This window comes from Poeciliopsis prolifica, unplaced genomic scaffold, assembly GCF_027474105.1.
Source record: "Poeciliopsis prolifica strain line A6 unplaced genomic scaffold, Auburn_PproV2 SCAFFOLD025, whole genome shotgun sequence".
Taxonomy (NCBI): Eukaryota; Metazoa; Chordata; class Actinopteri; order Cyprinodontiformes; family Poeciliidae; genus Poeciliopsis; species Poeciliopsis prolifica.
Genome location: NW_026562400.1, coordinates 2,142,341 through 2,214,159, shown reverse-complemented (window position 1 = coordinate 2,214,159; position 71,819 = coordinate 2,142,341). Strand labels below are relative to the sequence as shown.

The window sequence follows — 71,819 nt, the reverse complement described above, 5'->3', positions numbered from 1 at the left end:
AGCTTGTTGTAATATGGACAATACGAAGGATACCCAAATAAAACATGTTTGTCAATTTGAAAAAAAGCTTCTGACTGATTTGTCCTCAGCAATACTTTAAACAGAATGCACAAAACAGATGAAAATGGAACAAAAATTGCGTTGTGTTTGAAAGGGCCTGGTCAAACAACACCAGGGATACAGACTGCAAATTGGGCCTTTGCAAAGCTATTCTGGCACATGTTCCATGTACTCCAGTCTTTTTCAGCTGAAAGAGGTTATACTCACTGTCTGACAGAATAAACAAAATACATACAAAAAAATCTGCCTTAGTTTCAAAAAACCTTCGGCTTTCGGGGTAGTATTAGGATTTCTGTTATAAATATTTGACCTTTACAACAGATCAAAACCAAATTGATCAATAACCAGATTTGTCAATAATTTATTCACAAAAATGCCATCACAGGTCTGACATGTCAGCAAACGAATAAAATGATGTCAGTTTTTACCGGTAGTTACTAAGTGTCAAAGTCAAATGATCTCATGAAAAGGTAGAGGCACACATCATTTGAAGCACTTGTTTACTTCAGTTGTGTTGGGGCTTGTATTAGGTTTATACATTTTGATCTTCAAATATAAATATAAAAAACAAACAGTAACAACAACAAAAACCATAACAGACAAAGAAAGTGAGCACAAGTTAGATTAAAACACAGATGAAGTGTGATGTTGGTGGGGACATAATTTATGTTTAGTCTGTAGGGTTTAAGTCCACTAACGTGGTCCACTGCCTTTTTGCAATTCAGTATTCATAAATTCACCTATTCACAGATTTTCTGTCAAATTAGACTTTAAATTGTTTTACAGTTTGTCTTCCTATGAAGAAAGTCTATTTTATCAAGAAGCCAATTGTTTTCGTTTTAAAATGATAGGTTGTTGGGTACTGAGGTTGAATAATCCAAACATGGTAATCTCTTCCAGTTTAAAGAAGTGTGCCACCAAAGACTTGTTCTGTTAAAGTTCATGGTGTCTCTTGAACATCAATTTAAAAAGTTACACCCCATAGGCTGTATATTTCTAATTTCATCCATCTTGTCCAGCTGCAAATGAAACTACGGTGAAGTTCATGTTTGGTTCTGCCCGGTAGACTCATTTTCAGCGATACACAGCAACAGTCCCAATACAGACTACCGGGCTTCACCTAAAGCCTCATAGATCGGGAGAGTTTTCACACAGAAGCACTGTGCGAGTTTATCCGGCAGGAAGGTCTAACCAGCTCATCACACTTCAGAGTGCTTCTGGGATTAATCTGCTTCAGCAGATTGCAAAGGACATTTAAAGGACAATTCCCTCTTTAGGTTCACATTTTGTCATGTTGTATTTAATTTATTCCAGCACTAAGTGGTGTAAGTTCATCTCTGAGCATCTATACCAGTTTTCATTTGACTTTTTCCAACAATTGTTTTTTTCTGTCACGTGAGTATCTGGATCAAGATGTGTTATAGTTTGAACAATTGCAAAACAGCACATTTTAAATGCAGATTTAGAAAAACCTGTGCATCATTTGCTCTTCTCCAGATTGTCAGTAGAAAATCAAATAATGAAAAATTTGCTGGTTATTTTGTTTCTTGGTTTTAATAACACCAAAAACAGGAAAAGAAAAAAAAGCCTCCCTTCTGCTATTTCACTTTTAGGTCCAACAGAAAAACACAGTATGGAAAAAAGTGCATCAGGACAAGATTTAATTTTTATATATTGGTCAGGTTTACATGACCAAAGGTAATTAGCACTGGCAAACAACAAACTTTAGCTTGATCGATCAATCGCCACAATTGGTTGATCAATCAGGACCAATTAAGCCTGTCAGACCAATAGATGAATGAATGCAACAAATGGTACACGGACTGAGAAAACTACCTTAATATTACATTTGTGTTGAGGTGAATATGTGATAGTTTAGCCGTTTCTTTCAATACAGATAAAATGATGGTCCGCCTTTACTTATTTTCTTCTAAGGACAGATCAAAAAATATCTTCATACATCTAATAATCAACTGTGTCATGTGCCCACCATATGGAGCACCTTTCATATGATGGACTGGTTCAAATAAATGTTTAACAGTATAACACCATATGGAGGACCTGCTTTGAAAGGACCAGATTGCCTGTGAGTGAGAGACTGGTCAAAGGCACAAGGCAGCACCAACTGTTGAGTCTTAAAAAATCTCCAAAACATCACAAAGTGTCAATAAGTTTGACACCAGTTGATTTATGAAAAAAATAAATTAAATAGAGGTTTGGAGAATTTCCAATTGTCCTGTATTAAGAAAAATGAACTAATTATGTCCAGCCATGTCCTTTTCTATCCAAATCAACAACATCAACACATAGATGTTCTAATGCATTGCTGATTCTATCTCTAAAAAAGAACAGAGTTACTAAAAACAAACTGGAGACTATTATTATCCGCAGAGCTTTTCATTACCACTGTTATCGATCTGTTAGTGTAGATTCTGGGGTTTCAGGCTGTGTTGGATGACAGTTTCTGATGAATGTGGTTAAAACTGAGAGAGAGAAGTTCATCTATTATTTCTATGTAAACAATACAGCAGTCATGATCTCTGATGTGTTCTTGAGAGAATGATTTACAAGCATCGACTGAACTACTTCACCAGACTTGTGTGTATCCAACAATATGCCACAAAATAATGCAGACACGCACACAAGCAGGCCCACCACAGCCTGGCTGTGACCCTGTTTTAAATTACCTTTTTGTGATCCAATTACCCCCATACTGCAATCAGCAGCGTCTGTCTTTTTGTTTCACCACAATTCGTCTTCTGTTTTTGTCCTCTGTGGAGTATCTAAACAAAGAATCCCTGACCTTGTCTCCCATTAAGATGTTGCGTTCCAGCTGTGCAGAAACCAGTGAGGCTTCTTTAACGGTGAGGCACAATTACTGAACAATTCCCAGAGGAAACTCTTAGAATAAAAATAGAAATTGCAGGCAATCAGTGATCAGCTGAAGACTGTATTCAACAATATTACATTTTCTGCAACAAAATTTACAGCACTTGTACTCCCGGCACTGTTGTGTTGTCACAATAAAAACTTTTATTTTACACTTCAAATGTCATCAGTGCAAATAATGTATATTCAAATATTCACCCATATGTGACCAATGTTCCACTGCCATTTCAGAGATCCTAAACTTGAGAAGTATGAATGGAAACTAGTTCGAAAGATGAAATCTTGTATGAAATTTTAAATGAATGATATTCATACTTGTATGAAAGTGTACTGTGCACTTTTGGACTGCAAAGTAAGAACTTATAGTTAGTAGTCATCAAGTGATTTATTAAAACATTAAAGTCATTCTGAAATGTAGCTGTGAAATGTCCATGTTAGAGGTTGTATCCTCTAATAGCTTGTCTTTGGCACGAGCCTCAATTTTGTAAGTTATGTTCAAAAGGCTGTTGAGGTTTCTTTGGAATCTGTCTACAACTCCTCCCTGGTGAGGTGTTCTGGTCACATCCGGCCAGGAGGAGACCCAGAAGAGGACACAGGACATGTTGGAGGGACGAGGTTTCTCGACTAGTGTGGGAAAAGTATTGGGATTCGCCCAGAGGAGCTGGCACAAGTAGCCATGACCTGACTGCAGATGATGAGAGATAATGGATGGATGTTTGAAAAAGGCTGTAAAACTGGCAAAAATAAATTTCTATGACTTCAGAATGATTAGGGATTGTTTACCATTTTCTGCTTCTAATGTTTTAATAATATCTCTGACTTTCTCTCAACTGAGTATTTTCAAAAGTCACAATAATCAAACCACCAAGAATAATTTACAGAGTTTTGAAGACTCTAGAGTAGAAAACTTGTTTAAATATCTGCTGTCAGGTTCTGCTGAAATGAAATGTAATTCAGTTTAAGACATTTTGTAAAGATTTGTTAATTAAAATTAATGCATAAATGTTTGCACATGTTTTTTTTTTCTTTATGGATCTAACTAGTGGAACTTCTGGATTCAAACTGGGGACAAAACAAATGTGATCTTAAGTTTTAAAAAGAAATCAGATATGATGATAGCTAATTTACCATGGCATGTTCATTTGCTTATTGTTGCAAGGTGTGTTTCTGTATTTTAATGGTCTTTTATATGAAGGGCCCTCTAGGGACAAGCTTTACAAATTAGTCATGGCTATAAGTGTAATAGCATATAATATGTTAAATGTACCTACTTGTCCCTATGAAATAAAGAATTAAATAATAGCCTGCTTTTAGTTTAAACCTGAAACTGATTTACTACCAGTGTGAACAATTATCTGCCTTCAGCAGTAATCAGTCCAATGTGGGTTGGTGGGGCCATAAAAACCAACGTGGGCAGATGGAAAATCAGTTGATTACACAACACAGGCAGATAATGTCAAACCGACGGCTGGATAAAACTGAAAAAAGGAGCATTTGAAGAGACTGTTGATAGCTATTACAACAATTAAATGACATTGTACCATCACCCTTTTGTTCCACAGTAAACAGATGAAATCAACAGCGAAATGAACCATAAAAAAAAAAAAATAGGCCCTTTCACCTGCTGATGAAAAGAGGAAGCCTTCTTTGAGACGCCTCAGCTCAACAAGCGTTTGATTTTTATCAGCAGTACTGGTTATGATGGACCTCTACTCGCACCAGGTTCAGTCAGATCAGTAAATAGGTCTCCTGAAGGATCTGCGTTAACTTTAACCCTCCACAATGTGCAGCGTACAAGTACATTGTGGTTTGTGTTACATGTGACCAATAGAACCATTTCCAAATTCTAATAGTGTTAATAAGCAGAAAAACAAAACAAAAAAATGTGATATTACAGTGAGTAATTGTGTTAATTTTAAAATGAACATATTAACTCAGCACAAAATAAGAAATAATCTTCAACTCCAAATCCAACACACTACAAACTAATCGGTTTCTCAGAGTTCTGGGAAGTCTTTAACAAAATTATTTGATTTAATATCTCTTTTTCTTGGCAAGAACATTGACATGTTAATGACTTGGGTATCATTGGCTTCTCTTTTACTGTTTAAATCTATTTTAGGTCAGATTTACTGTTGTTCTTTATCTTAAAACACAGTTTTGCAAGTTTGCAGCTTCCACAATGTGATCTCTAAATGATCACTGACAAACATCAAGCTTCAGTGTCAGTCATCAGGAATCAAAAGGCCCTGGGTTTGTTCCTGATTTCTCAATTCAGCAGCAAGATTCAATAATCAAAGAGGAAGAAATCCATCACAGTGGCACAGAGAGACTAATTTCTGCACCGAAATATCCCCCAGAGACAGATTCAATAATGCCAACTTTTGTCTACTGGGGATAAATGAAAAACCTCTCAACACACAGATTTATCTTTAGGATCTAAATATAGAAGTCTAGCAATGCTGCACAGCAACTTTCTTTTATAAAAAAATAATGTTAACAATTTCCTGGTAACTGAAGTAGAAGAAAAAAAAAAAAAAGAAAAATAAATAAAAAAACAAGGTATTGCGTTTCCATTGGTTTTGAGCTGTAGTCAACAAAATCAAACATCTAAAATATATCATGTTTTGCTCAATAAAAATTTGTGCTTTGTTCTGAAATACTGAAATTTGTTAATTGTATAATTTACTGGCATGTCCATAATATCTAAAGAACGATTGCACCAAAACTAGCACCTAATCTGTTGATCTAACAATATTTTTTATTTATCTTAAATATTGCTTCTGATTTTTGAAGTATCTTAAACAGAAAAGGGCCTTTTTGGCAACATTAATAGAGCCACACATTTTTTGTTGTTCAGTTTTCTTTTTCTATGAAATCCCATTATTTTTTTTAGTTTCTTCTTACGGTATATATGTTACTTAACTTTTCAGAGACACATGTGTGGTTTATGCTACATAAAAATGTGTGCATTTCCTGTGTCTGTCCAGTATGTGACCTTTCAAAGTGTGCCTGGAAACACTTGTGTGTTCGTTCGGTTGCATTTGGGGGGGTAGAATTGGTACACAAAACCACATTAGAGCCGTCACAAGCAGAGTTGAAATTGGATTAGTGTCACCCGTGATAAGGCGAAGGAGCGAAGGAGGGAAGGGGAGAAAATTGGAAGAAAGGAAACGGCCATTTCACCACCACTGCCTCCACCAGCACAATAATTTCATTTCCAATGCCAGCCAAAGAATGCGTAACCACACTGCCGTGCCGTTATGGAACCTGCTGAAGTTAATAGAATATTTATATGCAGACTTTGGAGCTGTGAATTTTCTTTCTTTTCTGAACAGTCTGCAACACCCCATATCCCATCCTCCTCCTCTGCTGCCCCCCGCCCCACACCTTTCTTATCTCTGGTTTTAGAATTGCCTTTGTTAGAATTTGACACTATTTCTACACCTCTGAGAGCAGAGCATTTCTATCGGCTGCAGTTGGTGTGCCTGCAGAGGCGGCATGAATGTGAACACATCTCGGTCAGGTGCTATTAGCTTCCTGTTAAAATAAGTAATACCAGAAAAGTACATATCACAGACATTTAAACAGCAGCGGAGGACTTTATTGAATTGAAGAAAGAAGATTCTGCCTAAGATTTGAGAAACTGCATTTATCTCCCACTGATGGTGCCAAAGTGCCTCTTTGAATAACTTCAACATATGCAGAAAGAGAGGAATGAAGATTTAAACCAATCTGTGGCAAGAAATGAAAACTGATGTTTTCAGATGCCCTCTGCTTATTCTAACCCAGTTTGAGATATTTTGCAAAGAGCAATGTGTCCAAAGCCGATGTCATGGTAACAAAGCTTGTAGCCATGCTTTATTTCTAAACTTGGTTTTACAGCATTGACTCAAAGGGATTAAATACATGATACTTTTGCACATTTTTCAGATTTCTATTTATAAAAACTACCCCAATTCTTCTACAAGACTTGATCATCAGGCTGACTGAACTTGATACAATAACTTTCTGAACCTTTCCCATGTAAAAAATGAAAACATGTATAAGTAAGACTGAAAAAATAGCACCTCTAAGAGAGGTTGGAGAAGAGAAAAACAAGGTTGTGTGTCCATTTGTGCAAGTGCGAAGCCGTTATGTTGCTCACATCAGGTAGTGTGGGGGAGGTGTTCCTTGGCTTCCCGTTATCGTTTGAAAAATGACATGAAGAGACACCTTTTGAAACAGCGGAACCTCTCGTTTTGCACGAAAGTAGCAAAGGCAGTGTGCAATATTGGCTGAGCAAAAGAAGATGAGTGTGTCATCTTTAATGAAAGCACCCACAGCATCTGTGTGGAGTTGTGGTTGGCACCATCAGCACATTGTTATCTGTCTTTGTTCGATGGCAAAGAGGCAGTAGCAGACCTTCCAGGCTGGAGAGAAACTGTAGACCATTAAAGACAGTCTGTAACACCTGGCAAATAGGGCATCGCTTGGAAGATGGAGGAAATGAGGAGAAAGGAGGTAAAATGGAACATAGGAAATGGAACAAAGAGTGGCTCATTATAAACCACAGTCGGTTACAGGTTAGCTGTCGGTGCCTCTTTGGTTACCGCTCAGGGACACAAGATATGGAGGTAAGCAATGTTTGGACAAGCATTGTTCTGGGTCTCTTCCCAATTCTCCACATGATGAGAAAAAACCAACTAACCCTCAGGATCAGAATGTTTGCATGATAATTTTTATTCGCAAATCTGGTATTACTGTCGCATAGGACATAAAGGATCTGAATTAAATCTCTATAATCCACATGAATAAAAGGCCATATATGTCCTATAAGAGCAAAATACTTGATATTCTCTGCCTGGCCTGAAAAATATGCCAAAGTCACTCTCTGGTTTTAACCTTTAAACTAACTTCCCTCAGCACTGGAGAAACTATTTGGAAATAAAGAAAATGGTGTAAGAGTGACCCCTAGTGGATATGGTGGTGGTCCAAAGAAGTTTATGTCCTGCATGTCTAGAATGTCACCTCACTTTGAGAGAGAGTCAACAATATAGGTCAGTTTGTATCGACTCTCAGGTCAATACAAATTTGACTTATCAATAACCAAATAGAATTTATATTGATGGATTCAGTAATTTCACTGTTAAGGCATATTTTATAAGACAACTAAAACTTAAATAAAATAGATTTTAAAACTTATTTTGTATTTCCTATATCTAAGTCTTAATATCTCTGCAATATATCAAGGAAGAGTTGGTTGACTGAAATGGTTGTCTGGCATCTCATTAAAAAATATGAAATAATATATACAGACAAGATGAATCAGGTTGCATCATTTTGATTGAGGCAATTTAATAACACTGTTGGCTCTTGTGAGTCTCTCTTCCCAGAAGCATTATCCGGCTCACTCTTCAGAAAGCATTCCCATATCAGTGGCAATATAATCCTTCCAGAAAGTTCAGATCCTTCTGTTCTGACAGGAAAACTGAAAACACTCACTATTCATGCTTTTAAAATTCATAAACAGCTTCTGCAAGTCAAAATAGGCAAAATGATACAATTGTAAAAATCTGTCACATTTCAGTCTATCAATTTAAATGATTTGAATGGATCCTTTTAGCATTTTGCAAAGCAACAAACATGACAAAAACTTTCAAATGCCAATCACAGCATAGTGCAGCATAGTTTGACATGCACTTCACTGTAATTATGCAGAGTAAATAGTTGCAAAACTAAAAAGCCCAATGAAGTGATCGCCGTATACCCCACAACGAGAAAATTATTTCAACTTTCATAACAGCAACTGATGCTTATCATTAGCTATGAACTTTTCCAAATGACGTAGAAACTTTGTCATTTTTTCAAAGGGTTTCTTAAAAACAGAACAAAAGAGAAATATACACCTTCTGTGATTTTCTTCCCCAAGACTAAACAGATGAACTACTTTGAGTTTTATTTACAGCCAACTGTTAAAAGGCAAGTTTTCGAAGAGCTCAGATGTCTGCTACAGGTGGAAAATCTCAGCAGGGAGGAACATAGTGCTAGCTGGCACAGCTGGAGTCCAGGTTAACACAGCGCTGACTTGCTGCTTTTTTCTACTTTTGAGTGCCTTTTAGAATTTTATGGTTTAGAGCAGCTAACTGATGGATTTGGAGCATTCTGTTCCCTTGTTTTTCTTCAGTTGCTCGTTATTCCCAAGGATGTGGAGTTTTACAGCAACATGAAACAAAGCTGAAAAAATAAACAATTTTTCTACATGTTCTCACTGTTGCTCAAAAGGCAGAGTGGTTGTAAAAATTTAAAATAGAAAATCTGTATTATACGGTGGCCCTGAGTTGCAAACCACTTGAACGAAAGCATTACGACATGAACGAAAGCGCTACAAGATGAACGAAACAGAAGAGGTATGTCCCAGTGGGAAACGTAAAACATCACTGATTGGACTATAGGTCGTTTTTACTTTTGAACCGGAAGTCACTCTGGCTTTAACGTTAAAGATACATGGCTTTGGTGGATGATGCAAGTCTGCATTTCACTGAAACTGGTCATATTTTCTTCTTTTAAAAAAAGAAAAAGAATCTTCTTTAAAACTTTGCCTTCAATTTCACTTTGAGTCAAATTCTTTTAGTGTTTGATTTTGCCCCCAACCCCAACTCAATGTATAAAATGTAAGATTGGATTAGTAAAATCAGTGCAACATCACTTGAATTCATTTCAGGCTTTTTTTTTTTTTTTTTTTTTTACATCCTTTACATTGTTACATTGTCGTAGCGCTTTCGTTTATGTTGTAGTGCTTTCAATTTGCTGAAGTGGTTTGCACCTCAGGGCCACCGTAGTATTATGAGAAAACCCTCATTTAACAAAAGCTGCTGAGACGTTTCAAATATTAAAATAATGCACAATCTGCATAGCTCACATCCATTAAGCTATTTCTTCTAAAAAGAAGATTTGGAGTCTTCAGTTTCCATTTTATATTTTTCATTCCTACTTCACTTTAAAATTGACTTTCCATAAGCTGGATGGATAAAGAGGATGACACTGGTGATAAGTGTGAAGGAGAGCAAAACAGTAAAATACTATTACTTACTAATGTAAAAGGAAAAACTACACAAGGAAGAGAACAGAAGAAATAAATAAGAAAACAAATCTAAAGCTATGAACTAATATGGCAACGCCTTTTAACAATAATGGATACAGAGAAATGAACTCAATATGACAAAAATTGTTTATTTATTGAAAGACTTTTCCTGTATTAGAAAAACTGGATAGTTTTGAATTATTTTAATAAACATTACCATTTACATTATCATAAAGCCAGTATCGTTAAATGTTCAAAGATGTGCAAAGATAGACGACATAAGGACCCAATAAACCCTTTTCCTTTGGACAACAAAGTGCCCTCCTGAAAGTATTAATTATTTTTTACAATGTAGAGTGTGACACAAGGCATTTATGGTGTCTCACATTTTCATAAAACATAAGGTTGTCTTTTTCCCACTTGAACTTCTGCCCCCAAAATGTCTGCGCACGACTGCATGTGTTGCATTTCAACTCTTGTCTGCTCCCTGAGGTTTGATCAAGACTATCAGCCCCTGTGAAGTAAAATATTTCAGGGTTTCTGTCTGTTCAAGCAAAATATGAATGATCTTTTTATTAATTATTATTATTATTATTATTATTATTATTATTATTATTATTATTAGAGTAACTAATTCAGAAACAGAGAAATTGAATTAATCAGTTAGCAATCCTAAAACAAGATGCACATAATTTTCCAGAAATACATATATTTTAAAAACTGTTAAACATTTCAGGTTTTTAGAACAAAATATTCATGACCTTGCATGGACCTCACAAATATCTCCGCTTTCCTTCCCTCGGAGCTTGACTACAATTTTAGTTGTGTTCGCCAAACCTCATGCTGTGCTACCACAGTCTTTGCAAGGTCTTCATCTTCTTTTATGAAAGGTAACAAGAAGCACATTAGGGGAAACACAAGTGTTTAAAATACTCCACCACAGCAGGAAACTGGGCCTGACCCTCAACCTCAAACCTTCGTGAATGGCTTTTAAATCCCCTCTTGTTAGTCTTGGTTTCTGCCTGTGTCACTTGCATCCATTACAGAGTCTTACATCTCTTTTTATGACCAGTCATGTTTTTAAACAAAAACATAAAATGAAGATAAGCAATATAAAAGAATAATACGTGTTAGAGTAAGGCATTTTAAAGTGACATTGCATGACACAATTGATAACTCTATTTAAGTTGTATGATGGATCATAATAATCCTGAAAACACTGCACTCCTTCCTTGTTTATCAAATACTAGAAACAGACTAATCTAATACAGAGGATTTTATTCCTGGCTCCTGAAACACCAATGTCCTTCATGTTATGTGTTTCCCTGCCTCTGCACACCTGACTTAAATAAATGGGTGATTAACAACAACTCTTAATGGCATGCTGAGAAGGTTATAAAATAATCTGATTCATGTCTGCTGGAGTAGACGCCCATAAAAATCCATGATGGATAGGAGGTCCTCAATACGAGGTTGGGGGAAAAAGCCCACCGGTCTTTCACAACTGCTGCTGTGGTATGAACCGTGTTGAACTCTCAGGTCATCTGAGCTCTGCTCACTAAGGAAAAAGCTTCTGATCTGCAACCAACTCGCTGAAAATCAGAGGTCTTCAGAAATGATCAGTTCCATAAAGTAGAGACTGCAAACTTTACTGGTTCCTACTTCTTGCCTTTAGAGTTCCAGGCTTGCCTCATCTGTTCATGTCATTGTATTTTATTCACCTTATTTGCCTTTTGCCTGCATTTGGGTCCTCCAGATCCACCATCCCATTTTATTACAAAACAACCCATACTATTTTATGCATAGTTGTTTTGCATATACAGTAGGTTTCTCAGCTAGATGTAAATGGTGGGTCTAAGAAAACATGATCATAATTTAGCACTAAAACAGTCAATATTATTCAGTAGTTTGTGCTGCACTGAAACAATTTCAGCCCTTCGGAGAACCTTTCCCATCATTCTTTCTGTTTACATTAACATTTGACACATTTTGGACAACTTTCATCAGATCTATACCCATTTGAAGGATTTGTTTGAACTGTGGTGGTGCCAAGCAGAAGGTCAACATCAAGACGAGTGAGTGGGCAACAGTCTCTGCATTTTAATCCTTTTTTTCCTCCTTTAATTTAAAGTTCATAATGCATAAAACAGGGTTCATTAAGAATGGATGAGATGACCAAATGTCTACCAAGTCACTCTAAAAGACAGAATAGAATAAAATATTCATAATATATCCTGGGTGAAATCTTTGTCAAACTCATTATAGAGTCAGGAGAGTGTTCATTTATATTTAACTGCATGTGTTTTTGTTTGGTGCACATTTAATCAGGTTGTAGCTATTTCAGTGTATATTGCAGTTATACACGGGTAAACCTATTGTTGCAAATGTAACAATAGTCTAGTGTTTACTGTGGCTTCTCCAGATGCTTTGATTAACTCATTGACTGCCACAAGAGCCAGAGCAGCTTTCCAGACTGCATAGCTGGAAAGAAAAAGTAAGTTACTTTCTACACAGAGGATCAATGTTAACAGTCACACCATGATGCTGAAATATAAATTCATACAACACTGTTTAAATGAAAGTTTCTGTGCTAAAGTCTGTGAAATCTGTGGTTCCTGGTATACGTGACTGGAGGATTTATGTCAAAGTTTTGTAATGTGCAATTAGAATCTAAAAATTAAAAGAGAGAACAATATACATGGAGGAGAGCAGAGTCGTGTCCAGGACTTAAAAAAACTGAGGATTTTACGAGGTTCTCAGTAGTCCCAGATCAGCAATAATTGTTTCATGTGAAAGGTAACACCCCAACACAACTACAAGAGTCAAAAAAACAATTCCAAAAATACTGTCAATTTCTGTGTTTGCAGTCCTCATAATTTAAAGCTCCCATTGCCATAATAAACCTTATTTTCATCAGTATAAAAGACAAATTATTCCCGCTAATGGTAAGTGATGCTACCTCTATTTCAATGGTGTTGCCAGACAGTGAAAGGTTAAAAGCATTGGACAGCTGCATTGCTGACTTTTTATTTCAGCTTTCTATGTAAAACTCAAACTAATAACATGAATAAACATGAGAAAAAACATCAGAAAAGCTCTAAAATAGAGCAGGCTATTCTGGCCAGTTGTTGGGAGAATCCCACCTTCATCAGAATAATGATAATGGTCTGCTTCCAGTCAGACCAGAAGTGATTTCTATCACTCACCAAGTGAGTAATTTAGAACTAAATTAAAGTTTTTGTTATTTTCACTGTGGCGAATAACAGACAGATTGGGTTTGCAAGAGTGCTTACAAACCCTTCCAGTGGGTGGTGGTTTATTCTTTCTCCAAACTACCATTTTTAAGCATTTTATTTAATGGTGATGTTTTTTCACCACAAACTCCAGGTGCTGCACATGTGTACATTTAGAAGACTAAACAAAACTCTCAAGATAAATATTTAAGTGGAAGTGTTTGTCCTTGTCTAAGCAATTTGCCTGGACTCTTTGGCTTTTCGTACATCTTCAGTCTGATGAGAACATGTAAGGTGTTCAGAATCATTTGAACCTGGATGACTTCCATGGGGAGCTTATTTTGGCTGAGACAACAATCAGTTGAGGTGCAGCTGGCCCTCGAGTGAGTGAAGATAAACTCTGAATTTCCAGTCATTAGAAACAGAGTCTTATGCCAAAAAAACAGACTGCTCAGAGAAAGAAAAATTCTCTGAGATTATGAACTTCCAGGGTTCTTAGAGGCAGTTTATGAAACCATAGAAAATCTCTGATTCTATGATATCAGTTATCAAATAAACTGTCGTTTTCTATCATTTTGTAAACATTTGTTTTTTCATTTAGCCACTTGATCAGATTAATAAAAAAAATTGAGTTCATTTCTTTTGATTTCATCAATTAAATCAACTTCTGTCATGCTGGAAAGGCCATAATTTGTGAGGATTAGACAAATTATGGTCTAATCCTTAGTGTATTTCTAATCTTGCAGAAGTGATAAATAAAAATCTGATCAGCTACAGAAATGTAGGATTCCCATGACAAAAAGACATATGTGTCTGAAATATTAAGAACTCATTAGAACAGTATGGAGTTATGTTTTTGGTCTGAGTTTACTTTGAACAAAAAGAGCCTTTATTGCATATCAGGAACTATTTTTTTCCTCAATCTGCTCTTCAAATTCTGTATTCAGAAAACAAGTTTGAGCTTTTTTCCATAGATGACACTTATTCCTGTCCTTCTCACACAGACAAAGCCAGTGAATGGATGCTGAGTACAATTCTTGCCACTATTGTATTTTGGTTGGCGCTACTTTGTGAAGCGGAAGGTTACGAGCTTATAAAAAGTCAATAAAGGCAGGGCTTCCTTGTTCTCTGTGTGTTTGGCCAGAGCAGGGCAGTGTGGCTACCAGTTAAACTGAGAAAGATGTTCCCTATATTCTTAATAAATAAAATAATACTTCTGCTGCAAAGATCCACAAGCTATAGATGATGACAAAGACTCCAGAGAATTAATAGGAGATCCGCTGCAGAAGAACCAACAATGGGCTGTTGCTGATGCTTTCTATATATGCTATCGATGTGCATATATCAACAAGATACATGCACAACCCTGGGATAGTTTACATCCCAGAGTTTTCTATTGGTTATGTTTAATCATTAATCTTCTGTGTTCTTTGAATGTTTGAGCTGTTATCTCAAACAGAAGTTTCTTCTTGTTAAAAGAGTCAATAAAGTCAATAAAGGCAGAGTTTTGTCTTTCACTTTTGCTATGAAGAAATACTGCAAATACAATCAACTGTACACTCTTACTACATGGTCATTTAGGAGGATATATTGCAGCACAGTCACATGATGCAGTCAGCTGTGCTAATGTACTTGTTAATTTTTTTCAACAATTAGTAATTATCTGTTTCAGATTTTGATGATCAAAAATTATGTTTCCACATTAAAATCCAGTGCAAAAAAGAGCTGCATTGGAAAGATAAATGATCCATTTAAAAGCCTGCCCACTTCTTCCTAGATAAATAGCTTTTTTTTTTCTCGATAGTCAGCCAGCTATGATGTCACATGGCACTGCAATTCTGAAATGCTTCACTACTGTCTTCTAATGGCTCTGTAAATACAGCCTTAAGTATGGAAACCAAGAGCATGCCAAGATATGATGCCAGCACAGTTATTAACTAGCATCCAGAAAGTTCTGCCAAATGACAAATGCTGCTGATAAAAATGAGTTCTCAGTCAAATTCATGCAGATAAAAATATAAATATTTTCTGTTAGTTTATGTAACCATGCCTGTGGGAACTACTGTAAAATATTACTTTTTTATTTGTGGATGAGAGTGGAGTTATGTTTTGTGGAGGATCTCATCCATAATGAATAAATTTAAAAAATTATGTTTTTGTAGACTTGTCTCATAATTAAGCAGGAAATTAACCTTTTTTCAGTGTTTCAGTAAATGTACATTTCAGTTCCTATTAATGATGTAGAAAAGTTTCAGCAGCAATTTTTGATGCACTCAGTGTTTTAGTCTAAAAGTGTGAAGTAGCTTGAATTCTAATTCTGTAAGATATTACAGTTCACACATTTGATAAAAATTAACATCATATTTCCTCTATTTTTTTATTCATACAGTAAATTATTTTTACTGTCTTCTAACTGGGAAGAAAAATTCTGTCTTAGTCAGTGTTGCATGACAGTAGTGAGAAAATAAACGAACAGAAGCATGGGCAGAGGTCAGTTCTGTGGTCGCTGCATCCTGTAGATAGAAAGCATGCTGGAGAACCGTTTAAGTGCCTTTGCATGTTCTAAGAAATCCTGATGTCAGCAGCCAACAAGATCTACTAACGACAATTATTGAGATCCGGCAGATAGTAGACACAACTGGTCTTTTTTACTTCCTTCAGACTGACATGAAACAACAGTTATTTTAAATTGTTCAATACACCATGTACTTTGGTATTTTTGTGTGACTTTGTTTGGGCAAATATTGTTCTAGTTGGAGAAAAATTAACATATTTGTATTTACTTACTAATGCGTACAAAAATCCATGGATGTTTTTTTCATTGACTTAAATACAACTTTAACATTTATCCAAAAGTCATTGACAGTATTTTTTTATTTTTTTTGTACTCAAGGCCTCTAAATAAATCTAAAGTATTGTTTTGTTTTGGTTAGTTTTTTTTTTTTTTTTTTTTTTTTTTTTTTTTTTTTTACTGCTTTAGAGGTTCTGAAATATAAAATGGTTTACATACACCTAAGCGTAAAGGACCAGCAGCTTAGAAACTAAGACAGAGTAAGCTACCTCTTGCCCCACTAGAAGGTGCTAAAGAAACCCCAACTAGATCAAAAGCATTAACAAAGGGACAAAGTCAGGACATGTTCCAGAGAAATGCATTAACCGTGTCTTTGCTGCAGATTGCTGCAGAACCAAAAACAGTTCTTTGCTCAAAAACAAGAGAACATCTGTCTGTCAACATCCCCAAGCACAGAACTGCATTCTCCTATCTGACTTACTGCAGAGCTAAACTCTAACACTTGAAATCTACTTCATATTATCTAAGCATTTGGTTTTGCAGTGGATATGAGACATGAAGTGATCTTCAGTTTACTACTACATTTAACTATCTAGAAATGTCCATTCATTTTCTCACTAAAAGGAAATAAAATGCTGAATGCTATAGTCCAGCTACTGGATGATGCATTAATATTTAATCTAAAACATACATAACTGAAGTAAAATATTTATATTTTGTGCATTGCATGATCAGCTTTTGTGGAAATAAAGATATTTTTGTAAAGCACAAAGAGCTAAATCTCCACCCTGAATGCTGAGAATTTGCAGGTTTCACAATATCTCTCTTTGCATCAACAGTTTGAAGAAAGGAGGAAGTTGAACATCCTCCACAAAATACAAACTCAGACTCAGCATAGAGAATTGAAAATGTAACAAGCATGAGAGTGAAGACGCAAATTTAAAAAAAGTGTTTTTAATTTAGTAAATCACTGCTATGTGAGTCTAATTCAACCACACACAATCACAGAAAACCTAAATCAATGAATAAAGAGTTTAAAACACAAACATCTGTAGCCTATTTTATGTGTTAAATGGTCTCTGGTGCCACAAAAACCATCTGGAACTCAACACCACTAAGACGAAGGAGCTGGTTATAGACGTTGGGAGGTCCAGACCAAAGCCGAGACCAGTCGTACTAGAGGGAACTGAGGTTCAGGCCGTGGACTCCTACAAGTACCTCGGGCTGTGGTTGGACAGTAAACTGGATTGGTCAAAACACACCAGCCACCTGTACGGGAAGGTGCAGAGCAGGATGTACTTCCTGAGGAGACTGCAGTCCTTTAACATCTGCAGCAAACTGCTGTGGATGTTCTACCAGTCTGTGATCGCCAGTGTCCTCTTCTACACCATGGTGTGCTGGGGAGGCGGCACATCCAAGAAGGACACGTCCAAACTGGACAAACTGATCAGGCGTGCCGGCTCTGTGGTCGGCATGAAGCTGGACTCTCTGTTGACGGTGGCAGAGGCGAGGGCATTAAACAAACTGCTGGACATCATGGACGATAGCACCCACCCTCTACACGCCGTCATCAGCAGCCAGAGGAGCCTGTTCAGTGACAGACTGCTGCTTCCCAAGTGCTGGACCAATAGATTCAAGAACTCCTTTGTCCCCCACGCCTTCAGACTGTACAACTCCTCACTGGGGGGTGGGAGGTGACACAGGACAGAGGGAAGAAGGAGTAGTGACCCCTTGTACTTTTCTGCAAATATCCATACTTATTCAGGCCAAACTATATAGTGCAATATCATATCACTGGTCAATCTATCTGCCAAATTTCTATATTTTCTCTTGTGCTGTATTTATATTTTACCTATATTCTCATTCCTTACTTATTTTTGCTTAATTTAAGGTTTTGGCTACTCACATTTAGTGTGTACCTTTGTATTTAATTTGTATTTCTAGTATTCTTTTGTATTTTGCGCACTGTGTGCCACTTTTCTGCCTGTAAGCTGCTGGTAAGTTCAATTTTCTGAGGGTGTCTTCCCAAGGGATCAATAAAGTACGAGTCTAAGTCTAAGTCTAAGTCTAACTCATATATTTGACCAGTCATGCAAGAAACCGTAATGTCTTTTAACAACTACTAAAAACGTTTCTGAAATAAAGGGTCTCTGTCAAAATTGGACATAAAAAATTTGTTCTTACTTTTATTTTCAGTAGGTTAAATGATGTCAACGACTTTACTGGAAAACAAATCAATCAGGCAGCTGCAATTCATCCAGAGACCTGACCTACACCAGAAAAATAAATTACACCAGTTCTTAGATCACTTGTTTCTAAAAGGTTTTGTGTTTAGTCAGCGAAACACTGAGAGGGACTGGGACCCACATACATTTCTGAGTTTCTTGGCAAGTATGAACCATAGAGACAGGTATAAAGGCAGCGACTGCCCAGATGGGGCAGTCCACCTTTGTCCAGTCGTAAAGCCTCAGACTTAGAGGAGCTATCTCTCTTCCTGGCAGCTTAACTCTAAGATCCAAATGGCTAAAGAAACCAAAAGAGCAACATCATCTGTGAAAAATAAAGATGAGATCCTGAGTTTCCAAAACCAGACAACCTTCTCTCCTTGAGATCTTGTCAATGAATCAAGCAAACTGGATTGGTAAGAAGGGGTAGGCCTGGTGGAATCCAAGGGAAGACTTGACTTTGTGCCAAGAATGTGAACAACCTGCTTGTTTTTGGTGTACAAAGATTAGAAAACTCCACCTAGACTACATACTCCTGAAGCACCCCTGACAAAAATACTTAGGCAATTTTGCAAGGTTAAAGCAAACCGGCTTAGTAAATAAACCACAAATTAAGATTGTGTTTTTATTTTCAAGTTTTTCCTGTGCCTTCATTATGTTAATAGTCGCAAAGTCCACCCTTGAAAAGACCCCACCTGTAAGACCAGAATGCTACATTGTTAGTCAACACTTCATTTAACATCTCTATGCACAAGATTTGCATAAAGCTATTCAAGTCACTAGATCCCCCCACGTTACACAAAAAGAAACATTTTCACCCAGCATTGTCAAGCTAAACACCTTCTGAACCAGCAATCTTCTAGAAAATTGGGGGATCAATCAGAGGATCCCCAATTGGTTTCCTGTTGGAGTTCTCATTTGACAAAATAAATGGATATTGATAAAAAGTAAATAGATCAGATCAAAAGTAGATAATTGGATAATTTATAGATAATACAAGAAATGGCTACAAATCCATGGTATGTTTAGCATTATGAATGTTTTTTGTTTTTTGTTTTTTCCTGCAATGTAAGGATTTTGTTATATGAAAACTCTGCTGTCTGCAAAGTACAAAAACACAACAATTTCCTCACAGATCTGGTCTGAAGTTTCATTTGTTCTGCTATCATTTGGAGAAGGAGACTGTCAGTACAAGAAAGCAATAAATCAGTACCTGGTTTTTTCAGTCTCACTTATTGCTTTCTTGCCACAGTTATGTAGTTTTTTTTATTGAAGACTCCTGACAAATGCAGGCATTTTCTCACAAAATTTGTATTACTAAACTATTGCTGGAATGGTCATTTTAAATGTAAATTTCTGAGTCAGTCTTGTTGTCAAACATAAGCTGAGAACGAGCTGCTTGACTAAACACTTGAAGATAAGTTTGCATCTTCCATATGGACTCTTTATTTTAAATTTTTTGAAATGCAGCATCAATGTTAACAGTTTGTTTTATTTGGTAACATTTGTTTATACTTTTGTTTTCAATAGAGCAATTTAACCAGCATAATTAGATTTTCATAATACAGATGCTTACCAACCTACTTTCAAACTTGAACCAAAATAGTCGGAAATACATCAGTGAAACAACTTATCTTTAACATCCAATTTGGGGTTTGTGTCTTTCTTTTTGAGTTGTAGATATGTTGCACTTCTCAATGACTTTCCATTAAGAAGTGGTTTCTTCAAATTAGATTTGTTCACAAAGTAAAAAACATTTGTAGATCAGGCCTCTTACTTTCTCAGTACCACAATAAAATGTTATTTTATTTTGGAACTTTATAGTTAGTTCATAGTTCACCAAGTTAAAGTTGAGACTTTTAACTTGGTGAAAATTTGCCAAAACCCTTTGCTTTCTCCTATTTAATAAGTTCTTGTTTTCTTTTTCAGACAACCTTTTTGCTTATTTGGTAAGCAAGTCACCATTACAGACTCCACAAGGCTTTACAATCTCTGTTCTTATCCTTATAGAGGTCTTTAAATCTTAAAATGTTTGAAGGTGAAGGGGGACGGTTTATGAGATGAATTCCAGTTCCATCTGTTTATCTTGATCCAAGCTCTCCATCTGTTTTTTAGCACTGAGTGGAAACACAGTCCAGTAGCATAAAGTCAAATATTCCATCACATTCCAGATCGTAAGCCTCAGGTGCAATTCTCTGAGCTCTGTGGTTGTGAAGCTGATTATTCTTACATTAGTCACTCTATGAGAACACGCTGCCATTATGTGAGTAACTTTATGTGTAAGAGAGGGTTGGCCATAGGAAGGTTTCTCTGATCTTTTAATGACAGATAAGTGGCATAACACAAGATCCTCTCATTATGTCTTAACCAAAGAGGGAGGTACAGAACATGTGTACAATGTTAAAGTGAGACAACTGAGGGGTTAATTTCAAGTCGTCTCACATACAGTTCGTCATGCACTTGCACTTATGAATATGAACACAGTCAAGTATTTTCACTCGCACACAAACAGATATTCAGCAGACTTCTCCTTGCTTGTGTTTCCTTGTGAGATGTCATTATACGATAAAGAGGAAGCCATCAGGAAACCGCTTAAGCACAACTTCCTGTCTGTTGCTATGGTGACTACCTCATTGCTGCAGTTGCAGAAGAGGTAGTAGCAGCCACAACTTTACTTGAGTAGATGTCTCGCAGACGTGGCGAGTGGGAGGCAGAAATAAAGAGGCAGGTGTATTTTGGTCCCCGCGGGATGCTGGTGGGCTGATTCATGTCCGGACACTCCTCTCCATCCACCCTGACTCTTGCGTGCCCTTTAACCCCTAACATTTGACAACAATTAACATGTGTGACTGTTTAGTGAAAATGTTTTTTTTTTTTTTAACAGTCTGAATTGCAGCCAACAGGCTTTCAGTGCAGCTGTTTGTCATTCAGACAACGCACATAGAAAACACAAATCTAGAAGTGGTGGGATACTTCCTGATTTGACAAAGGCTCATTTCATTGCTTCAGGCTGGCGGACATGTTTGCTGTGACTGTTTTGTTGTTGCAAAGTCTAGTAGTCAATGCTGAATTTAGCTCAATAACATCCTCTATATATGCATGTATCTGAATTAGATAAGACTGACAACTTTGAAGAAAACCCCATTCATAAGAAAGATTTAACCATAAATTGTATGACTTCATAAGAGCAGTGAATATTTCCTCGCTGAGGACGGATCACAGTTTTTATAAAATGTTAGTTTGTTCCATAGGAAATAGTTTCAGAGTAAGATAAACTAGATGTAGATATTTGATGTTTATAAATATATGTTTTTTTTTATCATTTTATCTAAAAAAAAACACAACTAAAACTAAGATTCTAATTGTGAAACAAGAGTAAAAATAGAGGAATTGCTATAAATGTGTATCATTGTGTAGATTCTAAATTAAAATAAACAGATGAGAATGACCAGAATGTTATGTATAATTTTTAGACTGTTTTATTTTAAATAAATATTACATTTTTACAAACTGTATTTGGATCCAGCTGTTGAGCCTAAACTGTGCATGCACTTGAAGACAGGCTTATGGTTGCTCATTGTTTTGATTCTACTTTAAAAAAGAGACACATGGGGAGCACCATGGTGCTTTGCAACACTGACAGAAGCTACATTCCACCAAAGGTGTGTACACACAAAGGGGGTTAAGCCGCTCCCCTTTCAATTGACTGCATCACAGGATCATTGGCAAATTCTTTCAGCGCTTTTTCTACTCGTCAGAACAAGAAGAGGCACAACGTCAGCAGAGAGGTCAGACACAGGCATCAAGTGAGAGCGGCAAAGTTTTGGTGAGCAACAGCAACAGAGAGAAATACTGGTTTTGGGAGTCTGAATTAGAATTTCAAAGCAAAACAGCAGATAAGCCAGTGAGAAAAAGAGAGGGAGAAACACAGAGAGAGAGACTCATACACACGCGGAGGGGTGTGTCATAGCAATTTAGTTCCTTAAGGAAGTAAAACTCAACATTATCTTAAGACAGGGTGGTGAGAACTGACAGATGTGCTGCAGGAGAGCTGTTTTTATGGCTTTTGGTGTTTCTTTTGGTCAAGATGAGGGTATTCTGCTAAATTAACTTGCCTGTGCTGTCAAAGTGATACACAGCGCGGAGGGAGAGAGACATCTGACACACAAGGAGGGAGGGGGACTCAGCAAACACTCAGGTAAGACATTTCTGCCATGTTCATTTCCTGGTAAAAAAAATTTAAAGCCAAGCTATCTTTTTACGTTCAATAACTTTCAAATCAGTTCAGTTACAACTGTGTTATTACTGGCAATGAGCAAAGACAAACTCAGTCAGAGGATGACTGGAAACTGAGCGACATCTCTCCACTTCCCCATCTTGAGTACAAGTTGAGAGATCTGTTCGCGCACACTCATGTTGAAAGAAGTTACACTGACAGGAGCATATGTGGAGCTCACATTTTTGTTTGTACAGGCTGAGAGCGAAATCTCAAGGAAGTGGACTTTGGCAATGTAACTGGCTGGCTTTGATTTGTTGGCGGTTATAAGATACCACCAAAGACAGCAACAGGTTTCAGTGTAAAACTGTGGAACTCAAATAAAGAACAAATACTCAGCGAACTGCTCTGTTTCGCTTCCCGTTCAGTGTAGATGTGAGGAAGACTGAAACTGCAACTGTTCAAAAGGTTGTGCAATTTTGAAAGAGACACTGCAATACGCACATTTGAATGATTTCAAAACCATTTCTTGTCTGCTATCTTCATCTAAGTATAGTACAAATCAACTATAATTTTTTATTTTATTTTTTTATTAATTTGTTAAAACATTATGTAGGTGGCTCAACAAAAGATGAAGTTACGCAACAGTTTGAGTGAAAAAAGGAGCTCAAACTTAGATCTGCAATGAAGTGACGACTCATCTAGGCAAAAGGCTCAGCTTTCATAAATGTTTGCTAAGTATCTTCATTGTGATTGTTATTATTTCAAGTTCCCTTGTTGATGACAGGAGAACATTTCCTTGTTTACAACATTCATCGTTCTAACACATTGAGAAACCTTCCAAAAATGGCTTCCTTGTTTTTGATATAATCACAGGCCGTGAGGGGCCACCTTTTCACTTTTAAAAACTTCATTCCTTCATTAGTCCTGGGAGCAGTGATGAATGATGCCAATGACATTGAAGTTAAACTAAAAAACATTTTTGCTTTCTAAGAAGAAAGTGAAAGGAATTTTAGCTGGATCAAAGAGGCCTCATCTAAGTCTTCTAACAGTACTTTTTTTTTGTTACAGTCATGAATCTGATGCACACAGGTTCATACATGCACCCAAACACTGTAGCTCAATGCTGGAGACATCTGAGGAATGCTAAATATTTACCTCTACTGCTTGCCTTGATGGCCCCACTATTCACTACTCTTGCTTTGACTGGCCATGAGGCCCATCTGCTATATTCCTCACTGACTGTCTGTCAGAATAATTCAGAAATACATCAAAACATTATCTATGTGTAATGGTTCCACCTCTGCTTATTGTTGTTTTCCCTGCACACACTCATGCAGGGAAAACATGATCCCTGCACACACTCATCAATCCCAACAGGCATCAAGAAGGGAAACAAACACTTGAACATGCAATGCAGCCACTCCCTGGCAAATGCCAACAAACAGTCTGATAAATCCTCGAAGGCCCTCTTCTAATCTAATTCTACCAACAAATTGCTGCTCAGCAATGTCCATTAGAGAAAGGTGTTTCTTTTTCTTTGTCGCAGTGCTTTACTGTAACACAGGAATATCTTGAAGCTCTCAAATCAACCCCAGAGATCCTCAAAAAAAGAAAAAAAAAATGTAGAAACAGTAAAAACTAAAAGAAAGGAGTTTGCAGCGTGTGAAAAACTTGTTGATGACCGCTCATTGCACACGTCTTGCAAATCCCTGGAGTCTTTTCAGCAAATAAATGAGATTGAAGCACAGATCTTAAGTAGCTATCGCAGTGCTCCACTTCCATTATCACTGTTCAGGGAAATTAATCTAATGAATGTTTTTTAATTCTCCACAGGCATCCCAAAGCATTTGAAACAAAGCCAGCTATTAGGAAAATGAATGATTCTGCATGTAAATGAAACCTACTGAGATTATAAATTTTACACCAGTTTTACACAGTATAGGGATAGCAACGACGTGCATGGTTTTATCAATTAAACACTTAATGTAACTAGACTGTTTCTTCATTTACTGCTGACCCTTCATGATTATAGCTGGAAAACATGACGTTTTACAAAACATAATCTAATATACACAAAGAGGAACAAGATAAATGTAATAAAGCAGCCATCAGTAAGCCATTTAGCTCACAGGTTAATGGCCACAGGTTGCTGCTAATGCACAGAATGCTACATTATCAGAATAGATGATGTATGCACCAAACCATAGTACTGAAGTTAACAGCTTAGTACAGGGTGCCGCTCTTTCTGTTCTTGCCCTAGCACTGATGCAATGTTAAAACTGCAAGCATGGACCTGTCGCAGCTATGCAGCCTTGAAGCTGCTGTTAAATACTTGCCCACACAGGCAAGAAATGGGAGTTAGTGGAGAAACATGCACTTAAAGAAATAAGGAAATTGTGGACACAGAGAACTTTTACAACATATTCAAATAAAAACACATTACATTTTTGGATGTTTGTTTAAGATAATGGTATCTTTTTGCAGATTCTATCTTAATAGGATTACAATGAAGTAGAAACTATGCTAAACTGATGCATGTCCACAATAAATAAGTTATCTGCAAATAAACATAAATTTAAACTATTTAAGGTCCTTGAAGTTTTAATTTCAACAGTATTTAATTGCAGTTGTCTTCAATAAGAAAATCATATAAATATCAGGTGTCCCCAATATGTACTCAGTTTATTACTTTTTAAAGTTTTTTTTAAAATTATGATTAAACAAATTGTTTTAAATTAATGATTTCAGCTTGATGATGTTGAAAAGGATTAAAAAATGACTTTGCAGCTCTGTCGGGATGTGTTGTGTTTCTGCTAATGGTTTCCTTAGGGGGATCTCCATGTTGGATGCTAGGTGAGGTTGAAACCTCTGTGGAAAATTAATAGTCTGTCCTACGTCTCTTGATGGTATCTTTCCCTTTTGTTATCATGAGTGCACAATGCATACACAAATATAGAGAGCTTTTAAATGGTTCTATTTCAGATAGACAGATTAATGTGGTAGAGCAGTGTAGATGTGTTGCATAATAGCAAAATACTTTGGGTTTAATTTTGTTAAATCTAGATAACCCTAACCCAAACCCTTAACTGTCTATATTTCCTTCTTTCATTAAAACAATTTCATGTTCATTCCATCAAAATTGTTGACCTTATTTCATTGGTGACGGAGAGTTTTCTATCGAGCGATTAGAGGTGTAGATAGAAAGTGAAAACAATAAATTGGCATACGCAAGCTCTTCCAAAACCTAGAAACTGTAATTAATTTCTGCAATTGACTTTAAAGCATTGTATCAGTAAGCTGAAATGTTCTCAATGACTTTGATGATATTTAATAAGATAAACAAATAAGTAAAATGGTTTTTATTTTCTCTGATAATTCAGGCAACCATGGAGGCATTCAACTCCAAGGATTTGGCCATGAAGGCACAGAAGAAGATCCTCAGCAGCATGGCCAACAAAAGCACCGTCCAAAAATTCATTGACGATACCACTAGTGAAATATTGGATGAACTGTACCGGGTTTCCAAGGAGTACACAGGAAATAAAGGAGCAGCTCAGAAAGTCATTAAAAACCTGATCAAGATTGCTGTCAAGATTGGTGTGCTGTTTAGAAACAACTGTTTCAGTGAGGAGGAACTAAAACTAGCCCAGGAATTTAAGAAGAAGCTCCACACAGGAGCTATGACAGCCATCAGCTTCTATGAGGTAAACTTCCAGATACTAACAACAAAATATGCAAACTACATGCAGCCTTTAAAGATCCTGCTCATAGAAATAACCATTTTGTTTATAACTGATTACGAAAAATCATATATACCAAATACTTCAAGTATGTTAGCAAGAACCAAACATCAAGCATATACTTCTTGCTTGATGCTGGCATAGTAAAAAGCATAATTAACAAGAATCAAACCTGCTGTATACGTAAACTATTTTGATAACATCAAACAGGTTGAAAGAATTTGAGAATATTAACTTCAGTCATTCTCAATGCACTTGCTACCCCAAAACAAAAAAAAAATAAAAGAATTTTAATTACATTTAAAATTATTTTTTTCTTAAATTCTGATATTACCATAAAATATTAAGGGCATTTGAGTCTAAGCATGTTTATACAATTAATGTTCTGTTGCTATTTGTGCTGTTGCTCTCAAAAATCTAAACACCATTGTGAAAATGTCAGACTTTTGTGATGTATGCAAATAGTCTACACATAGAATTACACATATAATGTATAATTCAACTGAAAAACAGACGTGTTAAAAAAAATACAAACATGTACTCATAATCTGGTGACATAAACTCAAACTAAACTAATTTCAGCACCTAATGTTGTTTGGTTTACATCTCACATCAACTATATGTCGTCTGTTTAAGTTAAAATTTTAACTATTGTACTAGGATTTTACTGATATGTTCTGTTCTTTTTGCTGAAGCCATTATTTACGGACATTAATTCACAATCACCTTGTAAAAAGGGTATCAATCATGTGAAATGCACAAAAAATTCAACAGAGTAGATCAGAGAAGGGCCTCAGTAAAACATGGGACAACAATGACATCACAGAAACCCAATGTTTCGCAAATATTAACAAAAACAACACAGACCAAGGGAAACATGATTAAGGAGGTTACTAAATGTTAACACTACCACTGACAGACCTGCATACATTTCTATGAAATAGTAAAAGAATCAAAAGGTGTTTAACAAAGTATTAAAGGTCGTCTTTCTAAAAGAGTTATTTGATTTTTACTTGAACAGCACATGATAAATGTTCTACTATATGTATAAAAAGCTTGAAATTACTCATAGCTTCACTTTAAATAAAACAAAAACTTTACACATGTGCATACTTTTGAGAACAACCATATATGATCCTAATTTTGAATTCGAAATGAACTTCAAATTTGAAGTTAGACTGTTAGAAATATTTCATTTTTTGTGCACAAGAGTTTGTTCTCTAACAATGTATCTGTTGACTGATGCAGGTGGACTTTACCTTTGATAAGACTGTGATGTCGGACAACCTGACAGAGTGTAAAGATCTTCTGCTGAAGCTTGTCAACTCCCACCTCACCTCGAAATCTCATGATCGCATCAGCCACGTCTTCAACCATTACTCCGACCCTCAGCTCCTGACCAAACTATATGACCCAAGCGGACCCTTCAGACCCCACCTCACTAAAATCTGTAAAGGACTCAACAAACTGGTAGAGGATGGGACAATATGACGTGTGAGGAACATGCTTGCATGACACAATGGGAGATAAACAGGAAACACACACTTAAGACTCTGGACTGGTGGACAAAATTTATCTTGCGGAGTTGCTGAAGAAAGGCAACTTCAGACATCTGGTTTGAAAACAAATATGGCTCCTCTTTGCTTTTAGAGAATATATCTGATGAAGTCAAAAGTCAGGAAAATGATATCTCAATTGTACAATATACAGAGGGGGCACACACATCCTGTGCAAGTAAAGTACATAAAAAATAACTTGAACTTCAACAGTTTTAAACTGTTATCAGTGGTCCAAAGTGTTATTGTTTTATATTTGAGACTGTATTATTTTTTTTTCTTTTTACTGAGACCTAAGAACTGCGCACAATTGTGTAAGAAGAATGAAACAGCAGTTGAAGAGTCTTACCAAACTGGACAGAGATGCCACTGTGCTGCAACACCACCATCTGGTGGTTAGCCTGTGATTCTACAGAAACAGTGCACTGCTTACTGAAATATGGAGATGGACATACAAGTAATAAAAAAGGGAAATAACCACATAACAATAACAGGAACAATTATTCTCATCGTAAGGAACTTTCTCGTCTGGCTATGTGAAGTTTTTCAATTTTGTGATAGGGTAAAGTTTCACAGAAGCACCAAAACTGTAAAAGTTCCAGCAATGCAGAAACAAATATTAGTTTATTAATCATTGAATCACATAAAATAACAAAATAAAAAAAATAAAGTCTTAGCAAATAATAAAAGACGCTGTTAAAAATATCCTAAAAACATATTTCTGTGATTTGTCTCTTTTTTGTGTTAGCCACATACAGTGTCGACCTATTTATGCTTGTATTGTTACAGTGAATAAGTATTTGCATTCCCTGGGTAAATGATCAGAAGTGGAAAATGCTGTGTTTCCATATGCAGACATATGACTGAAGCAACAAATGACAAAGTCCTCATGTTCTATAAAATATGAACAGATACAGCCTAAAAAGACTTTTCATACAAACTGTAGGTTCCCACAAATAAATATGTGCAATTTCACTACATTTCTACAACAAATTTTAGTTTTTGACTAACTAAAAGGGTTTTAAAACTTCACACAGCAGCACAATTAGAGATTTTTCACTTTTCTGCAAATGTCTTGACCTGCAGTCTAGTCCCTTCGCCATGTGTTTTAATTATCAGAAAGACATTAAACAAAATTGTCACAGTTCAAAGATCTCATCTTCCCTTTCTTTCAGCTTCTTGGTGAGCTTAGTGGTAGTGAGGGGGACTGCCCCAAGATAGGCTTGATGCTGAAATCTTGATGATGAAATAACACTCTGTGACCTTGTTAACGGACACCAATCTGAAGTTGTGCTTGAGCAAGCTGCTTCTAGGGCTGCAACACTGTAAAAAAAATAATAAAAAAGAATCAAATGAAAGAAAAAGCTAAAATAAATCAATAACATTTACTTTAGGAAAGACTTTATAAATATTCTCAAAGTCTAATTGTTGTTTAAAGTACCTGGTAATGCATAATACCAGATACCACACACACATGCAATCATTACAACATCCTATTAGACAACAGACATAATTAACATCTGCTAATTTACAGTTAATGTAAATATGCAGCTGCAAAGTTCAATATTGACAAAATAAGTGGTGGTACTATGGTATGTGAAATGTGCCTTTTTGATGAGATTACAATTAAAATAAAATTTGTTTAAATGGTGACACTTTAAAACAGTCATGGTATAAAGATGTGGTAACCAAAAGTACCGTTTCTCTGCATCTTTGCCTCCTCTGGCTGCAGCCTCCTTAGACTGGCTGATCAAGTTATCCAGTCTTTTCAAAAAATCTCCAGGAGTAAGGTCTGATGCAGGTTTTCTATAATCCTCTGTATCACAGTTTGTCTTTCCTTCTTTATGGTCTTCCTCAGACGAATCTACCCCATTGCTGTGGTCATTCAAGTCTGACAGGACTGGGATTGACAAGGATTTCTTCAGGAATATTGAGTCGTTGGTGTACAGTCTGTTTGCTCTTTTGATTAGCTCGACCTGGAAAATATATTTTCTTTGTTAGATAATATTTATCAAAATTAATCTAAGCTTACAGGAGTGTCTCAATAGATTAAAATATTCATTTATTTCAGTAATTACGTTCAAACAGTGCAATTCATATAGTTATGATTACATAAAAATAAAATACATCAAATGTTTATGTTCAATTGTTCAAATAATAACAAAAATAATTTTCTCAGAAAAATAATGTGCATCCATATTTTGTCCAGCATATGCACTTAAGTTTTTTATTTTTTTAAACAAAACCTTTCAGCTTTTGTTTAAGTCTGTTTGAGTTTGCTGGAGAATCAGTAATGTTATGTCTATTAATCAAAGTATTATTACTCTTGACAGGGTAAGACATGCTGGAAAACGTAATGAACACATCCATGAAGTTTGTTTGAACATAATTTTACAATGGTATTTTGTCAGGTAATGAAATGCATCTGTGCAGGTCTCTAAAGTGCTGGGTGGTGCATTGTGTTTTCCAAAATACAGAAGGCAGACAGTCATTTCAACGTTTCATTCCTGTTCCAACAATACATAATACTTACAGTCACGCCATACTTTAAAGCCAGACCCTGAAGTGTTTCCCCTGGTTTAACTGTGTGTTCAATGACTTTCTGGCGAACCGGAGAAAGCGAAGAGCGAGTTAAGCTGCCGTAAGATCTTGTTCTGCTTCCGCGAAGCAGGCCGCCTCTCCCGGATGGCAACGACGCTCGCTCCCCGGACATATTCCAGAAACATTTGGGTTGGTTGTAGCCAGAATGGAGGTAGAATACAGTCCCCAGTGAACTTTACATTTGGTAATCTCATAAGAGAGGGGTTTCTTTCAACTTGAATTTATATTCAAATGTTGAACTGGCAGCTTAATAAACCATCCAAGCTGTCAACTAAATCTGCTTTAAACCGTGTTTGTTTTGTAAAACCTGTTACGATGTTAAAGAACAAAAGCTGGTAAATCTGCAACCATATATAAATTATATTAAAGCATTAGTTTAATGCAAACCTTACCTGCCTATATAACATTTGAAAAGTTGCTCTGAACCCTTAAGAAATAATATTTTCCTATCTCACGCAAGCAGCAGCAGCCATGTGTTGCCATGGCTGCCGTGTTGATTGATGGGTCACATGATTCATAACAAACGCTGCATTCAAGTCAGTTGGAAAAAGTCGCAATGTTTGGAGTTCGTATATGCGTTGATTAAGAACAACCACACATCTAATACTAATAGTTAAAGCAGGTACTGAATAATATTTGCGTTTCTGTTTCTTAGCTGCAAATTGGAATTTAAAATAGTGATGTTTTGTAATTAAACGTTACTCAAATGTTAGTAGCTTTTTCCCCATTTGACTGTTTTTTTACGAACGCATCATGCTATCGGAAGTAGCTTATTAGCTAATCTGTTTTGAAACCTGTTTTTAGACCACTGCTCTATTTATAATGTCGTTTAAAAGAGAAGGAGATGATAAAAGTCAGCTCAATATCCTGAAGGTAACAACTCATTTAACACAATTTCCCTTGTGGTAAAAATATAATGCAACTGACGTAAAATGTTAAAGTTAGCATCCTTTTACTGACCTCAACGTTTCGATTGTATGACGAGCAGTTTAAAATATTTGATTTCCCAATTTATTAAAACGTTTTCCAGAAACGTCGTGTGGCAGACCTTTTGTCTAATTTTATTCCGGAAGATGAAGCGGCTCTGATGAAAAATGGGAGGTAAGTTATGCCTTAAAACGCGTTTGTAACTGCAATCTAGTGGATTTAAATTGGAATTATAACAGCTGTCTGATTTCTAGATACACTTGTCTTGTATGTTCCTACCGTCCCGTGTTTGATACGGTAGACATGCTGACAGTCCACAGGCAAGGAAAGAAGCATCTCGAAGGTGAGTATTCCCAAACTAAAATTCACTTCAGGGAACAATTATTTAATTCCTTTTCGAAAACAGGTTTGATATTATTATTATTATTATTATTATTATTATTTATTATTATTATTATTATTTACGAGTAGCATGTTAACTTGCCAAATTTGTATGCTGTGGGCTAATAAAAATAATCTAAATTTCATGTTTTTAATTTCTATCGTGCAAAACCTCAGCACAGTAAAATTGTGCAACATCTTGTATGTTTATATTGCAAAGGCTTTCTTTTATATCAGTGGTCCTATTGGTACTTTACATGAGCCAGTCAGCCGTCAAGAAATGATTCCTTTGATACCTAGAAATTTTGTCCATAAAGGTTATAAACAGAGTCAGTATCAATCTCTCAACAGGAACAAGTCCAATTTTAAAGGAACATTATGATTAAATACACATTTAACTGAAACTCTACAACATTATTGTAACATGAAAAAATACCTTCATATGGCATTTTAATTGTCAATGATAGTCAAGATAAATTTTGACTTATTTAATCAGAAAACAGTTTATTAAACCTTATTGAAAAGCATTTTTTTTTATTTTAGTTATACCGATACGAATAGTAAATGACAACTTTCATGTTTCAATTTTATTGATTTGTTAGAAAGCTGCGTTCTTTTTTCCTGGTGCGTTTTCAGGATTGAAAGCGTTTTATGGCAAGAAAGCAAAGCTGAAGAATGAAATTTCGAAAATACATCATGAAAACTATATCCAGTCTGAAGAAAAACAACAGGTTGGTGGTTTTCTCCATGTTCACGCTGTTCTGTGTTCACCACTCGGCCAAAACATTTTAACACTGTTTGAATCCTCCTTTAACAGTCAGAGCCTCGTGGGGTTACCTGGGGACCTTTGGTTAATGATTCTTGTGAATGCTCTTTAACAGTTTGTGAAGGATAATTAATCTACCTGAATGCAACAATTTAAGTTTTCCAAAAAGAATCACGCTCTAAAACTTAACTTTGAAACTTTGACATTTTTATAGCTTTTTCAACATTTCTCTCAGTGTTGTTTTTGCATCACAAGCATACCGTTGCTAAAAAACAAACATACAACTATAAATTACATTGTTAAAATGATCATAATAATAGGCAAATATTTTCATTTATGTCATTCAGTCCAGGCTTAGCAGTTAAACTCCAAGGAATTATTTTTGAATATAATTACCGCGGTACATATGAAGATGTGTGGGAAATCTGTAGGCAGTAGTCAGATTTCCCAGAGGGCAAATGAATCATCATCAAAAACAACATGAGCTCATGTTGACTAACACTTTTAAATCATGTTGTTTTGTGTGAAATGTGATACATGGTGTCTCCGGGAATGTCTTCTGACTGACAAATTGAACCCTTCAGTTTGGTGCCTGAATGTTGCATGCTAGCAGATTATTTACTGGGATGGTTGCTTCAGTGAGCTCATAGCAGCATTTGAGAGAGAATGTAATTTAATAAAAAGAGTTGTGTTGTGCTTTCAGGAACCCTCCAGTTCAGCACCTTTACTGGCACAAACACGGAAGCTCACCCATCATGCTTTACTAAAGACTATCCCCTATAACAGCTGCCACAGAAAAACTAGGTGTGTCTCTGTGATGTGCAGTACCCTTTCATTTTATTCATGCAATGAATAGCTCAAATTAAACTATAGCTTCTGTCATTCTTTCCAAGTACAAAACCTCAAAGAAGACCTATGAGTACTGGCTCAGGTACCATTGGAAACCTACACAGCAAATCTCCATCTGCATCCTGTAAAACTGAAGTTTTAGAAATATCAGCAACCAGCAATGATGACGCTAACACAAGTAAAGACTCTTACTGGAAATTAATGTGCTAATTTTGTTTCATTTATGAAGTTATTAAATTTTTTGATGATGAATTGTCATCAACAGTAGTCAAAACAGAAGACCTGGCTGCATTAACACAAGCTGCAGAACCTCTAACGGCACAGAGGAGAAAGGAAATGGAGCACTATCTCAAACTGAAAAGGTGAAAAATAGTTTTTCTTATTTCTGCTTATTGTTGGAACTGAAGCAAAGCAGCAAAGTGATTGAAATTGATTTCATTATGTGTTGTTTCTTGTTTGTTTGTTTTTTTTAAGTGATGGGTGGGTGCAAGATCGTAACGGCCAGTGGGTCAAAGACGAGAATGTAGAGTTTGACTCAGATGAGGAAGAACCTGCACCGCTTGTTCCCTTATCTACAACAAAGAGCTGTGAGGGGCCTCTTATTGTGGTACACTTGAGCAACAATTCTGTTTCGAAGAACCAGAACCCCTGTCCATGAGGACTTTGAGAAACTAACTAAACAATTTTCTAGTCTTTCATCAGAGTGTGTTTCTTTTCTTTTCTGATTCTGTAATGTCCTTTTTTTACATCCACTACAGTGGCATGTTTAAGCAACTATGATGTCTTTGATTCATTATGACTGCAGTGTCTTGCTTTACAGGGTGTTGCAACTCTCCAGCACCGCCTGCATGTCAACATACATATTTTGTGCTCCTGGTTCAAATTAATTTGGGACGATTCGTTCATCTCTTTCACACCCCTGATAGAGGAAGCTGTCACATCGCTGTCATCAGAGATCGTTTCAGGCTCTGAAGGGCTTAAGTGTTTCTCCTGTTTGCTTCATCTCAGTCTCTGTTGGCGAACTGTAAAGCAAAGAGATCTTACAGTCACATTTTTTGTTAGTTCCTTTTTTTTTTTTTTACATTTGCATAACAAAAAGGATGTATAAAAGCTGAAATATATGTAAATGTCCCTTTACATGATCCATAACAACCAGAAACTTATGGATTTACTCTAGGTGGTTATTTGATCACTTCTATCAACATAATTGCTACAGTTTAAGTAATTGGATTTTCTGGTATGGACTCAGCATTTACTTCTTTTAGGTTTAAGGTCAGGGACCAAAGGCTAAACGTTAGACTGCTTTATTCATTTGCTTATTTAATCCCCTGCAAAACAAAAGATTGAGAAGCAGCAGTGTCTCGCAATATTTTAATAGGGATTTTGTGAATCCATCCATAACGAAAGGCTTAAAATCAGCATACTCACAAGAGTTTTTGTTTAAAGGTGACTGGACACAGTGATTCACCGTTTCAACTAGAGCGACCGGCTTAGCGTTCTTTTTCTTTAAAACCGGACAATTAATCACAATGTGGCCTTTCTTTTTACAATAAAAACATGTAACATTAGCCTTCAGGTCCCCCTCATGAACCGACTTACTCCCAACACTAAGCGCAGCAGGAAGATCTGAGTCTACAACTGAAGCAGGTTTCGTCCCCTCCTTCCCGTTACTCTCAGATCTGTCAAACTTATTAAAGACATGTGCTCGCTCAAAGTTATTTTTATGCGTTAACATATACTCATCAACGAGCACTGCAGCTTGTGACACATCAGAGACTTTATTTTCATTCAAGTAGGTGGTAACTTTCTCTGGCAAGCCATTCTTAAAATCCTCCATTAGAATGAGTTGCTTAAGTTGCGCAAAATCCTCAAACTTTTTAGCAGCGCACCAGCGATCAAAGAGAATTTCTTTATCTCTAATAAAATCAACATACGTTGGATTATATTGTTTCCTCAGCCTGCGGAATTTTTGGCGATATGCCTCAGGCACCAATTTATATGCTCGCAAAATAGCACTTTTAACTTTATCAAAATCCAGGCTATCAGCCACAGACAGAGGCATATGCCTCCTGTGCTTTACCCGTTAATGCACACTGCAACAACAAAGTCCACACATCTTTAGGCCATTTAAGTTTTAATGCCACTCTCTCAAACAATGTGAAGTATTTATCAACATCCCGCTCATTAAATGGGGGAACCAGGCGAACATTCTTACTCACATCAAAATCATTCGATCGCGATTGCAAAGACCCAGCACCCAGCTCAAGTTCTTTCAAACGCAGCTCAGCATGTATTTCCAATTTCCGCTGCTCCAGATACAGCTCCTTTTCACGCAAAGCAAGCCGTCCTAATTCAACCTCAAGCTCCTTCAAACGAACTGGATCTTCTGACAAAGTTTCCGCCGGAAACTCAGCAGAACTCTTTGATAAACTCGCATCATGAAAAATCCCAATCTGAACCAGTGCCGCTAATAAGCCAGCTTCAACTTTATCTCGATTAGCACGTTTATTTACCGTAACTTCAAAATGATCGGCGACTAACAGCAAGTGCTCCTTTGTGCATCTACCTAAGGCCTCCAAAGTGGGATTTGCAACAAAATCTCCTAGGTCAAACTCCATGCTTAGACCACCAAATCACCACACTCTCCACCAAAAGCCCAAGCACAGAAAAAAAAAACCGAGAGCACCACGCCCCAATCTCCTAATTAAATCACGGCAACGCACTACACCCGGTCCAACCTGCACTGCAAACCAACATAATCACCAATTGACCACAAACCATACCAAAACTCATTGACGAAGATAATCGTTTTGACGAGCCCCCATAAATATGTTATGTCCACCAGGACGCCATATTTAAAAGGACACGTAGACAAAGGATTTAAGAAAAAATGCCTTTATTTATATATATAGTTTTAAACTCTCTTTAGGCTTCCTTTTTCCCCCTCTACATCCATTTCCTGCAAAGGAAGGGAAAAACCCTTTTTCCCGTGTCCCAAAAAAATAAACTAAAAAAAAAACAAAAGAGAAAAAAGTTCAACAGAAAGGTGGACCTGGTGAGCCGGTCCAAAGAAACAAAAAGGCACAGCAGGGGGCCAACCCTATACAGGGCCGTCGAAGCCCCTGCTAATACTTGACTAAAAAAGAAAATAGAGAAAAATAACCTATTAACACAGAATGACCGAAAACAGGACAACCGGTCTCACCAGGCCATAATGATTACCAGAACGAGGAAACGAACCAGATGACAAACAAAAAAAATCCCCATGGTAGGCAGGAGACGTCAGCTGGATCCACAGGCAGCCAAAGTCAGCAACGTCTGGTCAGGACGCATCCCTCTGGGAAGGGAGTGAGTGAGCGGAAGAGCGGCTGGACGGGCCAACCTATCACAACCCAACCTATTTATAGGCTGTCCACGCCCCCACCAATTAACCAAATCAAATTAATTACAAAAAGAATAAATTCTACATTAAAGTATATAAACACAAAATCACTCAACTTAACCCAATACAACATTAATTAAGAAAAATAAAAATAATTGCAAAGTGCCCAAAGAACATAACACATCTAAAAGAGATTAGAGTGCAAACTACCAGGGTGCACCCAATAGATTTAAATTTGATATTTAGCACTTGGCCAAGTATTGTTGTTTTTATGTTATGTATTTTATTGTGTGTAATTTTATTTTCTTAATTGTATGTCTTGTCCACTTGTGAGTTTATGATTCATGTTACTAAAGCTATTTTTTTTTTTAAATTCACTCAACTGTGTATGTGTGTCATTTAAAACACCCATCGTGCTCCGACAGCCAACCTATTGGCCCATCTACCTAAAATATATTGTACCCTTCTCAACTGTGTTACAGAGACTGATGCCCAGCTCATTGACTTTCACCGTTAATCTGTTCCAGGCACCACAGATATTCTTTCTTCATGGTTGTTTATCCTGTTTAATAACACACACAAGTTTGGAGCTAAATATTCCAAACTAGTCAAATATTTGCCTTGTTTGCCAAATACTTAGCTCCAGGGGTTAAAGCCTGACCACCAGGCTCTCGCCAACGTGCCCCCCCTCCAGGCCTGGCTCCAGAGTGGGGCCCCGTAGACCAGCGTCCAGGAGAGGGAACGCTTGTTTCCATTGATGGTACTCATCATAAGGGGTCTTTGGGCTGCTCTTGGTCTGGTTCCTCACCTAGGACCTGTCTGCATTGGGTGACCAGAGGCATGAAGCCCCTGACAGCTCCTAGGATCACAGGGACACTCAAACCCTTCCACCACGATAAGGTGGCAGCCCACGGAAGGGATGTGTATGTGTGTGCATGTTATGTGCATATGTGTGTATGCATTTATGTATGCATATGTGTGTATGTATATTAAGTAACTTATTTATTATTTAAGAAAGAGAGAGAATGAGAGAGAGAAGAAGAAAGAGTTGTATTGTTTTGATTTTTTTTTCTGCAGTTTTTTCTTAGCAGTAATTGATCAGGAGATCTGGAGGAGAGCTGTGACAGACTGGCGACCTGTCCAGGGTGTACCCCGCCTCTCGCTCGAAACGCAGCTGGAGATAGGCACTAGCACCTCCCGACCCCGTTAGGGAGAAGGGTGCTCAGAAAATGGATGGATGGACGGATCTGGAGGAGAGAGAAGGGACTGACATGCAGCAGATCACCCAAGACTTGGAATTGTACCCAGGATAACTGAGTTGAGATGTACAGCCTCTGTAGATGGTGCGCACGCTGTGGTTCCTCTCTTTTATACCAGTAGACAACACATGAGGGCGACATAGAGGAAGCAGCCACCGTTGGGGAAGGAAGAGTCTTAGATTTAGTGCTGATGCCACAAGACTTAAGGGATATTTTTAAGCAATTCTTTCTGTTTTTTGAACTCTTCTGGGGGCGATTTAGATTGACCAATTGACCTAACCGGCATGTTTTTGGGGATGTGGGGGGAACCAGAGCACCTGGAGAAAACCCACGCAAGCACAGGGAGAACATGCAAACTCCACACAGGAAAGATCTGACAGATCCTCTCTGTGAAGCTGCAGTGCTAGTCACTACATCACTGTGCTGCCCACTTTTTTTATGTTTCAAATTCATCTCAACGTTTGATTGGGTTATGAAGGGATCTTTTTCTAGTTGGTTGATAGGGGAAAAAACTTGTCTTTGTAAATTTTGGGGGGCAATTTAGATTGACCAATTGACCTAACTGGCATGTTTTTGGGGTTGTGGGGGAAACCAGAGCACCTGGAGAAAACCCACGCAAGCACAGGGAGAAACATGCAAACTCCACACAGGAAAGATCTGACAGATCCTCTCTGTGAAGCTGCAGTGCTAGTCACTACATCACTGTGCTGCCCACTTTTTTTATGTTTCAAATTCATCTCAACGTTTAATTGGGTTATGAAGGGATCTTTTTCTAGTTGGTTGATAGGGGAAAAAATCTTGCCTTTGTAAATTTTGGGGGGCAATTTAGATTGACCAATTAACCTAAGGGGCATGTTTTTGGGGTTGTGGGGGAAACCAGAGCACCTGGAGAAAACCCACGCAAGCACAGGGAGAACATGCAAACTCCACACAGGAAAGATCTGACAGATCGTCTCTGTGAAGCTGCAGTGCTAGTCACTACATCACTGTGCTGCCCACTTTTTTTAGGCTTCAAATTCGTCTCAACGTTTGATTGGGTTATGAAGGGATCTTTTTGTAGTTGGTTAATAAGGGGAAAATTTTGTAAATTTTGTCATGACGGAGCGTCACATGGCACGATGGTTAAAGAGAAAAATTCTTGATTTTTGTTCACTCTTTTCCTTCCTTTTTCTGTTTCTTCAAACTGAGAGTCTTGCGTACTTTTTTCCAAAAAGAAAGTTTTGTTTTTTTCCTTTTACCATCCTGCATGGATTTTGGATCTGTGTTGTCCAAATTCTCCTGGATGGTTTCTACAGCACACTGCATCTTTTCCATAGATCCCGAATCCGTGGAACCACCTGACGCGGTTTCTTTTGAGAAAACCTCCGCAGAAGAAATCTCTTGGTGTAAAACTTCCACCTGGTCAGGTTGCCTTTCAGAATCTTTCTCTTGCAAATCTGTGAACTCCTGTGGTGTTTTGTTTGACATCTTCCTTCTCATCTCTCAGAGAGTTGGCAAGCTGTACATCCTCATTTGGTCTTTCCAAATGAATATCTCTCTCACAACTTACTTGCTGATATTTTTCTGCTTGTTGTTTCACTGCAGTAACATCGGTTTCATATCTACTATTCAGCTCCTGGTATAATACTTTCACCTCCTCTAACTCAGTCTGCGCATTCCTTTCCTTCTCTTGCAGGATTTTCATTTCTTCTGCCATGGTTTCTTGGAGGGTGGCATTCATGGCTTTCATGTTGTTGAGAAGCACCACGTCTTCCAAATGAGCTGTTTTCTCCTGAGTTATTTGCATCTTAAGATTTTGCACTTGCTGTTGAAGTGAAGAATGGCTTGTTTCATACTGGCTTATATTGCATTTTAAATCTTTTGCCATCTGGTTGAATTTCTGCTGCAGAGACCGGAACTCTTCTGACATTCTTTTATAGAGATTATTTTGCTCTGCTCTGAGATTGTTGATTTCCTCCAGGTCCTTCTTCTCTCTCTCCGAACTGGCTGCTCTCTCATGCTCAACCTCCATCTCATATGTTTTCACTAGGGCTTCAAGTCCAGAGACATCTCTTTCATATTTCCCATTGAGTTCTTCATATACACATTTGGCCTGGTCCAATTCTGCCTGCAGACTGTTTTCCCTGCTTTGCAGAAATGCGATCTCTTTTGACGTTGATTCATAGAGATTATCTTGCTCAGCTCTGAGATTGTTGATTTCCTCCAGGTCCTTCTTCTCTCTTTCTGAACTGGCTGCTCTTTCACTATCCAGCTCTGTCTCATATGTTTTCAATTGGGCTTCAAGTCCAGAGACATCTCTTTCATATTTCCCATTGAGTTCTTCATATGCATATTTGGCCTGGTCCAATTCTGCCTGCAGACTTTTTTTGCTGCTTTGCAGAAATGCGATCTCTTTTGACATTGATTCATACAGATTATCTTGCTCAGCTCTGAGATTGTTGATTTCCTCCAGGTCCTTCTTCTCTCTTTCTGAACTGGCTGCTCTTCACTATCTAGCTCTGTCTCATATGTTTTCAATTGGGCTTCAAGTCCAGAGACATCTCTTTCATATTTCCCATTGAGTTCTTCATATGCATATTTGGCCTGGTCCAATTCTGCCTGCAGACTTCTTTTGCTGGTTTGCAGAAATGCGATCTCTTTTGACATTGATTCATACAGATTATCTTGCTCAGCTCTGAGATTGTTGATTTCCTCCAGGTCCTTCTTCTCTCTTTCTGAACTGGCTGCTCTCTCACTATCTAGCTCTGTCTCATATGTTTTCAATTGGGCTTCAAGTCCAGAGACATCTCTTTCATATTTCCCATTGAGTTCTTCATATGCATATTTGGCCTGGTCCAATTCTGCCTGCAGACTTTTTTTGCTGGTTTGCAGAAATGCGATCTCTTGGGAAAAATTTTGACACATGTTGTCCTTTTCAGCTCTTAGATTTTCAAGCAGCTGTTCTACTTCACTGACTCTTGCTTCACAAAACTTTTCCACCTGGGCCTCCTGCTGCCTCACCATGGCAACTTCGTCTTCATACTTAGAGCAAAGCTCCTTGTAGGAAGTCTGGAGTTTATCAAGGTCTTCTTGGAGGGCTTTCCCTTTCTCTTTCTCAGCCTGTATTTCTGATGTAAATGCTTCCTGGCTCAGGAGATGGGCCGTCTTCAATTCTACATAGTCTTGTTGCAGCAACTTCTTCTTCTTACATTTCACGTCGTTGTGGACCTTGGAAGCAAGGATCGCAGTGCTGATGACTCCTGGATCACTAAGCTTCTCAATTCTCTCGAGTTCCCTCTTTAACTCTTTCTCCTTGTTGATAAACACTTCTTTGAGAGCTTTCTGTCTTTTTAACTGGACTTTCGTTTCTTCCAGCTCTGCTTCCAGGTGGGCCAGTCTTTGGTTCTCTTCAAACCTTTGGGCTCTCTCCATTTCTATAATAGAGCCCAGCCTTTGGATTTCCCGTGTAAGACATTCGGGTGCACAGGTGGGAACCTTCCTTGGAAATTTGGCTGGATTCCCCTTCTCATCTGGGGTCCCGTCTTTCCATTGTAGTATCTTGGGTTTTGATGAGACATTTTCCCTTAAATGCGTTCGCTAAAATCAATCGATTTCTAAATTACCTGTACGGTCAATTTGAAAGAGCTTTGTGTATGTCTGAACAAGTCAGTGATATACCAAGCAATGAAAAATATGCTGAATTCTGTTCTACATATATGTCTAGTTGATGACATCAGACAGACTGCCTCACTGTGACATCAAGAATCTTCTGCTGGTGGAGTTACATCATCTCACCAGCAAATATCATGCTTTAGTTTCTTGTTTATTTTCAAAATAGTCTAATTCACTTGTTTTTTTATATATGATCATTTCTTTTGAACTTTTTTTCAATATCTATTTATTAGAAAGTTCATTTTGCTTATTTAGTCAAACATTTATTTTCTTGTTCTTGTGTCAAACATTGGAAAAAGAGAGTTGGAAAGAAAATGTGTAATAAAAAGATGAGGTCTGGAAAGTTTGTATCTTTTATCAAACATTTATTGTTTTTCTTGTACTTTTGTTCTGTATATACATATTTTGTGGACCAAAACCTTGTGGTATGAAATAAAGTCACAAGAACCACGAAGAAAATACCTTGTGCAAATGTTTGCACAAGGTAAATTCCAAAAAAACATTTAACATTTCTGTTATGTTTCTTTGATACGTATTTCTTTCATCTAATTTTACTTTGGGTGTTTACAGCAAAATACCTGTTAGGCTTCTTCCTAACAGGTATCAAGTCACATTAACTTTACAAGTCCACTCATGCATTAAGAATGTCGGTTCTGTTTAGCAATAACTGCTGTTCTGTCACTGAACCTCCAAGCCTTTTTATGGTTTAAAAACTACAGAACATGCAGCATTTCCCTGCTTCTGTTAAACTCTGTGGTTTTCCAAATACACAAATGTTTTTCCACTTCACTTGCTGGAAGTGATTGAACAGTAACACGGTGACCTCTACGAGAAGTAATAGTATTTTACGCAGCTGTTATCATGTCTGTTATCAAAGTTCGAGGTCCAAGCAGCAGACATTTCATCTTTCACACTTTAGCTGATTTTCTAAAGGTTAATTCTCTAATACCTAATTGTATGGTTTGCATGAGTATTGGGGCTAAATTTGATTAGCTTAATGCATTTTAATTATTATTTTTTTCTTTGGGGTCAATATGTCTTAGTTTGATTCACTGTTCGTTTTCTTCCCCAATGATTGTCTTTATTAACACAAAAATGAACATTTATTAGAATCAGTAAAACATTTATTTTTATAATTTTTAGAAATACATCTATAGTTTTCCATGAGGATCATGCTACTCACAACAATATTGTGTCAAAATCATAAGCCAGATGTGGTCCCTCGTCTCAATTGTACAAAAACAAACAAAAAAAAGCGTTTTAAGGAAATAAAAAAGTAGTTGGTATAAGGATCTGACGTGGTTGAAATTCTCATAGGTTAGCAGCTGTTTCTGTTTGTAGACGTCTGGGTTCACAAAAGTGCAGCTCTCTTAAAGTCGGTTCTTATATTTGGAACAAGGTAACTCAAGCTGAGCAGACAAATTTCTGTTTTGCATCAGGGTCAAGAAAGGGAGGGCACAGGGTGTAAAAATAGCTCTGGTGTTTGGGAAAAGTAATTGGATCAGGAAAAAATTAAAATAATGAATTTAATGTGGTTCATTTGTAATTAAAATTTAGTATATTTTGAAGTTATATAATTTTGCCATGAAAAATACAAAAAATGTGATCCTAAGAAACATTTTGACTCTTATAAATAGATCGGCCATTAGTTGACCATAATTTTCATATGTGCAACTGTATGTAAAAGAAACAAAATTAAACGTGCCAGAGATGTAGAAAAAAAAAATAGTACAATATATATTTTTATTGAAAATATTTACAGTTTCCCTCCCCACAAAAGATTTAGTATGACAAAAGTGAAAAAAGTTTCCATGAATCAAATAAGTTTCTGTGATGGTGATGTTGGTGATGAACAAATTAATTCACAAAAAAGACACAGCACATTTGATCACATCATTTTATAATGAATTCAGCATTAAATGAAATGAAATGGTTAAGCAGGCAGGTTGGACATGGTTCAAATTAATTTGGGACGATTCGTTCATCTCTTTCACACCCCTGATAGAGGAAGCTGTCACATCGCTGTCATCAGAGATCGTTTCAGGCTCCGAAGGGCTTAAGTGTTTCTCCTGTTTGCTTCATCTCAGTCTCTGTTGGCGAACTGTAAAGCAAAGAGATCTTACAGTCACATTTTTTGTTAGTTCCTTTTTTTTTTTTTTTTTTTACATTTGCATAACAAAAAGGATGTATAAAAGCTGAAATATATGTAAATGTCCCTTTACATGATCCATAACAACCAGAAACTTATGGATTTACTCTAGGTGGTTATTTGATCACTTCTATCAACATAATTGCTACAGTTTAAGTAATTGGATTTTCTGGTATGGACTCAGCATTTACTTCTTTTAGGTTTAAGGTCAGGGACCAAAGGCTAAACGTTAGACTGCTTTATTCATTGCAAAACCATTTTTGATGTGTTTGGAATTGTAATACTAGTTGATTTTGCCACAACTTTATTTGTCTGGTATGTCAGATGAAAGAAAATTAATTCAAACTTCCAGCACACACCAAAGCTCATGCTACTGTGAACTGCAAATTACATAAATACCAGTTTCACGTTCAGGTTAGATGTTTGGACGAGCTTTTCAAGCCTAAAGACTTAGCTTTTTGAACCATATGGTGCTTTAATCTGTTTCAATACCAGAGCTATTGGCTCATTGCACAAGTTGAATGGAATACGAAATGACTTCCAACTTCAGTTCAATTAGCAGCTAATGGCTAATGTTCTGACAGGACAAAGATCCCAAATGGATCATAAACGATTTGAGGATATAGTAAAGGGCATAAACCTTAATCAGATAAAAATATATTAATAAAAGTTGTTTGTTGTATGATCATCCCAAATACTAGTTCAAATATATTATGAAAAGCCAAAAAATATTTTTCCAAACATGCAAGCCCAGAATGTGTATGTAAGCCACTTCCAAGTGTTCTTGTTTGCCTGAGTTGATCTATTTTTGATTACCAAAGCTAAACCTTAACAGTTCATGTTATTCTGAGCAGACTGTGCAGTACTCACTCATGTCATTGTTTCTTGTAATGGCCATGGCAGCTCTGGCACGGGGACCCTGCTGGTTGAAATGATAGCCAAACTTAAGAATGCTGGAGTTGTTTTCCAACATGGAGGCAATCTCCATCTCCACTCTGTCTCCCAGCTTCTGCCTCTGCATGAAAGAACGGGAATTGATTCATCATCTGTTTTTTTACTGATACTGATTAGCCCAATTAAATGCATTGCTTGAAGAAATAGTCACATCTGTTTCCTACCTGGTTGTCAATCTTCAGCTCCACCAGTGTGGCATTGTTAGCCATGGCTTTAATGATGGCCATCATGCCATCTGAAGTAATGAAATTGGACTCAATGTTAAGACTCTGCAAGCTGGTGTTCTCCTGTAGCATCTCAGCACATGCCTGGAAACAACAGCACACATAATATAATCACATGCTCTACGTTTGCATTATTTCTTTTGTTTGACAGATGAAAACTTTACAAAAAAACATTGATCTCTGAATAGTTTAGGGAAATATTTCCATTTTATTTATTCACCCAGAACTGCATAAAGTACATATCTTAGTAAGAAATATATCATACGAAAAATAAATGAAGTTATAAAACCAAACTCTTAACCTTTTTAGTTTTTTGCTGTTACTGTTAATAAAAACACAAACGTACTCACATAAGCCACAGGGTCATTGCTACGAGTTGCAGCAATGCTTAGAACCTCTACATGGGAGTTCTCCTTCATTGCGTCAAAGACCTCCTTTAGTGTTGGGATGGGAATGTCCTACAGGTCATAAGTTTAAATCATAGTCTTTATTTGAGCCAGCTTCAAATGACTATTTAATAGATTGTGTGTTGTGGCACATGGTGACATGATAAATGTTTGGCAAAAACAACTTGGAAAAAGTAGTTGCTTTTTGGGGGATGAACCAAAACATGAATTAAGTAGCAGACTTTTGTGATTCTTGCTGTAATGTGCCCCTGAAACTACCTTGATGTTGTTCAGGTTGACTTCAGTCAGAGAGCTGTCATTGTTGAGGATTCTTTCGAGGGTCTCCTCCACATTGGTGGGGTTTGGAGGCTCTTCAGGGAAGCTCTTGAATGGATCTGGTTGCACAACACCTGGATGCAGCAGGAAGACATAAGTGAGGCTAAAGAGATGCAAAGTGAAATGAATCTTGATTATACAGCACTATTCAACTAATCTGCCTTTCTAGAATGAGTATCACTCACTGTTGATGCCCTCTGTGTTGGCGATTGTGCCTGTGGTGCCCAGAGCATCGTAGTACTGCTTGTTGCTCATCAGTGTGTACATTCCCAGGATGGCTGCAAGGAGAGGAAAATTATCACTACACAGCTGGGTCATGGTCACTGCAGAGATATAAATATGTTTATATTTAAATCAAAGTACATCCCACAGCCTGCTTCACAGTCCATTTTCTTTTTCTAAAATCTGTGCTGTTACTGTCTCCAAAGATAAGTTTTTAAACACTGGTTTGTTGGTAAACCAGATTTTCTTTTGTTCTACTTTTGGATTCAAAACCTAAAGACTTCTGGGTTCTGTGTGTGTCATAATAAAATGTAAGCTTCTTTCCGTGGTTTTTCAGAAGCAAAAATACAGTTTTATTTCTACTGAGCTTAGTATGAACGTATTTATATTCACAATGAATATGTATATTCATTGTGAATATAAATGAATATTTATATTCACAATGAATATTTATATTCATTGTGAATGAGCACCATATAAATAAACTGAAATCAATTGAATCTTGTACCTGGCAACAATTTGCACGTTTGCAGCAAATATAACAACATATACAATAAATGCATCTAGTATAGGAAGAGAAAGAAATTTTTAAAAATAACAGTACTTCAGGACTCAAAGCAGTAATTTTCTTCATCTACTTAACAGTGAAGTGAAAGTAGACATATTTTATCCAAATTTTGCTGTTTCTTTGACTGCCTCTATTACAGTTTGTCACCAGCAGGAGGCAGACTTTTTTTTTTTTTTTTTTTTTTTTTTTGCTTGGTCTTGTAAACTGCCAGCACCCATCTGATGTAGGAGCCAACTGCTGTGACAGCACCCACCTCCCCACCCACCAGCCCCCTGAGAGGGGAACCATGGGAAGGGCCTGCGAGAAAAGAGAATCCAGGGGGACAGCTGCTAGTTAAGGGGGCAGGGATTTCTGGGAGTGAGATAGAGGTGTTTCTGGTCATTAACACCTGAACGTCATCCGGTTTGGCCCTGACAGTAACCCATGGTAGCTTAATGACTCACAGTAGACTATTGAACTAAAATATTTAAACTCAGATTAAATGTGTTTGTCAAAATCAGGACTAATTTTTAAATCCAACTTTTCTTCTTTACCTGCTCAGATTTTATGTTTTATATATTTTTTAATGTGTTTGCCCACACAAAGCCTGACAGGGTCTAACTGAGGTCTAATCCTGATTTGGATACTGTCCAGGGTCAAACACGCAGTTGTTGGACAAACACACTCCCTCGTTCTGCTTTCCCAGATGCCTGCTCATCTGACCGCACTGCCAAGGAGAGTGTGACTACTTGTTCGGCCTTCTTAATAAAGTTGACTCTCTTAATGATTCAGTTTCATCCACTGCAGACAGACCCAACTTCTCCAATTACCAGCCATTGCTTTGAAGCAGTGAAGCACGCCACATTCTGGAGCATAAACTGATGTTTAAGGATTCTGAGCTTCAGGAAACATGGAAAACTGTGGCTTTATCATTCAACACAGAGCCTTCACACATGTCTGCTTGGGGCAGATACAGTATCTTTGCTCTCACCGTCCCAACTTTCTCTCCACCCTTTCTTCAGTGGCCTGCAGCCAGGCTTATTTATGTTAGTGTTTGCTGAGCTCGGGGAATTGGAGCTTGCTGCATTACTGGCAGCATCTGTTTACTCGGGACAACTTTGCCATCTTGGTGTCGAGGGAAACAATTTGAAGCCAACAGCAGAGACAACAGCCCTGCATGATTGAACTATGTGGGTCACAGCGGCCGTTGTGAAAACAATGAGATCACACTATGCATTGTGGGCCATTATTATGGGTTAGATAGCAGCTGTCGGTGGGAAAATGAATGGGGAAAGACAAAATATGGCAGAGCAAAATAAACTTGTTTTTTTCTAAGATTTCTTGCTGCAAAACAGCATCTTAAATGATATCCTATGAAACCATTTACGATCTGAGGCACAGACAGTTTTCAGTCAAGGGAACATATTTAGATAATCTTAAGTTTTTAATCAGCACTGAAGGTTTTCTAACCTGCAATGTCGCACATCTCTGCATCTGTGGCATTTTTCAAAGCTTCTTCCAGCTCTGGCTCCAGGATCACCTGCTCGTGCATGGGAATCTCCTTTGGCTTTTTAGGCACAAAAGCCTTTCCTGGAGTACAGACAAAAAGAAAGTCAAACAGCATAACTGCAATATTCAAAGCAATTTAATATTTGTGTGTATCAACTCATTTTAAATGATGTTCTGCTGATTTATTTCTCTGTTTTGATGGATAATAGTTCTCATAAAAGTGCTTAAGAGCTATAAAGCACTACATTCTCATTTTTCTTATGTGAATTAATCTACACAACAGCACCTGGCAATACAAAAGTACTTGTTTTATTCCTAGTTTCTATTTAATAAATCTAATAAACTTCATCTGAAGCACACTCTCTTGCAGATCTTTTAGGTCTTAACATGCTGGACTGCAGCTGCTTCATGAATGTGGCCTCAAAAGTCAGTCAGCTGCAAAATCCCACACAGGTCTGAAACCAAGAGCACTGAACTTTGGAGCAGGTTAATCACAGACTGCGACACTGTAGAACTGATGGAAGGAGCAGGAAAAAGCCTTTTGACATTTACAAAATAGACCTGAGGAACTCCTTAAGTAGTGTCTTGTTTTCTCAAATGCAGATCTAAAAGACACAAACTTCATTTTCATTTTAAAGAGTTCAGAGGTTTTATTTCTCTGACCTTTCTTTTTTCCAGTGAAGGGCACCAGGTCCTCCCGGTCAGGGTGCTCCAGAGCCTGCTTCTCCAGGTGCTGCAGCAGGGCGTCACGGTCAAACGGCCCCGTCGGGCTCTTCTTGGTCTGGTCTCGTTGCCGCATGCCAGCTGGGAGCATGGCATTCTGGGAGAACACAAGATCAAAACAAAACAATGGCCATATGAAACATCTAAAAGATTCAGGAATTTGTTCTTTGAAGCCCTCAGAGGTTTGCTAAAGGATATTAGTGAACAATCAAAATCATGAACACCAAATAACACAGCAAGCAGATGGAATAGAATGGAAAATTTGCTAAAAGTCATGCAGGTGCTGCAGCAGACAGACTGACAATTTGGATCTCATGAGATTCATAGATGCAAAGTGCTTTATGGAGGTAAACACTGTGCATTACCCGGAAAACACATCCCAATCTAAAAAATCAGTGATAGCAGGGATATTTTTATTTCAGATACCTTTTTAGTCTATCACATAAAAACACAGCGCACACATTAACATTTGTTAAAATGTGAAATGGTTCAAAGGAAATGAACACACTAAGGTGCTCCAAAAGTGAAACAATGCCTTGATGCTTGGCATCATTTTAATCTTTGTGATGGTGCAAAGAAAGATTTTACATAAAATCAAGAAAAATGATGGACAATCCTGAGCATCCTCTTCATGAGGCTGTCATAGAGTTTCTTCAGTCTGAGGTTTCTTCAAATTTGTTGTAATACAGAATGCTACAGGAGACATTTCCTGTCCACATCCTTCACCATCTACAATTACTCTTTAATTAAATGAGTTTCAACAGTATTTATTTTTTCAATTTGAATTTGAATTGAGCTTGCTGCATAAAATTCTGATAAAAATGCATTTAGCACAGTTTATACACAAAATATTAAATTGGGTTTGTAGATTTTGATGCATGTTGGAGTCACAAGAAGGCAAAATTAAATGACAACATCAAAATTTGGCAAAATTATGAATCTACTGATGACACGATTTAAGAAAAACCTATGACAGGTTTGAATAAGGCCATCAATCCGCAGTGGCCCAGAGATCAGAGATCAAAGCTGAGCGCTTGGCAGGTTTTATTGTCACTCCATACCTCAGGGTCCATCTCCTGCAGTTCATACTCCAGCTGCTCCAGCTCTTCAGCACTGAGGCCTTTGAGGATGGCGTCCTCATCGATGTTCCTCGGGTCCGACATGGCTCACATACAATCACAGTCACTCATACACACCGCTGCACACCTCTGGATTTGAGGGCACTGTGATGATAGAAAAGAAACAATTCAATACATTTTTTAAGCATATGCTTAGAAATGTTAAATAAAGTAAAAATACATGCATTTCCAATCGTCAAATCAAACAGTTGAGAGAAGCTTCATCTTAAAATATCTAAAAGGTGATTAACCACAGACTGATGTCCTGCATAAGTGAAACATATGAGACACACAGAGCAAGGTCCTTGTAACATTAAACCCTTTGCTCACCACACAGCAACTAAGAATAGCAGAACGTAGAGAGGACTGAAAAGAGCAATCCCTTATTTATCATTGACAAACACACGCTCATACAGAAGCAGGCCCACCCAAAACATATCTGCTAACACTAACGCAGGACGACTGTCATACCAACAAGAAGCAAGGGATTCATCCTACGTAAGAATTTTAAACAGAACAAACGTATCATGAGACATCAGAATTTGAGCAGCCAATGGTTTTATTTCTGGTCCAGGGATTTTCCCTACTATGACAAAAGAGGAAAATACTCTTGCTCCAGGTCAGAGAATAAGATTGAATAAAAAAGAATAAAATAATTTGCATAAAATATAATTAAAAGGAGTTCTTATACCAAATAAAGATAATTTCAGAACGTTTCAATGTTTTGCCTCTCTTGCTTTCTCCATGCTTTTGTTCTGGTTCATGTTATGAGACATGGATCAAGTTCAAAAATAATACTGAATTGGATTTTCTCTGTCAGATGAAATATATAAAGTGAGAAACTTCACCATCCAGGGAAAATTCAAGATAAAGCTGCTGCTCCTTTGTATTGACGCTTCCTTGATATCTCTTTTCCAACGTTTTCTGAATACATCACACCTTGAAGAGTCACCATCAGTGCCGACCCTAAAAGGAGCTGTGGCAATAGGGATCTCTGTTTCCCTCCATTGCCTGTTACTACAGAGAATTCATGACTAAACAAATAAAACTAAATTAATTTGAATGTAGAATTGTCATACCTTAGAAGAAGTACCTGTTGTTTCTGTAATATCACTAGATCAAGTTCAACAACAAATCACAGCAAAAGATCAAACAAACAATGGATACCAAGGGAAATGAAATATTCTAACATCTCAAGGCTCGGTCGCCCTGAAACATTGTAATGACTCTCTCCTTTTCTCAAAGTCAGAGACTTTATTAGAGGACACCAAGAGTTATACTTTAAGCACATCAGGTTTATGTTGTTTGTTGAAATAATGTCTTTAAATCGACAGCCAAGCCTAACATAATAAGCTACCATCCAAAAACAATCTTTTTTGGATTATCAGTTTATGCAGTCATAAACTGATAAATAATTTTTTTTAAAGAATAATCTGCAATGTTAAATTCATAATGTTATGAATTCCTCTATCTAAAACCAATCAGTGATGTTTTCCCAAGACAGCATCACCAGGACGCTAGTTTCAGGCCTCCTAAACAAGCAGGCATCCAGCAACTGACATAAACATGATGGAATCAGACCGCCTGATAAGACCTGTTAGTTTGTTCCTGTGCGGCTCACGAGCTCTGCTGGCTTCGCATCACCCCTGAGTGGCTCTAATGCGTAAAGCCAAGGACACAAACTCTGGATCGCACCTCAGGTCGAGGAAGATAGAGGAGATTTAAAGGATAAGAGGGAAAAGAGGGGATGCAGCTCAGGAGGCAATGTGGAGAACAACTCAACTGGGATTTACTTTCACCATGAACAAGTGGTTTTGATTTGTTTTTAAAACGCACAAATTAGCAAAGTCCCTGTTTGTTATGCTTGTATCTGACCTGAACGATCTCCAACATTTTCATCACGATAGAAACAGAATCATGTGTATTTCCAGCCTTGAAAATAATGTTTCAGCTATAAAACAATAAATCATGAACTAAAACATGTATAACAGCTTATGTATTTCCCCAAATGTTGACCTCTGAACTTTATGTGATGGAACACAGAGAAACCAGAGAACTCACTTTTAGTTATACCAATTTACTCCTTTTCTCAGAGGAAACAATCATGAAATGAAATATGAAAATATGACGGCTGAGTTAGTGCCCAAATGCATCGTAGGTCTCCTTTTATGAATCACCAGTTCATGCACAGAGAAACTAAATATATATCATTGAAAGAAAAAATAAAATGTATTTTAATGAACTGGTTTTATGAAGACTGATACAAATTGTTAAAAAAAAAAAGAACCTTGATTACACCCACTGCTCCTTTGAAAACTTGGTTACAAACTTTTTAACTTTGATTTTTCGTTTTATTTTTAATTGTATTTAATTAATTCAGTTATGGACAGAAGTTGAATTTGTAACCTATAAGTCTGGCTTAATCTTCTACATGAATTCAAAGTTTTATCATAGAAGTAGGGATTAAACGGCATAAACGAGTATAAACTTTTTTTTAAATTATTATTATTATTATTTCTTTAAAGAATTTAATAGAAAGTAACATTAAATGTTGCCCTTTGTTTTATTGCATCAGTCCACCTCAGTGGAAACAATTGATACAATAATAAATGTCCATCTGTCCCCAGCAGTCCCTGTAGAGTTTCTAGATGCAATCAAACAATCTATGATCCAAGCCATCTGATGGTTGTCACTTGTTCTGCCAGTTGGCTGATGACCTCATTTTCCAGTCAAAAGTCAAACTCCTGCATCTACAAAAGGCTCCTTTGAGGTGAAACTCAGCTGAATCTGAACTTGTGCAACATTTAACAATTAAAGATATGACATTTAGGAGTACAAAGTTGCACTAAAAAGGTATGTCCCATAGAGTTTCTGATTTTTATTAATAAGAAATTGGTATAAGGACTCCATATTCAGACTCCTGTGAAAAAGTAAAAAAAAAAAAAAAAAAAAAAATCAAAAATCATATTTTTCACAAGTAGGAGGAGCCTTACACAAGATGTCAGGCAATAAAGAGAAGAATCATCCACTCATATAATTCAGTTTGATTTTTATTTCTGACCCAGGTTTCTGGGAAAATGTGAGAAACTTTTATGGGAAAATTAACACATCATGCTCCGTTATAGAAAAATAATACAAATATTTACTTGCAGTGTCTCTACTCAAATAAAGAGTCTGAGTTCAAAACCTTTGTTAGACATGGTCCTGTTCAGACTTAAACATTAAAAAAATACTCTTAGTGTGAAACAAGAAAGATACAGATTATGATTGTTTCCCAGTTTGTATATTGTTACAAACTGTTTAGTACAAATTAGTTTTCAAAGATCTTCATTGACAGAAGATCTCTGTCCACTTTTAATAAAAGACTCATAGCTTCATCCTCGACAAAAGCTGTGTAATATTAAGATGCTGCTTCTCCTATTTCATTACCTCTCATCCTGCCAAAGAGAGAAAATTTTCAGGTAAATTGCTCTTAAAATTTTTGAGACATTAATTTTCTTAAGGCAGCTTGTTTATGCTCGCAAGTAAATCAGGACTCTTTGGCTGTGTGTTGATTCCTCTCAGTATGGGGGTTTCAACCTCCAACCATCTGGTGAAATCCTAAAAGCACAATCACAACTTTAGCCACAGCATCTGATTTCTCTGCTTTTATTTTGTTGTGATTTAATGCATATGTATGGCAGAGTTTCAAAGTCTTTCGTTCAAAGATACTTTGCATCTAAAAAAATAACATTTCATACATTAGGCAATGAAGCAGTAGGAGACATTTGCCTCTTGAGAAAAACTAAAACACTTGTGAGTAATTGGAGGTGGAGGTTATAAACACAAATCCTCTGAAATGATGAACACATTACTTTTCTATCAATAAAGCTTTCAGGTTTTAGTAACCAAACTCCTGTTTTGATTGCCTTTTAGATGTTAGATTTACTGTCCAGCTTTTTATAAGAGCAAAGCCAAAGTACCTTCAGCAAGCAGACCTTTGTAAAGATTTCTCGCTATGTGAGGGTCGTCTTCTCCACGCCTTACCGTCCGAGTGAAACATTCCAAATCAACCCTCAGATTAATTTTAGCCACACAAGTCAGCTACTTTCAGTCGTGTGAATCCTCCCCAGCGTGGGTTGCTACTTAAGGCTGTGTCAGAGTACCATCTGTACCTTGAAGAGCAACTTTTAAAAGTTTTATATGAGGAAAACATCCAAAAGACAATCTGTTCCAGGGAGAGAAATACAGATGTCAGCCATTAATGGAGGTTTACTGGATTTGATAAATAGGCAGAGAACAAACTTTGCCCTCTCTCCTTTAATCTGCGGCTTTCAGAAACAAATCTCCAAATCCTCTATGACGAATTAAAAACACAGTGTTGGGAAACGATGGGGTGATTTAACTCTTCCACGTACAATGCAGGCTGCCTCTACAGTAAACCACTATCCCAGGAAAATCCTCTGCACAGAAACTGAACTTTTTTCATCTTCAATTTAACATTTAACAGCAAAAATGTAAAACTTCTGAATAACATATTCAACAATTCCTTCAGTTTTACTCCAGTCTAGATGAATCAACTTGAGTCATTCCAATTGAAATAGAAATGAATGACTTTATGGGCCCCATGTAAGAAAGAAAAAGCAGCAGAGACGGAGGGAAGCAGCCTCCCACCTACCTTCACAGAAGCACAGGGCTGAAGCCCCTCAGCAGGACAGAAGTTGAAGTTAAAGCAAGTTCCCCCTCTGTTTTTCCTCCCCCCTCCCTTTCTTGTTTCACTCTCTCATGGGTAGCTACGCTGAGACGAGCTCCCTAGCAGCACTTTGAGAAGTCAGCATTATTCTGGCTGTGTGGCAGAGAACGGAGAGACAGAAACAAGTGGGACCTATTCATCAGCCTTTCAAATTGAAATAGTGACATCTGGTGGTTTGACTCCACATTGCATAATAATAATAATAATAATAATAATAATAATAATAATAATAATAATAATAATAATAATAATAATAACAATAATAATAAACTATTATAATATTTATTATTAATATTAATAATAATAATTTAGCATTATTATTATTAATAAACTATTAGAATATTTATTATTATTATTATTATTATTATTATTATTATTATTATTATTATTATTATTATTATTTGTATTAATATTGTTATATAGAGACATATTTTTCTTAACTACAACCTTTATTTTTTAAATATAAATTCCTTGTAAACTGTGACATCCTCTTAGAAGATGGGAGTTGTATGGTCTGATCTTCCTAATGATTAAAAATAAATTAATCTAAAAAAGATATTTCTTTTCAAATTGGTTATTATTTAAAATAATTTTGATTCACTGAAAATAAAGCAGCTGACATTTTTTATTTTATTGTTTTTTTTTTCTTAATTTATCCCTTTCATAATAACTCATGTTTAATATTTTATTACTACTACTACATCTATACACGCCAGGTTGAAGATGTAAATTTTGAACAAATTAATCAATTTACCTTCACCTGATTAATAAGAATAAAAGGGTAACAGGCCTACAGATATATTTATTTTACAATGCCTGCATAAAGATGGGCTAAATCTTTTTTTTTTTTTTTTCAAGATTGAAAAACTTAAAATAGTTTTGTTATGGGACAAAGAATGGCGGAAGGACACAAAGTAGTATTTAATAGCCTTGAATTTTAAAAATAGTATACATGATGTTAATTCAAAAGATGTGATTCTGCCGAATGTATTTAAATATTTTGCCAGTCAGTCTTTGTAATGTGTGAAAACACAGTGGAACAGCATTAATAAGAAGTAATTCTACACCAAGAGAAAACTAATGTAATATGAAATGCGTTGAAATAATTTGTGTGTGTGTGTGTGTGTGTGTGTGTGTGTGTGTGTGTGTGTGTGTGTGTGTGTGTGTGTGTGTGTGTGTGTGTGTGTGTGTATGCATGTATATATAAATAAAAAGCAATGATGAAGCAATACTGTCACTCCAGTATCATAGTGTGTCAAAGTTACATGATAATAAAATTAAAAAAAAAATATTTATTTGTTCAAAATAAAGAAAATAGATGATGTAGTAAAAATCCCAGAATGTGTCAGTACACACATTAATTACTGTAGAGGTTGTGGGATTCTGCAGAGAAATTACTGGCATTTCATGTAATTCCCCTGTTTTGCTTGAATAACTTTTAGAAAGTGCCCTTTTAAACCCTTTTAATTTCACTTCTTCTTCCCATTTTTTTCATTTTTTACCACTTCCAAACTGTACTTTGCAAATTTTGAAGTTTTTGATACATTTATGCATTTTATAGTTGTTTATTTAATTTCATACTGCTTCTCAAAGTCACCTCTTATCTTCTTTATCACCACTAGGTGGCAGAAATAAGTCTGGTCCAGAGAGAAAAGGGATGCAGCTTGGAAAGATTGCCAGCCAATTGCAGGACTATACAGACGAGACAAACTCTAGTTATACTAATCTCCATCTTTTTGAGCTTTAAACTCTAGTTATACTAATCTCCATCTTTTTGAGCTTTAAACTCTAGTTATACTAATCTCCATCTTTTTGAGCTTTAAGCAAAGATAGAGTTTAAAGAAATATAAATGCAGATACAAATCAATTCAATTTCTTTATACAGTTTATAGATTATTATGCACTCTTAAAAAAAAGTTACACAACATGTTTTTTCCATTTCAGGTGAGTTACAATTTTGATGCAATCCTTCGTACCTCACAGCTTGTGTAATGTTCTCGGCTAAGAGTTTTTCTCTTTTAAAGATGCCCAAACTTTGAAATGCTTGTTTCATCAGAATCATGGGACATCTCCAGAATTTATTTCTTTTTTTCTCCTGAGAAATGTGCATCACACAAATTTTATGATGCACAAAATGCATTACACATTTTATGTTGCTTTCAAATTAATGGGTTAAGCCCATGCAAATAACTGACTCATTTGACTATAGATAATTACCCTCTTTTACCAACTTCAGTCAGGAACTTTACAAAGTTATTTTGTTCTGGAGTGGATTTACACGTGTTGAAGCAAAACAGATTCACTGCTGTGAGATGAAGATCTGATAGGCTGGACTGCTTATATTTCCATATGCCCAGGCCATCTTCTGCCATCTGGAAACTGATAGCAGGTCTCTTCCTGTTATCTTGACTGATTTCTTTTGATTTTCCGTGATGTCACACAGAGGAAGTGTGCTGAAGGTGTAACCCTAAAATAAATCCGCGTGCGTGTCTCCACTTTATTCAAACTGTGAATTAACCCTGTGTATGTTTAGAATGCCATGGCATCATCACTGTTAAAACATAAAGAGCTTCAGTCTATGTACAATTTGAAATTTAAAGATAGTAGTAAATAAAAAAAGTATGCCATGAATTAAATTTTGAAAGATCTTTAAATCAATATAAACAACACTAAAGTGATCACAAGACAAACTCAAATAAAACCCAAATCCCAAACTCCTGGTAATCAAGATAGTTAAAATAATTGGAAACACACATATTTTTTATATATATAAATGTTCATAATTGATAACCTTATCTGTCATTGGTATGAATATTTTTGTGCTCAACTACATCTGGTTTAAGCTGCATAAATACACCACTGAATAAAACAACAACTATGAACTACTATACATCTAAGTGTTAACAATTCCTCAGATCATTTTTGTTTGACCGTCTTTTTCTTTGTTTTTTATTAATTACCTTTATGTTTTGACTTTTATTATTTAATACTCAAATTCTAGAAGGGGTTTTCGACTGTCTTGCCTTTAGCTTATGCTTCTGGCTTCAGTCTGGTTCTTCAGCAATCAATTCAGGTCAAAGCTATCAGTACCTCACCTGTCATGTTTTGTTTGTATTATTTAATGTCATTCTTTCACTACACTGAAACAAGTAGGTGGTATGATTTATATTTTTCCCAAAATATGGCGCCAACATTAATTGCAATAGATGTTTGTCTGGCATGAGTCTGATTTCTTCCCACTAAAGATTTACATGGAGTTCCCCTGTTTTACAAGAACAATTGGAAAGTAAACATAAGACACTTTTCGTCTTCTCACTGTTTACATCATGTGGCATTTCCAAACTTTGTCGGGAAATTTTCTTTTTTTGTTCACATGGGTATATTATGGGTGTTTATTGTATTTCTATGAACAAACCTCTCTTTTCACCTCTCTATATGGTGGAAAAAGACGATGATCCCTTACAGAACCAGCTGAAAGGCTGAGGAATGTTCCAGGAGAAAGAAGGATCTCATGTAGACAGGCTGGTGGCCATTTACAGGACGATCCATCTGAAATATATTCACAATCATTCTTTGTGGACCGTGGGATCAAGCCGGAGCGTTAAGTGAAAAACCATGAAGATATTTGAGCATGTCTTGGAAATTCACAACAGTAGCTTCCCCACCTGCACAATCACAACACCTGATTGAAAATGTACATTGTAGCTTTTGGACTGTAGAACAGTGCAGGCAAATAACTTAGTAATCATAGAGTATTTAAAAATAATTGTTATGGACATATTTATATTCCACATTAACCTGTTGCCAACGTGACAGTTGTTACCTGCTTACAGCCATGACTAAGGTTTAGCCTTGTTCTAAAGATGACAGTGTCCGTCATTCCATTGACACTGTGCTCATTGTCTGTGTTCTTTCTATACGTTTCAAAAATGTGAGATGATGACGTTCCAACCATTGTTTGAATTTTTGAAATTCCGTAGAATGTCTCCAGCATTTTGTGACCATCTATTTTAAGAGCCAGCGTGTGAAACACGTAGACTGTTGAGTTTTCTGACGGCAACTTGTATTTTGTTTAATGAAACTAGTAAGATATCTGAAAACACAACAGTAGTGGGCTTTAAATTGGCTCTGATGAGATGAACTTATATTTTCACTTCATCCTGTGCTGATAACTTGCGTCAATTATTTTTCTGCAGACCCATTAACAAGCGAAGAATATTTTTTAAAAATCAAGTCTCTCAAAATATTGTATAGCAGTGATTATTTCTGAAAACCCCTGCATAACCAAAAATTGTTTTTCCACATCTCAGTGGTAAAAAAAAAAAAAAAAAAAAAACATTTCTTTTTTTTTTTTTTTTTTATTCATGCCTGAGGAATCTAAAGCAGACACATTTCTTTCCATGGGAAGCAAACTGTGTGACCTGATCAAGCCAAGTTGGTATTAACCTACAGTGAGATTCATTGCCGTATCATAAAACATGATCTTGACAGCAGTGACTGAAATATTTCCAACTGAATATAGCAAAGCCAAATATCAAGCATCATCATCTGCACCTGCTTCACACCTTGGAAAACTGGCCAGTTTTATGGCCACTCTTTCAATCAAATGACCCTGGGAATGTTTTAAACTTTACTTGATGTGAATCCACAAACACCTACAGGTAACTGTTGGTAACTTCCTCATTTTTGGACAGTTGCATGAAAGACTTTCAACTGGAACGCGGAAAAGGAGAACCGGAACAGATCCTGTTCCATGTTCCAGTTGCATGGCTTTCATGGGTGCCCGGATTTCACATAAATTGAACGTAGATTTTAAGACACTGTGGGCTTTTACTTCAAAAAATATGTGGGGGTGTGTGAGAAAAGTACTTCCAGTTAAATTGGCAAATTAGGAAGGAGGAGGAGGACTGGGAGCAAACCTCAAGGTACTTTACCTAAACTTATTCAGCTTAGGTAATTTTGAACTAAACATAAAATATTAAATGAGAAAATAACGTCTGGGTATCTACAAAATAGATTATGAGTCAAATTTTGTTTAAATTCAGGTCTTTCAATTTATGTAACGCTAATTTACAGCAACTGTTATTTCAAAACACTTTGCAAGACGGTATTTCTTCACAGGAGTATATATTTAAATTAATTCAATCCTTGGATTCTCAATAAATAACTTGTATTCCAATTGGATTCAAGTTGTTACATAGCACAGTGAGTTCAGTTGTTTTAGGTTTTCTGTGTAAGAATAGGCAATCGCACTGAGTCATTCACTTCACTGCAATCCTTTCATGTGATCAGCTGTTGGGTAATAGAGAAAGGAACATGTACCTTTAACATCTTTGGTGATACTGGCCATCTGCCACGACTGACTGGGTGTGTCCAGACAGAATTTACACTGCATTATTTTTTGGGTGGGGGGGTTTTACTTAATTTGAGCTTTCCTTATTTAAAAAAAAGAAAAAAAGGAACTTCAACAATATTATGCACCTGGAGTAACTGAGCAAAGACTGGTTTTCCTGTGTCAACAACTCTGATGTGGACAATGTGACATTTGTGACTCAGCATAGGAAACATTCAAACAAGATAATACCAGTACTGGTCAGCAAAGAGACTGGATTACAATGTTCTACTAAGTTAAGAAATTCCTCAGTTTATAACCTCTACCCCAAAAATGAGTAAGTGAAAAGCCTTGTGACTATAACACTTTATAATAGACTTTGGAAAATAATAACAAAAGTATTAAAAAGAAATGTGTTATGGAGTAATAGACTATGTTCACAAGCCATGCAAATTTCAGTTATTTATGTATCACATTTATGAATTCTCTTTTGTAATTTGTTGACATTCTGTTCGATTCATATATTTTAAAATGTCTGGACCCTACTTTTCATATTTCATACAGAGTCTCAAGATACAAAACTCCAGCTGTTCACTTACTAACTTGCTTTCTACTAAAAAAGTAAAATTACATTTGGATGATGTGAATGACTTACATCCTCAGAAAGGTTATTTTTGATCACTATTTCTCAAAATAATCTGTGGAAATTTCATACCACGGTGACGGAACGTGGTCAGAAACATGGGGCTCTCCCCTTTGGTTTCCCGAGCACAGTTTTTTTTTTAATTTATTTATTTTTTCCAGATAATTTCCCATGATGCCATTTATCACTTGTCATTATGCCATTGTTTCATTGCATCTGAGGAACCGATACATTTTACTTTGTTAATGAAAAGGGAAATACTGTATATCACATCATTTAAACGCTTTCTGTCTTAAGTCTCAGCAATGACCACTAGGTGGAGTTTTGATCACACGACTGAACTGCAGACAGGCTGTTCCTTCCTCTTCTAGAATGTGTGATACGTGCACGTCGTGCTCCAGCCTCGAAAGGCTGTTTACGCATGAATCACACACACACTGCATGACCTGCACGTAGCTCTGTTCCTCTGTCTTAACATACTTCTTCTGTTTTAGTCAGGATTTGGGTCTTTCTATGCAACATTAATAAGGTGATCCTTTTACCTGAGAAGATTCCTTATGAATGAATGAAGATACTAGAAATGCAAGAGAAAGAAAGAGAGCAATGTACTAGACTAAATAAAAGGCAGGTTAAAGCTTGACTGTAAGTGAACGACCATGTTTGGTCGTGAAAAGAATGAAATGAAAAGAATGCACTGCAGCAAAATCATACTTTGGAGGAAGTATGTCTGCTTAGTCATTAACATAAATGCACCGTTCAAACCATGTGCAAGATGATGTGTCAGTCAACAATCTGCATGCAAGGCTGTAAAGTAATTAGATAAATGTAGAAAAGTGGGAAAGGTTAGACTCTGATCCTGAATACGTATTCATCAAGTTCAAGTGATAAGGCAAAAGGATGACTTGGTTCAATAAAGGAACGTATGATTCCTTTATTGAATCATACATTACAGTATTGAATCATACATTACAGTACAGTATGTAAATCTGACATTTTTTATCTTTCAACTTAGTTGCGAATACTTTTTCATGTTAGAAAATTGATAGTAATTTGTTTTGTAAGTATTTTTTTGTGAAACAAATCTGTAAAATCCTCTAAAATAAAGAAGGATCATTTAGTTAATTTATACAACATATCCAGAAATTTAACAATGAGTAAATGAACAATTATGTGTGATGGATTTAGAAAGAAGTCATAATGACAAGAAAATCATTTATTTAATTTGTTCTTGTGAATTGTTCAATGTTCTGAATAATATTATATTTCTTAATCTAGTTAGCATTGCCATCTATGATGCTGTGATCTGCTAAGGAATCACTGCAATCCCAGACCAACAAGCAAGTTCACTCAAATCAGCGATCGAGGACTTGGAGCTCATGAGGAGCCGGTCATTCATGGGTCATAGTTTCCTTTCTAACCCTTTGGGGCAGAAGGGGCAGCTGAAGCTGGTGGTGATTCATTTTGCCATGTCTGTGTTGAGTCTGTGTTTTGGTGGCGAACACCACAATGATGCTGCTTTATGACTCAACTAGCTCAACTCAAAATTGGGTTTGGTAATTCCAATCACATGGTAACATTCCTTTGTTTGGTCTGCATAAATAGTCAAAAGGGAATTTGGGTTGGTTAATGGGTTGGGTGAATCTTTGCATCGATCTGACTAAACATAATATTTATGACTGTTGCCATGACTGATCATCCGAGATTATTCCCAACCCTCCCTGGTTGCACCTAAAGCCATATAATCCATTTCACAAAGCATTTTATGGATCTTAATGTCTTATCACTTCTTAACATTTTCTGTGGCCTTCATAGTAGATAACCTCAGTAACTAGTTTATAGAAGCGAAATGTCCATATAAGTCCTTCCTGAGCAACATGCTTTTCCACATGACTGTAGATGTCAGACAATAAAAGTCTAACATTTCCTTTTCCTTTACGACAGTAAGCATTCCTTCAGGGTACAGCTAATTAGTCCTCATTGTTAATGTATTCACACAGTCATTTCAATCTGGAGCTTACTATAACAGTATGAAACCCTGACAATAATGATCTCTGTTCAAAGGTCAGAAATTAACAGGTAGAACAGGTAAAGTGGAGAAGAGAATGACTAAGGTAGATTTCTGTGGTGAAATCTCCAAAGAACTGATCAACATGTAAAACATTCTGGACAAACAGAGATGGGATTCCAATCTAAATACAACTGAAAAACCTTTTGTCTGAGACTCCCGTTGTACTTTCTGGATATGTGGAGACAAAAGATAAAAAAGAAAAGGTCAGAAAATAAAACTGACCTTAGAATTAGAAATTAGAATATTAAAAACAAGTTGCTTTGTTTTGATGTTAGGCATACTTCTTTACGTCAAACCTGCTCTTCTGACTGAAATAAAGGAGTATTGTTTGCGTAAACTGATTAAATCTTTACCCTATGCAACCTGAAAGCTGCTGCGACCAACAGGTCACATAGTAAATCTGTTACTCCATTAATATTGTATCCTTACAATGTGTGTTTTTTTCATTTTATGCACAGTTGTGCATCTTTAAAGTGCTGATCATGATGCTGTTCTTTCAGATTTAAACTTCAAACAGCTGTAAACCAACATGTTTACAGTCACACCCAGGAATGTTCTTAACCACTCCCACTATTTTTTCTTTCATTTTGTAAGTGCAGTGGCCATAATGAAAAGATGTTCGTTTTTCTCAACCGTGAAACTGCACATTATGTAAAGGTTGTACATAATGTGCTATTATTGCATATCAACATTGTAAGAACTTCTTTCAATGTGAGCTGCAGAATCTCATGACTATTTGCTATATAACTTTTCTCTCAAAAATAAGACATGCATTGATCACCATTTTTGCTTTTAGGTAAATAAATTTATTGCATTTGAAATGTTTTACAGTTCCTCATCTCACCTGGTTTAAATTGATGCCTGTTGCAGGAACTGATGAGACAAATCATCCTCTGAGAAAGGTTTGTTCGAGGAGTTCCATGACTGAAATACAGAGGGCAGGAGTTTCCAAAAACTCGGGTGGGAATCCTGAATTCTTTGTGTCTCTAATCGTTTGAGTAATCATTAGTAGTTTTGGGGAGAGATTTGAAACTTCTGCATGATTAGTCTCACTTTCTAATGACGTACAAGCTTTAGAAAAAAATTTGTTGCCAAATTCCTGTAAAGCAGAAGTAACCATTTCCCTTTTGTTTTGGGAACCAGAGCAGTCACCCATCTAATGGAGGGGAGACCGGATAGATATTAGAAAATTTTGTAAAACTGGTTAGAGAAAAAAAATAAGCCTGTGTCTGAGTTGAATCCTTTTTTCAAACATTTTTCACACTAAATCCTCCTTTTGAACCATTCTTAGATCTAAGTTTTGTCTTTTCTTTTGTGTGGACTAACTAGTTTCATGTTCTTCTTTTAGCTGGTGTCTGGTTTGTGGAAATTTTTAAATCTGTTTTTTCAGCCACAGTGTAATCTTTCCTTTACATACGCATGTCTGTATTTATGTTCTCTACATACTATTTGGAGATTAGGGACTGGAATGAAATGGTATTTAAGTATCAGTGTTGTGCTCTTGCAGTGTTTTGACCAAACAAATAAAGATTGTTCAAAGGCTGCAGACGACTGAAGATTCAAGATATTCAGAAATCTGGAAAATATTTTGGCATTACTCACTCAGGGGTGTGTGTTGCCTGGAATGGCAATGTGGGAAATTGGAGAAAGAACAAGTTGGGACAAAGAAATGTTCTTTCACTGAACTTGTGAATCATTTTGATCCACCCATGTTTTTTTACATTTATGAAAACATAAATTTGATTTCACATGCAGACTTAGTACCAATATATTGTCAAATTAAATAGAATTATTCACAATAAAATACCCACACCATAGCATCAGAAAAGAGAAGAAAATCCAAAGACAACAACAAAATGTTAGTACTCTAAACATATTTTCCCCATTATATGTATGTTCTTTTGTAGTCAGCAAATTAGATTATTTATATAGGAACTTTCAAAGAAAATGGCAACAAAGTGTTTCACAGAAAGTAACCCAATAAAATATGATGCACAAAACACAAAACAGTCATAAAAATTCAAAGTCTAAACACTGTTAAAGCTTAATTAAAAAGTATTTAGTTGCTTTGAGAAAGCACCAGAAGAGAACCTGTGGAAATCTGAAATGCAGTTTTCAAATGACAATAAGCATCTCAAGACCATCACAGTACTGCCATTGTGTTTTAGTGCAAGTGTGATTTTTTTTTCTTTTTCTTTTTTAATGCAGTTAGTTTTGTGTGATTCATGTCACTTTATCAAACTTTCCAAAAAGTTCCACTTTTGTTGTATCTGTCCATAGAATATTTTCTAAAACTTCTTGGAGAATAAGATATTTTTGAATGCGAGATATACCTTAGAAATGGCTTTGCGACCCTTCCCTTGCACATAGCAGTGACTTTGTTTCTCATCTACTGAAGAATTTCTTTTCATAAGAGCATGATGTGTTTTTTTTTTCGTTTTGTTTTTGAGCATTTAGCTTATGTCATGCTGTCACAAAGGCTGCATTTTTCTTCTTTCAACAGGTGGCCAGTGAAATTCTGCCATAAAAAGGTTAATTTCAATTTCTCCCAATTTAAAATATGTTTTCACGTGGAACCAGATTGTTTTGTTATGTTTTTCATTCAATAAATGGTGTATCTGCTTTTTGGATTAACAACAATTTTGTTGTCTGACGTTCCAATTTGATTCATAGTAAAAAAAAAAAAGGTCATATATATATATTAGTAGAAATTCTTTTTAGCACCACTTTAAAAAGATTCCCATAAAAGTTGCAGAAACCTTGTGTTACAAATCAGCTGTATACACATAAAGTGATACCGAGAGGTTTTTTCAGTCCTGCATGCTTCCTCATTTCATTCAAAATGTCATGTTTCTTATTTGTGTTTCTTTTTTTACTTGATGAGTTTCAAATGTCTAAACGTATCTGACCATTTTTATTATTTCTTTCTTTCATTCATTTTTTCAAAACTTTATCAAATTTAGGAATTCCATTTCTCACAGATCACAAAACATAACTGAACTGCATGAAGCCCCCTCTCCGGTGGTTATGATGTTTTATGCCAAACAAAGATGTAACCATCTTTTCACCTTTTACCGAGACGCCTTCTGAGAATGCCTCTATCAACTATCGACTGCCTTCATCAACAGCACATCTGTTTTCCAAACAAAGGGTTACTCATGTGTGATATTTGGATATAAGAAGACATTTTGATCCTGCCAGTGTTGTGAGAACATTACATGATGCTTATATGTACGTCAGGTTTTTCTGAATGTGTTGTCTACTCTTTAGAAAATGTTCCGGAGCAAAATGAAAGTCTCAGGTTCAGTTTTTTCTCAATCCATAGTTTCCAGGTTACGTTGATTTGTAAGCTGGTTGCCTGGCATTTAATTTGACTGCAGGTCACATTAGCAAAATTTTGCATTTTGGAACTTTGCATGAGAAGTAATCGGTCAGGCAATCAAATGACTACAGCAGCATGTCAGAATGAATGGATTCAATCTCTATAATTCATCTCTTATTTCAAAGCTGACCAAAGCTGGGTTTCTTATTTATATGGGTTGTTTTAACCACATTATGATTCATGATAGTGAGCCAGCTTGTGGGGTCAGAAAGAAAGACTAAGAAGAAACCTGATTGAACACCAACATCACCAGACTTTACTGAGCCTCTTCTCCTTATATGCTAAACAGGTAGCGCACGCTAGTGCTAGCAGTACTCAGTTATCAATACTTCATAAAAGTTGATATAAGGAGACAATATTTTATGGCGTTATAGCTTGAAAAACAAAAACAAACAAAAAAACTATTCTGATGTGCAATGATTCTACAATGTAGAATACATGTTGCCTATATGTATTGGTTAATACAGCTGTACTATTCTGTATTAGCATAATACAGTTTGCCGTGTTAATTTCTTTCAGTTTGTTGTGTTCCTCTAGGTAATTTCTTATATTTTTTTTTACATTCATTCATTTCTGCACAGCTGTGAAGAGTTTGGAGAGGTTCTCAGAACTGCTCAGCGTCATTTCATCTTATCTTTCTTCCCCCTGCTAATATGTATGTTTTTTGCTCTGTTTTATTGGTTTGACACTCAGTAATTATCGTAGTATTATTTCCTACAGTTGTTGGCTGTTATTGTTGCTCAATCCGATGTTTCCGTTGATGAACAACAACATTGTACATTGTAACATTGACTGCATGACTACATTGTAAATTAATTCGGGAGGTCTTCAGAATGTACGTGACTAGTTGTCAGAACGATACTGATGTGACAGATTCCTTCCTAAAATGCAGACGTTCTCTGATAAGTCAACATGTTGATGCGGAAGTCTGTTATCTTCTGGGCAATGTCAGACTCAAAGGCATTCAAAAAATGTCGACCACAAAATGTCTGTGTTGTAATGCATCCACATGTTTTTATCTGTTATCTGATGTTCAATCATCACTGAATCTGTGCCTTACTCTATTGTTTAAAGTTAGGAAATAAATGAAAGAAGAGGGGATGATTTTTCTTTTGGAGAAGCAAACTTGCTTTAGTTTTTAATCACATTCAAAAGGGTTTTTTTGTCTCCATCTCGTATTCTGCAGCAGTGTTCTTCTCAAAGTACCTATTGATTCTGAAATTAACCTATAATTTATATAACTGCAAAAATCATATCCTGCAGACTAAAAAGCTATGCTTTCTGAGTTAAAGGACTATGGGACATAATTAAACCTCTCCCATTGCTCCACACAATATTTCTTAACACCATACGTTGGCTTTTTGTTCAGAAAATGGATGTGAAAGTTGACATTTCCAAGGTGAGGAGTTCTGTTTGCATTAATAACAGCTTCAGAGCAATGAGTCATACTCGCCCTACTAATGTTGGAGCAACAAAACAACTGCTGCATCAGTTTTAGTCATAGTAATATAAGATGGTCTCTCCAATCTGAAATAGAAATAGACAGACTGTTGATCCTTTGATATATTGTTATGGTTCTGCTATGCCTAGACTATGATTAGAGGCTCCAGTGATGATAATATTATCATCACGATGCAACAGTATGAAATCTCTGTTTGCAATGAATGGCAGCTGATACAGACCTCCAAAAGCTCTGTTACCATTTTTAACTCCTTATGAATCTTTCATCTATTTAAGTGAGAAATAAATGTCAACAAGTACAATTTAGTTACAGCGAAAACAGCTTTAATTGGGACTCAATTAAATCTGCTATTTCCAATGAAAACCAAGTCCCAATGCCTGTTTTTTCCTGAGATTTCATGTTCTCTGCACCCACAGCCAGTAAGCTAGGTTTTTTTTCCAACACATTTTTGAAAATTAATTTAGCTAATTTACTACATTTGGGATTTTGCTTCCAATCTGTTTTTTTTTCTTGATGTTCACAATTAAAGTGAGACTATATTTTGGCAACTGCAACTTCCTGTTTGTCTTGGTCATGTGATTTGCTCCTTGCACTTTGCTCACATAACCCCAGCTGTCCATGAAGGGAAAAAGAAGCAAAACATTCCCTTAAATTAGTATTTTGGACTGAAAGTGGTATGAACAAACGTGCAATATCAACTCAGATCAGAATTGAGGACAAATATTGATGAGGAAGACTTTGCTATATTCATTCCTTTTTTCAATGTTTTGTTCAAAATAATGTACGAGTTATTCATCTAAACTTTTATGGATTTAGATTTTGTGTAGGGTGGATGTAACTTATTTTACAATTATGTGTAATGACACATAAATTGGAGTTTCTTGAATTTTGTACATTTTCTATGCAAGTATTGTAGAGAAAGTATGTTTATTCTGAAACAAAATACATTTCAGAAAATAAAGTAAAATAAGGAAGGACTTCAGCTTGTGCCAAATGCATGATGTGGCAGTGGGGCCTGATAAAGTTGAATGAGTGAAAAGCTGAATGGAGCCAGATGGCTGAGGCATCCGTGCTGTTCATGGTCACATGGCGGATTGCATTTCCTTTGTCTCTGAGCCCCACATGCTTGGTGAAAAGAGGGGATCCGATTTCCCGTGTCTTTGATGTCTCTTCCTCCCACGCTTCCCCGCCTCCTTTCTTTTCAGGCACCTCTGGGCCTCCCACCCAGACAAACACAAACACATGGGCCTTCTGCTGACGGGAAACCCAATCGCTTGGTGGAAACTGGCCATGAGCTTGAATAAGCTCCCTGAATGAGCGCATGTGGAAAACATTTAAGACAGAACTGAGTCCAAAATTGAAGACGCCATAGACTCTGTCTGATATAAAGTTAGTATTTATAGAAGTGTCATCACTTATCTGAATACTTACAGGGTTTGATTGTCAGTCTTATAAGGTAATGAGATATAATTGTTAATTGGATCTTTGGATCACTTTGATGCTATGCATTGCATTGAGCCTGAAACATCCTTCCATTTGAACACATTTAGTAAACATTCGACAAAAGAACAACACACTGTGCTTGATTGCTTCAAAAGAAGAGTCAACATGAGTGAAGCCAATGAGATTTTGACATGTCCACAGGTAGGAGCTGATCCTTCAGGATAACAGGAAAGCAAACAGAGGGAAAAATAGTGCTTTATGCAACCTGATGTAATCCATATATTACTAACGAACAATTTACTAAGATAACAGATTATGATGTCACTGTTGAACAAGAGCTCCAAAGGTTAGAAACTAAAAGTCGTTGGTGTTCATTGGTCTTCAGACTGCAGTTTTGCAAACCATAATATTTACATTCAGCATGTGACCTTAATTTCCATACCATCTACTGGAGGTGGCGGTGATGAAAGGGGGGTGATCCATCTTAACAAACACTGGGCACTGCCATCTAATTTATACCACCAAACACCACGTGGTATGTAAACCATCCCTTTGATTGCATTGTTTTGGGAGGCTTCAGCTTTAAAGGGTGGGGTAAACTCACGCCCTGATGGAGTCCACCAACCAGACTGCTCGGGTCAAGAGGGGCCCCTTCCCGCACACAGCCATTTTACCGTCTTCCTGCAGCAGGGTTGATGTCACGGCAGAGGAATGTCGAAAACAGAGCACACTGGGGGGCCTTGTTCTTCCACTCTGAATAGTCCTGGGCAGGAATCCAAAACACATGCCACACACGCAGCCCTGCGGGTGGGGGTAGGGGGGAGCAAGTCCAGAGTGTGTTTTCTCTCTGGAGTTAGTGTGTCCAGAGAAAAAAACACTAACTAGGAAAATCTAAGGGTGTTCAGACAGATGAAAATAAGATGAATCTGAAACCTTGTCCTACTTTTCAAAGACTGCAATCTAAATCTATCCTACTGTGATTTTTTTAAGGTTTCTCATGCAGATAAAGTCTTTTCATCAAAATATATTGAACATGTTTTTTTAAACACTGCTTCTCTCAAGCAGATAGCATCAAACGGAGACTCTCAAATCACATCTACGACTGCAAACAATGTCAAAAATGGAAAAAAGAAAAGAAAAAAAAAAAGTCCAGCTTTTGTCCACTAACTTGCAAGCAACATAATGATTTAGTAAATTTATACTTGCTGTCACAAATAATTTGTTAAAAATGTATAATCATTCATAATTGTTAACTATCTACAATGTGTTAATGAATGAACAGAGACTGACTTAACAGTCAGAAATCATTGTAATTAACTATTGTTCTCTGTGAATGAATAAAGGTGTCAAACTCAGTGTCCTGTTATTATATTGAGTTCACAAGATAAAAGCAAAGATCTATCAGGACTATGATAGACAGCACATGCACTTCTACCACTATGAATACCCAAATAAAGAGAAGCTACAGATCTGCGGCACAGGTGGAAATGTTTGTTGCATAATTATTTGTTATGTACTCCAAAAATCTGTCTTTTAATGAGGACTTAATCCAAAACTGTCTGATTTCATCATCTTATTTTATCCTCCTGGAAGGAAATAAGCTAAGAAAGAAAAACATTAGGATACTTTGTACATATTTCTGTGATAAGCCTAGTTTAAACATGGCACATCATGTCAGATTGAAAGAGAAAGAGAACAGAATGGTAAAAGAATTGGACCGCTGCACAAACATCAAAGATAGATCTCATTTCAAACCCCGTAGGCAGAACTCAGTAATAGCAGCCTTGAAACTAAATGAAATGTTCTTGATTTCAAATTCATATAATACACTCATGAGAACAGGAACACCCTGGAGGATGATGTGAACCAAAAGTCTCACCTTCTGTGTGGAGTCATGCATTGCATTTAGTCTCCTGTAACGATAAAAATAAATAAATAAATAAAGATCAAGATGTCATCCAGATGTATGTAATCAAAATACCATTGCAGTGATTTTCTAAGCTCCATACAGTGGCAGTAATTACATCACATATGTAAATAGAAGTTCTTTTTTGGTAATCAAAGAAAACTTGATGGTGACGTTGAGCAAATGCAATGCTTAAAACAAGATGAAGAAAGGTTGCTAGGTGGTGACGCCAAACAGTCAAAATAAACACATTATGACTCCAAACCTAGACTGAACACATTGTCCCACCCTTCAGCTGTGCTGTTTCATTGTATCTTTATCAAGCAGATTAAAATAAATCTTTTTACCGTCAAAGACACAAAACTGAGATAGATTACAGGATTTTTTATTCCATAAAAGCCCCGCCTCATTGTATGTGAATGACTCCTACATTATTTTTAGTTTTCATTAGATTACTTTTGAAACTTTTAATCTACTCAGAAAATATTTTCAGCCCAAGTCCTAATAAAAGATTCACTTCTGTTTTAATCAGCTTTTACTCCAACTGTACTTCTAAAATACATACTTTACAATCATTATTGTTATTGTTTCAATAATGAATCTGTGTAAGCAAATAACACAATTACATAGATTCATTATTGAAACAATAATAATAATGATAGCATTTTTTTAAAATATGAAAAAAATCCTAAGATATTTTCAAATTAGTTTGTTTAACTAGATTCACATGTGAGAAAATAGTTGAAAAAGTTTTTACTTTAAAATTAAAAACTTGTAATGCTTACAATGCTTGAAAGACTTTGAAGGATCCAATCAACTATTGATATTTAAGACATATCTAAATTCCTGTAATATTGCCAGGAGATTTTCCACCACATCACTTAAAACAATGGCTTTTTGTGCTATATAGTACCAAGTTTAATGCAAATTTTATGGGGGGGTTTTTATGTATTTTTTTCATATGTAAAAAAACCAAGTATTTACAGATTAGTTTTTATTGAACTAGATGAACTTTTGAGAAAATAGTCTGACATGCAACACATTAGCCAATATCTGAATTACTTTAGTATTTATTTTTAAATATTGTCAGA

The 71,819-nt window shown here is 36.5% G+C and overlaps 4 protein-coding genes across 8 annotated transcripts; 2 read left to right on the top strand and 2 right to left on the bottom strand.

Moving 5' to 3' along the window:
• Positions 1 to 22,002: 22,002 nt before the first annotated feature.
• tnfaip8l2b (tumor necrosis factor, alpha-induced protein 8-like 2b) lies at positions 22,003 to 28,492 on the top strand. Its single transcript, XM_055047053.1, has 4 exons — positions 22,003 to 22,087; positions 22,391 to 22,459; positions 25,861 to 26,184; positions 27,469 to 28,492. Exons 3-4 carry the CDS (start codon positions 25,867 to 25,869, stop codon positions 27,709 to 27,711), a joined length of 561 nt encoding a protein of 186 aa, XP_054903028.1. The 5' UTR covers positions 22,003 to 22,087; positions 22,391 to 22,459; positions 25,861 to 25,866; the 3' UTR covers positions 27,712 to 28,492.
• Positions 28,373 to 30,877, bottom strand: lysmd1 (LysM, putative peptidoglycan-binding, domain containing 1). 2 transcript variants are annotated; one of them, XM_055047052.1, is made up of 4 exons: positions 30,770 to 30,875; positions 30,310 to 30,684; positions 29,475 to 29,752; positions 28,373 to 29,099 (listed from the first exon to the last, which is right to left on the bottom strand). In XM_055047052.1, exons 2-4 carry the CDS (start codon positions 30,487 to 30,489, stop codon positions 28,916 to 28,918), a joined length of 642 nt encoding a protein of 213 aa, XP_054903027.1. In that variant the 5' UTR covers positions 30,490 to 30,684; positions 30,770 to 30,875; the 3' UTR covers positions 28,373 to 28,915. The 2 variants fall into 2 exon arrangements, with proteins under 2 accessions (XP_054903027.1, XP_054903026.1); XM_055047051.1 differs by having other exon boundaries at positions 30,310 to 30,877.
• A 64-nt stretch (positions 30,878 to 30,941) lies between these two features.
• scnm1 (sodium channel modifier 1) lies at positions 30,942 to 34,272 on the top strand. 2 transcript variants are annotated; one of them, XM_055047050.1, is made up of 10 exons: positions 30,942 to 30,999; positions 31,182 to 31,250; positions 31,408 to 31,478; positions 31,559 to 31,647; positions 32,322 to 32,416; positions 33,155 to 33,255; positions 33,345 to 33,478; positions 33,566 to 33,662; positions 33,775 to 33,887; positions 34,121 to 34,272. In XM_055047050.1, exons 2-10 carry the CDS (start codon positions 31,200 to 31,202, stop codon positions 34,270 to 34,272), a joined length of 903 nt encoding a protein of 300 aa, XP_054903025.1. In that variant the 5' UTR covers positions 30,942 to 30,999; positions 31,182 to 31,199. The 2 variants fall into 2 exon arrangements, with proteins under 2 accessions (XP_054903025.1, XP_054903024.1); XM_055047049.1 differs by lacking the exon at positions 30,942 to 30,999 and having other exon boundaries at positions 31,118 to 31,250.
• On the bottom strand, positions 34,251 to 54,545 carry tmod4 (tropomodulin 4 (muscle)). 3 transcript variants are annotated; one of them, XM_055047048.1, is made up of 10 exons: positions 54,418 to 54,545; positions 49,704 to 49,865; positions 48,583 to 48,739; positions 47,881 to 48,000; positions 45,827 to 45,919; positions 45,585 to 45,715; positions 45,270 to 45,377; positions 44,860 to 45,003; positions 44,612 to 44,756; positions 34,251 to 34,322 (listed from the first exon to the last, which is right to left on the bottom strand). In XM_055047048.1, exons 2-10 carry the CDS (start codon positions 49,803 to 49,805, stop codon positions 34,300 to 34,302), a joined length of 1,023 nt encoding a protein of 340 aa, XP_054903023.1. In that variant the 5' UTR covers positions 49,806 to 49,865; positions 54,418 to 54,545; the 3' UTR covers positions 34,251 to 34,299. The 3 variants fall into 3 exon arrangements, with proteins under 3 accessions (XP_054903023.1, XP_054903021.1, XP_054903022.1); XM_055047046.1 differs by lacking the exon at positions 34,251 to 34,322 and adding an exon at positions 43,476 to 43,693; XM_055047047.1 differs by lacking the exons at positions 34,251 to 34,322; positions 54,418 to 54,545 and adding exons at positions 43,476 to 43,693; positions 53,723 to 53,849.
• Positions 54,546 to 71,819: the final 17,274 nt, after the last annotated feature.

Coding starts and splice junctions, on each gene's coding strand:
- tnfaip8l2b (XM_055047053.1), top strand. CDS start 25,867: ATGGAGGCATTCAACTCCAAGGATTTGGCCATGAAGGCACAGAAGAAG. Junction 26,185..27,468: donor CAGCCATCAGCTTCTATGAG/GTAAACTTCCAG, acceptor TGACTGATGCAG/GTGGACTTTACCTTTGATAA.
- lysmd1 (XM_055047051.1), bottom strand. CDS start 30,489: ATGTCCGGGGAGCGAGCGTCGTTGCCATCCGGGAGAGGCGGCCTGCTT. Junction 29,753..30,309: donor CTTTAAAGTATGGCGTGACT/GTAAGTATTATG, acceptor TATATTTTCCAG/GTCGAGCTAATCAAAAGAGC. Junction 29,100..29,474: donor GGCAAAGATGCAGAGAAACG/GTACTTTTGGTT, acceptor TTTTTTTTACAG/TGTTGCAGCCCTAGAAGCAG.
- scnm1 (XM_055047050.1), top strand. CDS start 31,200: ATGTCGTTTAAAAGAGAAGGAGATGATAAAAGTCAGCTCAATATCCTG. Junction 33,256..33,344: donor AGCTGCCACAGAAAAACTAG/GTGTGTCTCTGT, acceptor ATTCTTTCCAAG/TACAAAACCTCAAAGAAGAC. Junction 33,663..33,774: donor CACTATCTCAAACTGAAAAG/GTGAAAAATAGT, acceptor GTTTTTTTTAAG/TGATGGGTGGGTGCAAGATC.
- tmod4 (XM_055047048.1), bottom strand. CDS start 49,805: ATGTCGGACCCGAGGAACATCGATGAGGACGCCATCCTCAAAGGCCTC. Junction 45,920..47,880: donor AGAGATGTGCGACATTGCAG/GTTAGAAAACCT, acceptor CTCTCCTTGCAG/CCATCCTGGGAATGTACACA. Junction 45,004..45,269: donor GCAATGACCCTGTGGCTTAT/GTGAGTACGTTT, acceptor TGTTGTTTCCAG/GCATGTGCTGAGATGCTACA.